Consider the following 72,089-nt stretch of genomic DNA (forward strand, 5'->3'; position numbering starts at 1 on the left):
TATTACAGGGTCATGATCTGGACATGGTGAGTCGCTAGGCTGCAATCGAGTGAGGGAGAAAGGGTATATGGTACACCAGCTCACTGGATGGGTTCACCTTCAGGAACTCTGATGGGTGGCCTATCGGAGGATGCTGATGAGGATGCATGCTGAGATGCTCGGTGCATCGATAGTGTGCTCCCACTGCCAAGGTGCATGGGCGGCACAGTGGCACAGTGGTTAGCACTGCTGCCTCACAGTGCCAGGGACCCGGGTTTGATTCCCAGCTTGGGTCACTGTGGAGTCTGCATGTTCTCCCCGCATCTGCGTGGGTTTCCTCCAGGTGCTCCGGTTTCCTCCCACAGGCTGAAAGATGTGCTGGTTAGGTGCATTGACCTTACTAAATTCTCCCTCAGTGTACCCGAACAGGCACCGGAGTGTGGCGACTAGGGGATTTTCACAGTAACTTCATTGCAGTGCAAATGTAAGCTTACTTGTGACACTAATAAATAAACTTTAAGAGGACTGATTGTAATGTGGCACAGGACTGTAGACAAGATCTCGCAGCCCACCATTGTCACCATGGGAGCAGTGACCAACTCCATGGCTGCACTAACAGTCCCAGGCGCGATGGACTGTCTGCTGGTCAATGCTGTGGTCAGTTTTCACTGCAGAACAGCTGGAATCCAATCAATGTTTCAGTGCTACAGTGGAACATCAGATGGAGATCATGAGGTCCATGCTTGATGCCACGCAGACCCAGACTGCTGCCATCATAGAAGTGGATACCCATGCCTAAAGCCTCTCATGGCACTTTATCTTCCAGCGGGATTGCAGAGGCGCTGGCCCTTGGTACCATGGAGCATAAACTTGTTATCTTCTCTCAGAATGACAACATTTGTGTTCCAACTATTGCCATTCTGCCAGCACCCTCGCTGCCACCTCTCAGCTAGTCCAGACTGCTGCTGTCCATACCAAGGTTGTTGTAATCCCCATAGAGACCAATAACTTTTAAAAAGGAATTTGAATTTCCAGTGACCAACTTAAAGGATTTCATGACAAAATTTGAAGTTTTGCAACCTTTACTGCAACAAACAAACTAAAAGCAACACGAATTAAACAATGCTTAGTTGGCTTTACTTTATACTTTAAACCTCAGAACAAAACACTCCCTGTTCCATTGGCCAGCAAGATTAAGGAAAATCCCAAGGCTTTTCATACAAAAAGAACAAGAGGGTATCCAGGGAGAGGGTTGGCCCACTCAAGGACAGGGGAGGGAATCTATGCGTGGAGCCAGAGGAAATAGGCAAGGTATTAAATGAGTACTTTGCATCAGTATTCACCAAAGAGAAGGACTTGGTGGATGATGAGTCTGGGAAAGGGTGTGTAGATAGTTTGAGTCATGTTGAGATCAAAAAGGAGGAGATATTGGGGTTCTTGAGAAATATTAAGGTAGACAAGTCCCCAGGGCCTGATGGGATATACCCCAGAATACAGAGAGGCAACGGAGGGAATTGTTGGGGCCTTGAGAGAAATCTTTATATCCTCACTGGCTACAGGGGAGATCCCAGAGGATTGGAGAATAGCCAATGCTGTTCCTTTGTTTAAGAAGGGTAGCAAGAATAATCTAGGTAATTACAGACTGGTGAGCCTTACGTCAGTGGTGGGGAAATTATTGGAGAGGATTCTTCGAGACAGGATTTATTCCCACTTGGAAATAAGTGGACGTATTAGTGAGAGGCAACATGGTTTTGTGAAGGGGAGGTCATGTCTCACGAACTTGATTGAATTTTTTAAGGAAATGACGAAGATGATTGATGAGGGTAGGGCAGTGGATGTTGTCTACATGGACTTCAGTAAGGCCTTTACAAGGTCCTTTCATGACAGACTGGTACAGAAGGTGAAGTCACACAGGATCAGTGGTGAGCTGGCAAGATGGACACAGAACTGGATCGGTCATAGGAGACAGAGGGTAGTAGTGGAAGGGTGCGTTTCTGAATGGAGGGCTGTGACAAGTGGCGTTCCTCAGGGATCAGTGCTGGCACCTTTGCTGTTTGTAATATATATAAATGATTTGGAGGAAAATGTAACTGGTTTGATTAGTAAGTTTGCGGACGACACAAAGGTTGGTGGATTTGCAGATAGTGATGAGGACTGTCAGAGGATATAGCAAGATATAGATCGGTTGGAGACTTGGGCAGAGAGATGGCAGGTGGAGTTTAATCTGGAGAAATGTGAGGTAATGCATTTTGGAAGGTCTAATAAAGATAGGAAATATACAGTTAATGGCAGAAATCTTAAGAGTATTTATAGGCAGAGGGATCTGGGTGTACAGGTACACAGGTCACTGAAAGTGGCAACGCAGGTGGAGAAGGTAGTCAAGAAGACATACAGCATGCTTGCCTTCATTGAGTTTAAAAATTGGCAAGTCATGTTGCAGCTTTATAGAACCTTAGTTAGGCTGTACTTGGAATATAGTGTTCAATTCTGGTCGCCACACTACCAGAAGGATGTGGAGGCTTTGGAGAGGGTACAGAAAAGATCTACCAGGATGTTGCCTGGTATGGAGGGCATTAGCTATGAGGAGAGATTGGAGAAACTTGGCTTGTTCTCACTGGAACGACGGAGGTTGACTTGATAGAAGTCTACAAGATTATGAGGGGCATGGACAGGGTGAATAGTCAGAAGCTTTTTCCCAGGGTGAAAGAGTCAATTACTAGGGGGCAAAGGTTTAAGGTGCGAGGGGCAAGGTTTAAAGGAAATGTACGAGACAAGTTTTTTACACAGAGGGTGGTGGATGCCGGGGGAAGTAGTGGAAGCAAATACGATTGTGACTTTTAAGGAGCATCTGGACAAATACATGAATAGCATGGGAATAGAGGGATACGGTCCCCGGAAGGGTAATAGGTTTTAGTTCAGTCGGGCACCATGGTCGGTGCAGGCTTGAGAGCCAAAGGCCTGTTCCTGTGCTGTAATTTTCTTTGTTCTTTGTTCTTTGTGAAGGAAATTGGACAATAGTCCTGTCAGCGCTTGGAATAATGGAATAAAAATCCAGTGAATGAGCAAGTGTTGGATCAAAATGGCAGCAGATATTAAGGGAACAGTGTGTGTGTATATGTGCATGCACATATGCATGTGTGTATATATGTGTGTATATGGTTGTATTCAGGTTGCATCACAGCTTGGTTTGGCTCCGGCTCTGCCCAAGACCACAAGAAACTACAAAAGGTCATGAGCGAAGCCCAATCCATCACGCAAACCAGCCTCCAATCCACTAACATTGTCTATACTTCCCGCTGCCTCGGAAAAGCAGCCAGCATAATCAAGGAACCCACGCACCCCAGACATTCTCTCTTCCACCTTCTTCCATCGGAAAAAAGATACAAAAGTCTGAGGTCACGTACCAACCGACTCAAGAACAGTTTCTTCCCTGCTGCCGTCAGACTTTTGAATGGACCTACCTCGCATTAAGTTGATCTTTCTCTACGCCCTAGCTATGACTGTAACACTACATTCTGCACCCTCTCCTTTCCTTCTCTATGAACGGTATGCTTTGTCTGTATAGCGCGCAAGAAACAATACTTTTCACCGTATACTAATACATGTAACAATAATAAATCAAATCAAATATATGAATGCGTATATATATATGTGTATGTGTATAAATGTGTGTGTATATATGTGTGTATATGCATGCGTGTATATATATGTGTGTGTGCGTATATATGCATGAGTATATATATGTGTGTATATATGCATGTGTATGTGTATATATGCGTGAATGTGTGTATGTGTATATATGTGTGTATGTGTGTGTATATGTGCGTATATATGTGTATATACATATATGTGTGTGTGCATATACATATGTATTTACATGCACATTGTCCATATACAATATATATAATGTACTAGTAAGACGTTGGGAGATTTGATCATGTCTTTGTCTGACTTTGTTTGGTTTGCAGGTTAATGTATATGAAAGGAATGTTATTAATCCCTCTGAACTGACATTGCAGTAAGATGCTCGAGTTGTATTTTAAGAACTTCATCCCTAATTCTGGGATGTGGTTGTACACGAGCTTTGAAGCTGTATGTGTCCCCCTGCGCCACCACCCCCTCCCCCCCCCCCCCCCGCCCTTCCGCATCCACGTCCCGGACAGATGCTTATGCTGTGTACGTGCCGACCGCGTTAGTTATTCATAAACTGTCCGTGAGTTCGCATGTGCCTCATGAGAAATTGGTAAATCCACCCACCACACCAAAGCCAAGACAGTAAGACTGTCGGGTGCGGGAGTCCCAAAACATAACACTCGCCTCCAGGGTGAGGTACAGCCAGCCCAGGAACTCGCAAGTGCCATTGGTGCTGAGAGTGCAAACGCACTGTGAAATTCGGAAGTGCAATTCTGAAAGTTGGAGCGGGGCTGATGTGAGCAGATTCAATTGCTGGTGATTGAGATAAAAACAGAAGATGCCGTAAAAACTCGGCAGGTCTGGCAGCATCTGAGGAGAGAGAGATACAGAGAAACAGACTCTCCAGCATTTTCTGTTTTGATTTCAGATTTTCAGCATCCGCTCTGTTCTGCTTTTACTTTCAGCGACTAAGTGTGCTTAGTATCTGACTGCAAGTAGGCTAACATTAACACTGCAATGAAGTTACTGTGAAAATCTCCTAGTTGCCACACTCCGGCGCCTGTTCGGGTACACCGAGGGAGAATTTAACACGGCCAATGCACCCTAACCAGCATGTCTTTCAGACTGTGGGAAGGAACCGGAGCACCCGGAGGAAACCCATGCAGACATGGGGAGAATGTGCAAGCTCCACACAGACAATGACCCAAGCCGGGAATCGAACGCGGGTCCCTGGCACTGTGAGGCAGCAGCGCTAACCACTGTGCCATCATGGTACAGATGCTATTCTGTGTTATGTGCAACTTTTTATACATGCCCAGGCGAAACGATGAAGTTGAGACATCTCTATGGATGTTGTTCAGATGGAAGTACCAATGCGTGGGGGAAATCTAACCTCTACCTTTAATCAAACGGGAGCTCAATATTTGTTGAGAATTGTGACTATTATGTGTTTGGGGGGGGGGAGAAAAACGAAACAAGGATTTTTTTTATAACTGGAATATTATAGCGAGCAGGAGTTATAACTAAATTTTACTGGGATACAGCAAATTGTTTCCCAGCCTCTGTGATGGATATTAGTATAAACCACCAGTGTCACAATTCTGTGAAGTCTGCTATCTAATGGCACTTAAACTAGTAATCATTGGTTTGTGAGCTGGCATGTCCAAACAGAATCATTCGGTAGCACAGGCTGATCCCAAAATGAATGAAAAGGTGTTTGTTTTACTGTGTACTGCACCTGTTACTTCTCTTCCTTACTCTAACTGGGAAACTGAGCGGGTGAGAGGTTCAACTTACATAGAAACATAGAAAAACTACAGCACAAACAGGCCCTTCGGCCCACAAGTTGTGCCGAACACATCCCTACCTTCTAGACCTACCTATAACCCTCCATCCTATTAAGCTCCATGTACTCATCCAGGAGTCTCTTAAAAGACCCTATTGAGTTTGCCTCCACCACCACTGACGGCAGCCGATTCCACTCGCCCACCACCCTCTGTGTGAAAAACTTACCCCTAACATCTCCCCTGTACCTACCCCCCAGCACCTTAAACCTGTGTCCTCTCGTAGCAGACATTTCCACCCTGGGAAAAAGCCTTTGAGAGTCCACCTGATCTATGCCTCTCAACATCTTATACACCTCTATTAGGTCTCCTCTCATCCTTCGTCTCTCCAAGGAGAAAAGACCGAGCTCCCTCAGCCTATCCTCATAAGGCATGCCACTCAATCCAGGCAACATCCTTGTAAACCTTCTCTGCACCCTTTCAATCTTTTCCACATCCTTCCTATAGTGAGGCGACCAGAACTGAGCACAGTATTCCAAGTGGGGTCTGACGAGGGTCTTATATAGCTGCATCATTATCCCCGGACTCCTAAACTCAATCCCTCGATTGATAAAGGCCAGCACACCATACGCCTTCTCAACCACCTCCTCCACCTCCGGGGCCGATTTTAGAGTCCTATGGATCCGGACCCCAAGGTCCTTCTGATCCTCTACAGTACTAAGAGTCTTTCCCTTTATATTGTACTCCTTCATTCCATTTGACCTACCAAAATGGACCATAAGAACATAAGAACATAAGAAATAGGAGCAGGAGTAGGCCATCTAGCCCCTCAAGCCTGCCCCGCCATTCAATAAGATCATGGCTGATCTGAAGTGGATCAGTTCCACTTACCCGCCTGATCCCTATAACCCCTAATTCCCTTACCGATCAGGAATCCATCTATCCGTGATTTATCCACGACGCATTTATCTGGGTTGAAGTCCATCTGCCACTTGTCCGGCCAGTCTTGCATCCTATCTATGTCCCTCTGTAACTTCTGACATCCCTCCAGACTATCCACAACCCCACCAACCTTCGTGTCGTCGGCAAACTTACCAACCCATCCCTCCGCTTCCTCATCCAGGTCATTTATGAAAATGACAAACAGCAAGGGTTCCAGAACAGATCCCTGGGGCACACCACTGGTGACCGACCTCCATTTAGAAAAAGACCCATCTATACCCACTCTCTGCCTCCTTTGGGCAAGCCAGTTCTGGATCCACCGGACAGCAGCCCCTTGGATTCCATGCCCTCTCACTTTTTCTAGAAGCCTAGCATGGGGGACCTTATCGAACGCCTTGCTAAAATCCATATAAACCACATCTACCGTCTTCCCTTCGTTAATGTGTTTAGTCACATTTTCGAAGAACTCCACCAGGCTCTTAAGGCACGATCTGCCCTTGACAAAGCCATGCTGAGTATTCTTGAGCATACTAAACCTGTATGCTGTCAAAGTGGTTAATTCAAGTGATTTGACTTTGTAGAATCAGCTAAGTCTTAACAGCAGTGTTATTGTTGGGCCTTTTCCACTTGCAGAAGTAGGTACAAACTGTGGGGTTATATGGGGACAGTAAGAAGTCTCACAACACCGGATTAAAGTCCAACAGGTTTATTTGGAATCACGAGCTTTCGGAACGCTGCCCCTTCATCAGGTGAGTGGACAGGTGGGTTCACAAACACGGCATATATAGACAGAGACACAACTGTAAGATAATGGTTGGAATGCGAGTCTTTACAGGTAATCAAGTCTTTACAGGTCCAAACAATGTGAGTGGAGAGAGATTTATTCACAGGTTAAAGAGGTGTGAATTGTCTCAAGCCAGGACAGCTAGTAAGATTTTGCAAGCCCAGGCCAAATGGTGGGGGTTACAGATAGTGTGACATGAACCCAAGATCCTGGTTGAGCCGTCCTCATGTGTGCGAAACTTGGCTATCAGTTTCTGCTCGATGATTCTGCGTTGTCGTGCGTCTTGAAGGCCGCCTTGGAGAACACTTACCTGAAGGGCTGAATGCCCTTGACTGCTGAAGTGGAAGGGAACACTCCTGCCTGGTGATTGTCGAGCAGTATCCGTTCATCCATTGTCGTAGCATCTGCATGGTCTCCCCAATGTACCATGCCTTGGGACATCCTTTCCTGCAGCGTATCAGGTAGACAATGTTGGCCGAGTCGCATGAGTATGTGCTGTGTACCGTGACAACAGTAAGAAGTTTAACAACACCAGGTTAAAGTCCAACAGGTTTATTTGGTAGCAAAAGCCACAAGCTTTCGGAGCCTTAAGCTCCTTCTTCAGGTGAGTGGGAATTCTGTTCACAAACAGGGCATAGAAAGACACAAACTCAATTTACAGAATAATGTATCATTATGAATAATGTTGGACTTTAACCTGGTGTTGTTAAACTTCTTACTGTGTTTACCCCAGTCCAATGCCGACATCTCCACATCAGAGCTACATAGAGTGAGAGACTCCGTCTCCGGCTTCTGCCAATCTTTTTGGCAAATCGAATAAACTCAATCAAATAAACTGAGGGACAAATTAAAAGGGGCAGCCCCCATAAAGAAGGGAACCTCCCGAAACAAAAGACAAAGCAGAATGGAAATTTAAAACATTAAATTAAAATGCGGTTAAAGGGGTCAGTTACACACCCCCAGTCCCCGCGGTGCCCGATGAGCACGGAAGGCCTCGTCAGTGCCCTCGGACACCACATTCTCCCTCTCTCCAGAGAGGCTCCAGGATGGAGGAAATTGATTGGAAATGAGGATCCGGAACATTCCGAGCTCGCTCTGCATTGCACAAGGCTAGGCAACTGATCATTTCTGGGACATCAGCTGTTTGAGTTTGTTCCTGTTTTTTCTTTTAAAAAAGTAGATCACAGAATCATACTAACAGTGCAGAAGGAGGCTGTTCGGCCCGCCCTGACCCTACTGGCTCAGTTAGCCATTCCCCCCTCCCTCACCCCAAGAGAACAAGTTATTAGAGAATTGCCCCTGTGTACTGAGTGAATTCATGAGATTCGATTCTGAATCTTGTTGCTAAACTTGCCAAACTTTGTAACAATCATACAGTAAATTTGGACAGACAGACGGCAAGGATGACTCTTTTTCTAACCATTCGGTTTTTATGGAGCTATTTCATTTTGTCTGTGCTTAGAGACAAGGTGTGCCGTTGCTGTTAACAAGAGTTGAGCAACGTGTGTTTAGTTGTGCAGACATCCTCTGATTTAATTAACCACCTCGTTCGGTTAGAATTTAATACATTTTCTCTCGATGGGGGTGACTGCATTATCTTGTGTTTTAATTGTTAATTACCTATAAGCCTTGGCTGAGACAGGTTGGAGAGACGGTAACTGTGCTATCCCCACCCACCCACCCCCCCATTATTCTCCCTGTCTGCATCATCATGTGTTCCTGACAGTTTGCCCTGTTATACTCTTAATTAATGCTCACACATTCTGCGCAAGCTGAAATGTCCAATTGTGATCCACGCAAGGCTGGAGGGCTGCAAACACTTGGTGCCATCTGTAAGTACCAGGGCCTGAGGAGGAGTCCAGGCTCCTGGGGAAGGGAGGGGGGCGTTACCTGTCACTGACAGGGGAATTGTGAGTGAGTGGATTGAATCGACCAATTCACTGTCCTGATCTGAACCCAGAAACCAAAGACACAAGTCAAGGCAATGAGTCCTTCTTTGAGATGAGCTGAGGAACTGGGCATTGCAACAACCAGCTATTCAACCCAGGGATCCATCATTCTGTTCAAAGTGTGCATCTCCCCTGAGGTAGCAGGCAATGGAGGAAGGTCTTTTCGACTTTGAACAGGATGCAGGGGGAGAGTTGGCTTTCTGGGGTCAGTTTGATTCGCCCCATCAGCTGCAGGGCCAATTGGAGGGTGTGAATTTTGACTGTCCACCTGTCAGTGCTCAGCTCTCCCCCTGGGCTTCATACCCCTGCCAGCCTGCCTTCCCCGAGGCGCAGTTCTCCCTGCTGGACCTGGACCTTCAGTCCTTGCAGGGTGCTGGAGAGGTCAGCTCCTGCCCGGAGGAGCCCCTGGCGGGGAAAGGACACCAGCGGCGGCTGCTCCCCTCGCACCCCTACAGGGCGCAGAGATACGCGGCCAACATCCGCGAGAGGAAACGGATGCTGAGCATTAACTCTGCCTTCGATCAGCTCAGGTGTCACGTCCCCACCTTCCCATACGAGAAACGCCTGTCCAAGATCGACACCCTCCGGCTGGCCATCGCCTACATCGCCCTGCTCCGGGAGATCCTGCTGTCCGGCTCCGAGCCCAAGGCTTACCTGGAGCAGTGCATGAAAAGCGGCTATCAGAACAAGAGCGATGCGATCTGGAACACCAGCGGTGAGTTGGAATAGAAATTAGATCATAGAATCCCTACAGTGCAGAAGGAGGACATTTGGCCCATCGAGCCTGTACCGACCACAATCCCACCCAGGCCCTATCCCCGTAACCCCAGGCATTTACCCGAGCTAGTCCTCCTGACACTAAGGGGCAATTTACCATGGCTAATCCACCTAACCAGCATGTCTTTGGACACTAAGGGACAATTTAGCATAGCCAATCCACCCAACCTACACATCTTTTGGACACTAAGGGGCAATTTACCATGGCCAATCCACCCAACCTACACATCTTTGGACACTAAGGGGCAATTTACCATGGCCAATCCACCGAACCTGCACATCTTTGGATATAAAGGGGCAATTTACCATGGCCAATCCACCGAACCTGCACATCTTTGGACACTAGGGGCAATTTAGCATGACCAATCCACCTAACCTGTGCATCTTTGCACACTAAGGGGCAACTTAGTATGGCCAATCCACCTAACCTACACATCTTTGATTTTGATTTGATTTGATTTATTATTGTCACATGTACTAGCATACAGTGAAAAGTATTGTTTCTTGCGCACTATACAGACAAAACATACCGTTCATCGAGAAGAAAAGGAGAGAGTGCAGAATGTAGTGTTACACTCATAGCTAGGGTGTAGAGAAAGATCAACTTAATGCAAGGTAGGTCCATTCAAAAGTCTGATGGCAGCAGGGAAGAAGCTGTTCTTGAGTCGGTTGGTATGTGACCTCAGACTTTTGAATCTTTTTCCCGAAGGAAGAAGGTGGAAGAGAGACTCTCTGGGGTGCGTGGGGTCCTTAATTATGCTGGCTGTTTTGCCGAGGCAGTGGGAAGTGTAGACAGAGTGAATGGATGGGAGGCTGGTTTGAGTGATGGATTGGGCTACATTCATGATCTTTTGTAGTTCCTTGCGGTCTTGGGCAGAGCAGGAGCCATACCAAGCTGTGATACAACCAGAAAGAATGCTTTCTATGGTGCATCTGTAAAAGTTGGTGTGAGTTATGTCCAATCCACCTAACCTGCACATCTTTGGACACTAAGGGGCAATTTAGCTTGGCCAATTCACCCAACCTACACATCTTTCAGACTGTGGGAGGAAACTGGAGCACCCGGAGGAAACCCGTGCAGAGGGAGGGAATGTGCAGACTCCGCACAGACAGTGACCCAAGCCGGGAATCGAACCCAGGTCCCTGGTGCTCTGAGGCAGCGGTGCTAACCACTGTGCCACCGTGCTGTCCACTAACAGATGCTGGAAATAGTCAGCAGGCCAAGCAGCAGCTGTGGAGGTAGACAGCTCAGGTCACTGGCCAGGTTCCCAGGAAAGGTCACACTGCTGAAATATTCATACTTACAACACCAGCACCCATTAATTAATATTGACAGAGACAAAAGGGGCCAGAGGGGCAATTTCTTCACACAGAGGGTGGTGAGTGTCTGGAATGAGTTGCCAGAGGTAGTAGTAGAGGCGGGCACAATTTTGTCTTTTAAAGAGCATTTAGACAGTTACATGGGTAAGATAGAGGGATATGGGCAAAATGTGAGTAATTGGGACTAGCTTAGTTGTTAAAATAAAGGGCAGCATGGATAAGTTGGGCCGAAGGGTCTGTTTCCACACTGTAAACCTCTATGACTCTATGACCCATATCCGATTCATGAAACCTAGAGAGGGGTGAATGTATGGAATTCACTACCACAGAAAGTAATTGAGGCCAAAAAGTTGTGTGATTTCAAGAAGAAATTAGATATAGCTCTTGGGGCTAACAGGATCAAAGGATATGGGGAATCAGGATATTGAATTTGATGATCAGCGATGATCATGATGAATGGCGGAGCAGGCTCGAAGGGCCGAATGGCCTCCTCCTACTTCTAGTTTCTATGTTTCTATTTCTAAGGAGGGTTATAATCCTGGTTAATGTAGAGTGTCAAATCTCAGTGTCCTTAAACTTGGTGCAAAGAATGATGGTTCTTTGAAACGTGGTCACTGTTGTAATGTAGGAAGCGCACACAGGATCCCACCAACAACAATATCAATTTTTAATGATTTTAAAGTTTAAAGTTTATTTATTAGTCACAAGTAAGCTTACATTAATACTACAATGAAGTTACAGTGAAAATCCCCTAGTCGCCACACTCCAGCGCCTGTTCGGGTACACAGAGCGAATCTAGCATGGCCAATGCACCTAACCAGCACGTCTTTCAGACTGTGGGAGGAAACCGGAGCACCCGGAGGAAACCCACGCAGACACAGGGAGAATGTGCAAACTCCACACAGACAGTGACCCTAGCCGCAAATCGAACCCGGGTCCCTGGCACTGTGAGGCAGCAGTGCTAACCATTGTGCCACTGTGCCACCCAATCACGTTAGGGTTGCTTGTTTTAGTGCTGTTGACTAAGGGGTAGATAAATGTTGGTTGCAAGCTCCTCTCAGAGTAGATGGTGCCCTGGGATCCCTTTACATCCACCCGAGAGAGGAGATGGGACATCAGTTAAATGCCTCATCTGAAAGCCAGCACCTCTGACAGGGTGGCACCCCCTCCCTACTGCACTGGGACATAAGCCAAGTTCATTGCACTGATATTTCCAGAGTGAAACTTGAATCTACAGGTTTCCAATCCCGAGGTCAGAGAGCTACCAACTGATGGACACCAGTGAACCAAAAAGTGAGATTTATACAGCACCTTACAGAGACACCTTCCTGTATTAGCTCACAGGAGAGCATAGCAAGGTGAACAGCCATTCAAAGGAAGGGGTTTGAAGAGCAGTGTGGAAGAAGATCTTAAGGATCTTAAGAACGATCTTAAAAGAAGGAGGAAGATATGGCAAGTCAGAGGTTTAGCCTCTGAAGGCACAGCCAGCAGTGAGAGGACGTGTGAGTATGTAAATGGCCAGGGATTGGAGATGACAGAGTTCTTGGATTATTGTAGATCTGGAGATGGTTACAGACATGGGAAAGGTTGAGACTATGAAGGGATTGGAATTGAATGAGGAAAGGCTTTTCTAATTTGAATCTAAGGTGGGCAAGTGAACACAGGGCTGATGAGTGAGTGAAACTCAATGTTGATTGGACACATGCAGTAAAGGTTTGGATTTCATGATGCTTCTAGAAGGTGGAGAATGGGAAGTTAGCCAGGAGAGAATTGGATTGGGCCAATCTGGACGAGATTGAGAGCTTGAAGAGCTGGAAGAGATTGAGAGCTTAAAGAGCTGGATTCAAATTGGTGGCACAGTGGTTAGCACTGCTGCCTCACAGTGCCAGGGACCCGGGTTTGATTCCAGTCTTGGGTGACTGTCTGTGTGGAGTTTGCACATTCTCCTCGTGTCTGCGTGGGTTTCCTCCGGGTGCTCCGGTTTCCCCGCATGCTCCAAAAGATGTGCAGGTTAGGTTGATTGGCCGTACTAAATTGACCCTAGTGTCGGGGGATTAGCAGAGTAAATATGTGGGGTTACGGGGATAGGGCCTGGGTGGGATTGTTGTCGATGTAGTCTCGATGGGCCGAATGGTTTCCTTCCGCACTGTACGGATTCTATGATTCTATGATTTATCCAATTTCCTGATGGAGGTTATTATTCAATCAGTTTCCCCTTTCAGGCTGAACATTCTCCCCATAACACAATACAAAAAATTTAAAAATCTTCATTTTTCACAGATTGGTTGGATTGCTTAATGTTTTCAAATTCATGAGGGCTCTCGGCAGGGTAGATATGGAGAAACTATTCCCATTGGTGGAAGGATTAAAATGTGAGGACATAGATTTAAGGTAATTGGCAAAAGAAACAACGAAGACACATGGAAAATCTTTTACACGCATTGAGTGGTTAGGATCTGGAATGCACTGTCTGAGAGTGTGGTGGAGACAGATTCACACAGCAAGTGGTTAGGATCTGGAATGTACTGTCTGAGAGTGTGGTAGAGACAGATTCACATAGCGGGTGGTTAGGATCTGGAATGTACTGTCTGAGAGTGTGGTGGAGACAGATTGACATAGCGAGTGGTTAGGATCTGGAATGCACTGTCTGAGAGTGTGGTGGAGGCAGGTTCAACTGATGCTTTCAAGAGGGAATTGGATTCTTACCTGAAAAGGAAGAATGTGCAGGGTTACTGGGAGAAGGTAGGAGAATAGCAGGAGATGAATTGCTCATTTGGGGAGCTGGTGCAGACACAATGGGCCGAATGATCTTCTTCTATGCCATGCCCATTCTGGGATCCTATAATCCTCCCATCTGGTTTTCTTATAAATTCATTAAGAACTGTAACCCTCCTACCAATGGAAGCAGTTTCTTCCCTGTCTCCATCATTATCTTTATTATTTCATTATAGCCAAAAATAAAGGTATCAGAAACTGGAATTAAAATCGTCTTCGTTTCATTTGAAAGAAGAAATGGTACGGGCTTCGGAACAGGGAAGACTATTTAAGCTAACAAGCTTGTTATTTTTTGGTTTTTTTCCTTGTGCCATCTTCTCCCGATATCTGGTGATGTTCCCAGGATAGGCCCCCTCTCAACAAGAAGTCGGACTGAGGCTAGTTTTAGAATAGTTGATCTTTCCAAGTGTTGACTTTCATGGATGTGGATCTGCTTTTCCACAAGTCCAACATTCTCCCAGTTCCCCAGGATCATGAGTCCAGTTCCATTCCCTGCTTCAATCCCGAGTCACATGCCTGCGCTCTCTAATAATTTTGCCTCAGTTCCAAATTCTTCAGTAATGCCCCTTAATTCCTGTGAACAAACTGGGAATGTCCACGGCACCAGTTTACTGTAAGAAGCCTGACTCTCAGCAGCTGGGGTTAGTCCCTGTCTGTGCATATCCACCGTATCAGCATTCCTCATAGAGTCCAATCCAACTATTAACGAGAATTATGTTTAACAGCAGTGGCACTATTATAAATCATAGAATCATAGAGTCATAGAATCCCTCAGTACAGAAGGAGACCTTTCAGCCCACTGAGTCTGCACCGACCACAATCCCACCCAGGCCCTATCCCCATAACCCCATGGATTTACTCTAGCTAGTCCCCCTGACACTAAGGGGCAATTTAGCATAGCCAATCCACCTAACCCGCACAAATTTGGATTGTGGGAGGAAACCAGAACATCCGGAGGAAACCCACGCAGACACGGGCAGAATGTGCAAACTCCACACAGACAGTGACCCAAGCCGGGAATCGAACCCAGGTCCCTGAAGCTGTGAGGCAGCAGTGCTAACCACTGTGCTACCGTGCCACTCCATAGAATCATAGAATCACAGAATCATAGAATCCCTACAATGCAGAAGTAGACCTTACGGCCCATTGAGTCTGCCCTGACTCTCTGACAGATTGTCTTACCCAGGCCTTCTCCCTGTAACCCTGCATATTTACCACGGCTAATCCATCTAAGCTACACATCTTGGGACACTAAGGCGCAACTTAGCATGGCCAAACCACCTAACCTGCACATCTTTGGAGGAAACTGGAGGAAACCCACGCAGACATGGGTAGAACGTGCAAACTCCACACAGACAGTCACCCAAGGCTGGAATCGAACCCAGGCCTCTGGCTCTGTGAAATATGAAATATGGTTTGATGTCAATATCCGCTTAGAACAAAGATAGCTAACACAGGTGAGTTATCTAACTGGACATTTCCAAATGTGCAATTCTGGTGTGAATGTTCAACCAGAGGCAACAACTCTCAAGAAATTGCAGACACTCCATCCCTGAACATTCAGTTTTTAAGATTAGTGAGGCGAAAAATTATGGAGAGTATATACCTCCAGTATAAAATAAACCTCACTATGACAACTCTATATTACCTTCCCAGTAGACAAGGCTGAGTTTTGCACATGCAACCACACTCATGGACATTTGAAGACTTGTCCTGTGAATTCACTGGTCAATATATTCCAAGAACACAATGGGTGGAACATGATGTGGATAAGTGTGAGGTTATCTACTTTGATAGGCAGAATGGAGTTGCAGAGTATTTCTTAAATGGGGAGAGGTTGGCAAGTTTAGATGTCCAAAGGAATGTGTTCTAAGTGGATTTTGACCTCAAACCATATTTCATATTTCACAGAGCCAGGGACCCGGGTTCGATTCCAGCCTTGGATGACTGTCTGTGTGGAGTTTGCTCGTGACTGCATGGGTTTCCTCCAGTTTCCTCCAAAGATGTGCAGGTTAGGTGGTTTGGCCATGCTAAGTTGCTCCTTAGTGCCCAAGATGTGTAGCTTAGATGGATTAGCTGTGGTTCCTTGTTCATAAGTCACTAAAGCTAATGTGCAGATATAGCAATCAATTCGGAAGCCAAATGGCTTGTTGGCCTTTGTCACAAGAGTACAGGAATAAAGATGTCCTGCTTCAATTTTATAGAACATTGGTTAGGTTGCACCTGGGTAATTGTGTACAGACATGGCCCCTTACCTAGGAAAGGATATGCTTGCCATAGAGGGAGTGCAGCGGAGGTTTTCCGGACTGATACCTGGGACAGTGGGATTGTACTTTCAGGAGATTGGGCCAATATTACTTTGAGTTTGGAAGAATGAGAGGTGATGTCATTGAAATTGACAAAATTCTTAAGGGCCCTGGCAGGATTAGAAGTAAGCCATTTTGGACTGAGATGAGGAGGAATTTCTTCACTCGGAGGGTGGTGAATCTTCAGAATTCTCTAGCCCAGAAGGCTGTGGAAGCTCAGTCACTGAGTATGACCAAGGCAGAGAGTGATGATTGCTGGAGACCAATGATATCAAGGAATATGTGGACAGTGCAGGGTGGTGGTGTTGAAATGGAAGATTAGCCACGACCTGGTTGAATGGCGGAGCACGTTGGAAGGGCTGAATGGCCTACTCCTGCTCCTATATTCCTATACCCATTACTAAAGTCTATAAAAGAAGTTCAAAAAGTTGACTGGATGAGCAGAGAAGTATTCTGTTTTCAGAATGAGCTACGGCCAGTCAGTTAGAAGATCAATATTGGGAGATCACCTCCTCTACTTGTCACACAATTCTGCCAAAATTTTCCTTTCCCCAACTTCATAGAATCCCCTCAGTGCAGAAAGAGGCCATTCAGCCCATCAAGTCTGCACCGACTCTCCAAAAGGGCATCACACCCAGGCCCTATCCCCATAACCCTGCACATTTACCATAGCTAATCCACCTAACCTACACATCTTTGGACACTAAGGGACAATTCACCATGGCTAATCCACCTAACCTGCAGATCTTTGGACACTGAGGGACAATTTAGCATGGCCAATCCCCCTAACCTGCACATCTTTGGACACTAAGGGACAATTCACCATGGCTAATCCACCTAACCTGCAGATCTTTGGACACTGAGGGACAATTTAGCATGGCCAATCCCCCTAACCTGCACATCTTTGGACACTAAGGAACAATTTAACATGGCCAATCCACCTAACCGACACATCTTTGGACACTAAGGGACAATTTAGCCTGGCCAATCCACCTAACCTGCACATCTTTGGACACTAGGAGACAATCCACCTAACCAGCTCATCTTTCGACACTAGGAGTCAATTTAGCATGGCCAATCCACCTAACCTACACACCTTTGGACACTAAGGAATAATTTAGCATGGCCAATCCACCTAACCTGCACATCTTTGGATACTAAGGAGCAATTTAGCATGGCCAATCCACCTAACCTACACATCTTTGGAGTGTGGGGGGAAACCAGAGCACCCGGAGGAAACCCATGCAGACACGGGGAGAACGTGCAGACACCACACAGACAGTGACCCCAGCTGGGAATTGAATCCGGGTTGCTGGCGCTGTGAGGCAACAGCGCTAACCACTGTGCCACCGTCCTGCGCTGTAATGTTCTATGTTCTATGCCCTTCCACTACACTGGGTGTGTTTGGGGTCAAAAGAGAACCCTTTGCATCGATTCAAACCGCATCATACGATGGCGTGGCAGTGGATGATAAAGATGACTGACTGGCCTTATCCAGGATACTTGTTTTCCTATGGAAGGAGACTAGCTTCCTGGCACAGTAAATGAGATTATTTTGTTTAGCCTCATACTTGTTAACAAATCAACACAGATCGATGCCAATGCATTGGAAGCGAGGCAAATCAGTGAGGATGTCTTTGTTGCACTTTCTTGGACACCTTTTTATTAATATCCCAGCTGCCTGAACATTTGCCCTTGCGATCCAGAAACAGGAGGGTTCACCTCCATCCAGCAATTAGGTGCGGCTGCAGTTAACCAAGTTGATTCTGTTGCTCTGGGTGAATTCAATGAATTAAATTGTTCCTTTCAAATGAGGGATTAATTACTTGGCTGGCAAAATAAATGCTCATTGAAATGTATTTAAAGCCACCTATTTTGTCCCCCCTGCTTGTTTTTGTGTTCCCTTGCAGATCTGACAGCCCGCCTTTCCTGGATAAAGTGGGATTAGAGCTCTCGGCATCTTCCCCGGCACCCTGCCCTGAAGTCACGCCCGGGGACCAGCTGCTGCCTCCCAGGCGCGTCCCCATTCAAGACAACTCCAGCCTCCCAACAATGGTCCTCGGTAAAGCTGCCCCAGCCTCCCTGCCCCTGCAGTCGGTTCGAATGGCAATACGGCAGCTTAGAGCAAATTGCAATGTTCATTTTGCAACTCTGACACAACACTTTAATCGGAGGCTGTCAATTTACAATTAATACTTAATTCAAGATCCAATCTTGGGTGATCTGTACACTTGTAAGATTCCCCCAAACCCCCACCAGACAGGTATGTTTGGCTGTACGGAATCACCCATAGGATCATTTGCAAATAGGTGAGGAAAAATGCTCACCTGATTGAAAGACAAATCCATTATTTAAAGATGTCTCAACTGTTTTTTTAATACTCCAGAAATCCCGGCCTGTACATTAAAACAAACGTACTTTACTAATGCTCCCAGCTCATTTTCTCCTGTTTAGTAACTGGCTGGATATTTTGTCTATTAGTTTATCCTTTGACTGTTCCAGCCTCTGTCGAGTGTTTCTCTCCCCTCTGTGATGTGAGTGCATGTTATTATCTCATGTAACCTGCATATTAATTTTATCCTTAATTTTCGTTGGGCAAAGCACGCTCTGCATATCGTTCCCTGTCAGATTATAAATAAATTCGTGTTTGCACCAAGAGTGCAGGGTAGTTGTTAAGATAGTGTGTTCATAGAATCCAGGAGCTGCCCTCTCTCTCTCCCTCTCTCTCTCCCTGATCATATCTTGTTAATGCATCATTGATGCTACAACAGCAATCACCCCGGTTCCTATTCCACCTTTCCCCAAGTGAATGTATCGAACACTGTCCGTGTAAAAGCCACTTATTCCCGTTGTATTTTTAATTTAAAAAACTGGATGAAAAGCGGCCCGAAATGATCCAAAACCGTTCGAGGTTTACGCCAAAGAAAATAAAAGTGAATTCCATGTTGACTGAAGTGTGGGGAGGCTCAGTTGTGAGCTGCTGCAGAGGTTGTGTTGTGATGTATTCGGTGAAATGATTGTGTAATAAATTGTTTTAAGTCATTGGTGTTGGAATTTTTTGAACAGTTTGGGGGCATATTCACGGAGTTTTTGATTCACTAAAGGGATCAATCCCAATCCTGACCAGAATCCACTGGTGGGTGACTGGGAGTTCACAGTAACTTCGTTGCAGTGTTAATGTAAGCCTTATTTGTGACTAATAAATAAACTTTTACCTTTAAGGGAGTTGAAATCATTGTCTGTGTTACGGTTACAGTTTGGCACAGCAGCTTAGCGCCATGTAGAGCTGTGAATAGTGATGGTACAACGCCAATATCTTTCCATCGCTTGTCTGAGCAGGAATCTCTTCCATCCATTGTGTTATTGCAAGAAGAAATTAGATATAGCTCTAGGGGCTAAAGGGATATGGACGGCACGGTGGCATAGTGGTTAGCACTGCTGCCTCACAGCTCCAGGGATCCGAGTTCGATCCCTGCCTTGGGTGACTGTCTGTATAGAATACAGTGCAGGAGGAGGCCATTCAGCCCATCGAGTCTGCACAGACCACAATTTCACTCAGGCAATAAGACCATGCATTTACCCTAGCTAATCCCCTTGACACTAAGGGGCAATTTAGCATGACCAATCAACCTAACCTGCACGTCTTTGGACTGTGGGAGGAAACCGGAGTACCCGGAGGAAACCCATTCAGACATGGGGAGAACGTGCAAACTCCACACAGACAGTGGCCCAAATTGGGAATCAAATCTGGGTCTCTGGCGCTGAGTCAGCAGTGCTAACCACTGTGCCGCCCTGTTTGCACGTTCCCCCAGTGTCTGCATGGGTTTCCTCCGGGTGCTCTGGTTTCCTCCCACAGTCCAAAAGATGTGCAGGTTAGGGGGATTGGCTATGCTCAATTGCCCCTTAGTGTCAAAAGATGTATAGGTTAGGTGGATTGGCCATGCTAAATTGCCCCTTGGTGTCAGGGGGATTAGTGGGATAAATACGTGCGGGTTGGGGGATAGGGCCTGGGTGGGATTGTTGTCCATGCAGGCTCGAAGGGCCGAATGGCCGCTCTCTGCTCTGTGGGGATTCTATGATTCGATGATATGGGGATCAGGATACTGAATTTGATGATCATAATGATTGGTAGAGGAGGCTCGAAGGGCCGAAAGGCCTCCTCCTGTTTCTGTTTCTATGTTATCACATTTCTATGTACTGGGAGGATTTACTAGCAGGTTTGCAACCTGTTTGGCAGAGTTGTAAACGCACCTTCCCTGGCCCTCCTGTGGTGGGTCTCGAACCCGGAGCATGTGGCAGGGACGCTGCCCTAGCCGCCAGAACCTTCCTCCACCCAGGAACCCTTCCAATCGGGACACCTTTACAGCGGGTGTTTTAGCTAAAGAAACAAAATTTGGTATGTTGCCGTGTACAGGCGGAGTTTCCCAGTGGATCACACAGAACATAAAACCCAACCAGGTGCAGAAAGAGAGAATAAGGATCCAATTCAAAGGGTGTCTTTGGGTCGGCATGGTCAAGAGGGGCCGAATGGCCCCCTTTCTGTGCTGTACCATTTATATGGTTCGATTTCTTCCACCTTTTCACACCCTCTCTTCATTCCCGGAAAGAACAAGCGTGTCAGTTTCCGTGTACAAACTCGGTGTACATGCCGTGTCCTCTTGTCGGGAGGATTGGGTTTCCTGTCCGGTTTGAAAGGTCTGGCAGCCTGGTTGGGGGGGGGGGGGGAGAGGGTTACAGAAGCTGCTCACTGTGTTTCTGCACCCGCCCGCTTTAAATTGTAACGAAAACGGAATCATTTCGTTCAGAAATTTATTAGCCCCAATCTCAATCATTTGGGAAAAAAGGATGCATCCCTGATGACGAGGCATCTTTTTACAATCGAACGAAAAGCAAAGATTATTGACAAAAAGATAACTAGCGAACGTGGTAAAATGCTGCGGAATCCAGGGTAAGGTTTAATCTGCACCAGAGTCTGCAACTCACTGAATTCAAACTGGAAACCACTTCATCACCATTCCGAATCATGAACGTCGAACATTGCAATCTATCACCAACCTTCACTCAGTTCCTCCTGTGCCACTGTGCGTGTATAAATATATATGTGTGTGTGTGTATGTATGTATATCTGTGCATCTGTGTATGTGTGTGTTTGTGTGCGTGTATGTGTGTGTTTTTGTATGTGCGTGTATATGTGTATGGCTGCCGTTGTGTGTGTATATGCGTATGTATGTATGTATATGTGTGTATATCTGTGTGTGCGTGTGGCTGCCGGTGTATGTGTGTATATCTGTGTGTATATCTATGTGTGCGTGTGTGTGTATGTGTATATCTGTGTGTATATCTATGTGTGCGTGTATATCTGTGTGTATATCTGTGTGTGCGTGTTTGTGTATATGTGTATGTATGTGTGTACATCTGTCTGTATATCTGTATGTGTGTGCGTGTGGCTGCCAGTGTATGTGTGTATATCTGTCTGTGTGTATATCTGTGTGTATGTGTATGTGTGTGCTGCCAGTGTATGTGTGGATGTGTCCCACTTCCTATCTGCGTGTGCATGTGTTGTACTCGGTGTACCCGGTGAATAGATACGGAGTCTTTGAGTCTGGCTTTATATGCCTCAATTATAAGTTGGGGTCTGTGTACAATTGTGTCTCTGTGCATCAGTGTATCTCATTGTGCAAGTTTTGCGAGTGTATTTGTGTCAACCTTTATACTGTTTATGTATCTGCGTCCGAGTTTATCTATATACCTGACTGCATCTGTACATGTGCATGCATCTTGTGTATATTTCTGATTACAAAACGCCCGAGTATATTTGTGCATTTCGCACCTATTTCTGGATATCTGTGAGACTGGATAAATGTGGCTGGGCGGGACTCACCGCGCTAAAAGTGGTCGCTGATTGTAAAGACATTGACTGGATAATTCACTGCGCATCCCGTATCGATATTACCTGAGAGCTCGGAGAGAGCAGCCTGTCGCGGTAAATACATTTGAATTGTATTAACGGCAAATACTCTGATAGGGTGTGCTGCTCCCTCTAAACAGTGTTGTGCTTTGGATCGGAGGAAACTGATTGGAATGGGAAATACTTAATCGGAGGTTTAAACAGGTGTTGAATGTAATCCATTCTGTAGTCAACTAATAAATAAAACGTGTCTTTTAAATAACTTTCAAAAATCCTCAGTCCCTGTTTAGCCAGCACTGGCTTTAATTATCCTGTTGGAAGGTTCCAGAAGGCGCATATTTTTGCATCCATCTCTGAAGCCACTGTTTATTTGCCTGCCACTTGAAGATATGTATTGGTACATCATCGAGTCGTAGAGGTTTACAGCATGGAAACAGGCCCTTCGGCCCAACTTGTCCATGCCGCCCTTTTTTTTAAACTCCTAAGCTAGTCCCAATTGCCCGCATTTGGCCCATATCCCTCTATACCCATCGTACCCATGTAACTATCTAAATGCTTTTTAAAAGACAAAATTGTACCCGCCTCCACTACTACCTCTGGCAGCTTGTTCCAGACACTCACCACCCTCTGTGAAAAAATTACCCCTCTGGACCCTTTTGTATCTCTTCCCTCTCACCTTAAATCTATGCACTATACATCACATTATGTAATGGACATTACAGGAGAAATAAGGGACGCTGCTGCCTGAGATGTAATTGATTTGGGAGTGAGGGCGGAGTGAATCCTTTCTTATCTGTTCAAGAGTGAATCATTGGCCATTCTCCTGTCTCTCAGAGGTCGCCTTGGTGTTTGGTAAGGGCGGGGCAGCCGAGGTGCAGCAGTCAGTTTGAGCCTATTGACCGCACTGCACTCTTATCTCAACCACTGGGTCTCAGCATAACGCGGGGTGCTGTCGATTCCAGGTCCTCCCTGTCCCCCAAACCCACCCCTGCACATGCTGGAAGTTACCTCCACCCTTGGAATCCAGAGCGAATGCTGGAGGAGGAAAGAATCGGTGAATGTGGTCTCCAGTTAACAGAGAAGGGGTGGTGAGCGGTGGAACCAAAGTGAGTATCAACAAATTGCATCACTTTGAGAAACCGAACAGAACCAGCCATAAGCACTGTCACTACTGCGGGGCAGGTACTGGGTATTCTGCAGGGAGTGCCTCCCCTTATTTATTTACTCGTGTCACAAGTATGCTTACATTAACACTGCAATGAAGTTACTGTGAAAATCCCCTCGTCGTCACACTCCGACGCCTGTTCGGGTACACTGAGGGAGAGTTTAGCACGGCCATTGCACCCTAACCAGCACGTCTTTCAGACTGTGGGAGGAAACCGGATCACCCGGAGGAAACCCATGCAGACACGGGGAGAACATGCAAACTCCACACAGACAGTGACCCAAGCTGGGAATCGAACCCAGGAACCTTGACTCACCAAAGCCTCTACACCACACTACACAGACACAGGCCAGGAACCAGGTGGGACAATGTCTGGATTAGCGCAGCTCCAGTAACATGCATGAAGCTCGCCTCTTGATGGGCATCCCACCTACCATCTTCAGCACTCACTGCCGCCGCCACCAGCGCACAGTAACAGTGGTTGTGTGTCATCTGGAAATTGCGCTGTAGCCAATAGCCAAGCCGCTCCTACAGCACCTTAAAAATTTGCCACCTTCTGTCTCTAGAAGGGTAACAGCAGCAGCCGCGTGGGGACACCCCCACCTTGAAAACCCTCTCCAAGTCAAACACCATCTCGACCTGACAACCTTCACCACACGGACTGAGCTGTTTCTGAAGGTTCAGCTTCATAACAGGGGTCAGACCATTGATATTGTTCCCAGCACCCTGACAGTGTATTCCAAAAGGCTCAGTTCACCAATGTGGCCCCTCTGTATGAACAACACTCCCAGATACTCACCATCCCGATTTGGAAATCTATCACCGCTCTTTCACTGTCGCTGGGTCAAAATCCTGGAGCTCCCTCCCTAACAGCAGTGTGGGTGTACCTACACCACATGGACTGCAGCAGTTCAAGAAGGCAGCTCACCAGCACCTTCTCAAGGGTAGTTAGGAATGGGCAATAAATGCTGGCCTAGCCAGTGACACCTACATCCCATGAATACATTTTTAAAAACGTTTTAAAATGTATGCGTGTGTGTGAGAGAGCGAATGTGTTTGTTGGTGTGTGTGAGAGAGTGTTTGTATGTGTGAGAGAGTGTTTGTGTGTGTGAGAGAGATTGTGTGTGTGAGCGAGAATGTTTGTGTGTGTGAGAGAGATTGTGTGTGTGTGTGAGAATGTTTGTGTGAGAGAAAGTGAGAGAAATTGTGTGAGAGAGAGTGTTTGTGTGTGTGAGAGAATGTTTGTACGTGTGAGAGAGATTGTTTGTGTGTGTGAGTGAGAGAGCTGTGTGTGTGAGAGAGTTGTGTGTGTGTGTTTGTGTGAGAAAGAGTGTGTGTGTGAGAGAGATTGTTTGTGTGTGTGAGAGCTGTGTGTGTGAGTTGTGTGTGTGAGAGAGTGTTTGTGTGAGAGAGTTTGTTTGTGTGTGAGACTGCTTCGTGATGTGTGTGTGTTTGCTGATGTGTGTGTCAGAGAGAATGTTTGTGTGAGAGAGAGTTTGTGTGAGTGTGTGTGAGAGAGAGATTGTGTGTGAGTGAGAGCTGTGTGTGTGAGTTGTGTGTGTGAGTGTGTATCTGAGAATGTTTGTGTGAGAGAGAGTTTGTGTGTGTGTGAGAATGTGCTTCTTAGTGTGTGTGTGCGTGTTTGTGAGTTTGCTGATGTTTGTGTGAGAGCGAATGTTTGTGTGAGAGTGTTTGTGTGTTTGTGTGAGAGAGGGAGAGTGTGAGAGTGTGTCTGTTGGTGTGTGTGTGTGAGAGAATGTTTGTTAGTATTTTCCAGAGTTAAACGTTTGCCGGTTTATAAAATGCCAGACAGAAAATATGGAAATGATGAAAAGCAGAATAATCTAGATTAATGCTCCATAAAGGTATAAATTGCCATCTGTAGTTGCAAATCAAATTGATCAGGAGAATGTGATTAAGATTCAGTGAGAGCGGATGGCTTGAACTACCCTTTACTAGTTTAAAACTGGTGAATGTAACATTGCTTAATAAATCTGTAACCTTAATCCCGCAACATTCTAGAAAGGGATCTCTGAATATTTTAAACGGTCAACCCTTATGTTTTTGCAACAGTGCAACATTGTGGAGAGACGGAGATATTGCTATCGGCGACAGGTCTTGTAAAGAGATATTGAAATAAATAAAATACACTATGAAATATCTGGGTTCTTCTCCCGCCCTCTCCTCGGGTTGGATGTAAATTTACTGCGTCTGATTCCAGCAGGTGTGAGAGTCTAGGTTAGTGTTACTGATAGAAAACAGCAGGCATCTCCACCCCAGTGTCACTGATGACACATCCATGCCTGGCTGGTGCGGACAATTCGCTTCTTAATTATTATTAAGAATTGTTATTTGTGGAGAAATCACCAAAATAATTCCAAAATTTAGCAGAGGAATTGACCATTTGATGAATGCTTTATACAAATCCACCACATTGTGCCGTAATTATTAACAGTTTGACCCGAACAATCTGTCACTTCACCGAATAATTAACCATTAATTAGTAAATGTTAAGGCTTTGGAGATTAGTAATCAGTGGGGGTGCATTTAATTCCGAGGTATTCTTGTTATATTTAATTTGTAATATCGAAAGACTAACCAGTGTGGATTACAGTTTAAATGTGGAGAGACCTCAGTGGAGACCAGGTGCTGCCAACAGATCTCAAAACAGGGATACCTATCGACAGGTAACGGTGGAGGAAAGACCCTCGCTGGCCCTGTCTACCCCTGGTGCAGCTAAGTTCCAACACTCATCTCCCCAGACTAATGGCACCGAGTGAGAAAAGGTCTAGAAACAACGACCTTTTGTTCATTTTTGTAACATCTGACATTTAACCACCTCTCTGGTGGTTCAGATTTGGGTCATTGGCATCCCCTCGTTCAGAAATGTGGAAAGTTTGTGAGATCAGGGGGTGTCAGAATGAGGAGATTAGAACAATCATAGGAATTATGTTTCATCTATTTCCAACATTTCCACCCAGGGTATAATCTATCTCCAACATTTCCACCCAGGGTATAATCTATCTCCAACATTTGCAGCAGGTTAGAACACAAAATAATATTCCTTTTTTTGACTATTTCATACCCAATAAAGTCCATCGCGTAGGTTCCCATCCCGGATAATATTTTCACACAAATGTCTCACATTCTCCAATTGTTGAATCTCTTGTCTGTAAACCCAGTTCTTTCACAATCAGTTACAGTGTTTGGTTCTCCAGTACTTTTGTGCCACTGATGGATACAGAATCACAGAGCATGTAACTGAGCCCTTTCAGGAGGAGACGGTTTTCTCATTTTATCCCTTTTCTTTTTATTTTTTTTGACACAATGTAAAGATACAAGCGGGAGCTGTGAAGTCTGATTCTGTGTAAAACTCTCTCTGACGTTATCCTGACCTTCTGAGCGGCGGCGGGAAACCCGCGCCCTCCAGCGGTCATGTGGGGGAAATGAGGCCAGCAAGCCACAAAGGAGGACTTGTATTTATACAGCGCCTCTCGGGATGTTCCTTTGCGGTACCTTTGAAGTGTAATTGCTGTTGGAACGTAGGAAATCAGCAATGTGAGCTAAGCTGGCATGTCAGCTACGACTCTCACCAACTTTTACAGATGCACCATAGAAAGCATTCTTCCTGGTTGTATCACAGCTTGGTATGGCTCCTGCTCTGCTCAAGACCGCAAGGAACTACAAAAGGTCATGAATGTAGCCCAATCCATCACGCAAACCAGCCTCCCATCCATTGACTCTGTCTACACTTCCCGCTGCCTCGGAAAAGCAGCCAGCATAATTAAGGACCCCACGCACCCTGGACATTCTCTCTTCCACCTTCTTCCATCGGGATACAGATACAAAAGTCTGAGGTCACGTACCAACCGACTCAAGAACAGCTTCTTCCCTGCTGCTGTCAGACTTTTGAATGGGCCTACCTCGCATTAAGTTGATCTTTCTCTACACCCTAGCTATGACTGTAACACTACATTCTGCACTCTCTCCTTTCCTTCTCTATGAATGGTATGCTTTGACTGTATAGTGCGCAAGAAGCAATACTTTTCACTGTATACTAATACATGTGACAATAATAAATCAAATCAAATCAAAAGAATGACCCCAATCCCTGTTCTTTTTTTGGGAGGGAAGGATAATTGAGGAATAAACATTGGCCAGGACAGGGGGGAGACTATGGGGCGAGTTACATCCACCTGAGAGCCCAGTCAGGGCCTTGATTTATACCAAAAGATGGCACATCCACCCGTGCGGCCCTCCCTCAGCTCTGCATGGAGTGTCAGGGCTAGATTGCTGGATTTAGCAAATCCCCGGACTGGGATTGGAGCTCACACATGGTCTTCTGATGTACAGATGAGGGCGTGAGCCACTAAACCCTGGTTGATACCGAGCGAACCACTCATCAACAAAATGAGACAAGGCTGGAAGGTCTCAGCAGATGGTAGCGTCTGTGGAGAGGGAGAGAGGGGGACAGAGTTAGAGTTTCCCTGGATGACCCTTCATCAATTGAGTTGCATTGCCCACTGCTCTCCAGCCCAGGTAGCTCACAGGTAACTTCATCAGCCCACTGGGAACCCAAACAGACCACATTCTAAAGGGAGCCAGCCCTCAGAATGAATAAAACATGATTAAGAAAGCTGTCTATCATAGAATCCCTACAGTGGAGAAGGAGGCCATTCAGCCCATCGAGTCTGCACCGACAGCAACCCCACCCCGGCCCTATCCCCATAACCCCAGGCATTTACCCTAGCTAATCCCCCTGACACTAAGGGTCAATTTTTAGCATGGCCAATCCACATAACCTGCACATCTTTGGACTGTGGGAGGAAACCGGAGCACCCGGAGGAAACTCACGCAGACATGGGGAGAATGTGTAAACTCCACACAGACAGTGACCCAAGCAGGTAATTGAACCCAGGTCCCTGGTGCTGTGAGGCAGCAGTGCTAACCACTGTGTCACAGTGCCACCTGCTAGTCAAACAAATGTGATATAAATCAACATTTATACAAAATCAAAAAAGCAGCAAAATTCACTGTTAACTGATCAGAGTTTTATTTACAAATGTTAGCTCTGATTTCCTCCAGTTTGATTTTCCCTACTCACTATCAGTTATAAAGAGCACATTTTTAATTCATTCTTGGGACATGGGTATCTCTGGCTGGCCAGCATTTAGTACCCACCCCTATTTGATTTGATTTATTATTAACATGTATTTGTTTACAGTGAAAAATATAATTTCTTGTGCGCTATACAGACAAAGCATACCGTTCATAGAGAACAGTAAGAAGTCTCACTGAAGTCAATTGGACTTCTACCTGGTGTTGTGAGACTTCTTACTGTGCCCATGCCAGCATCTCCACATCGGACATAGGGAAGGAAAGGAGAGGGTGCAGAATGTAGTGTTACAGTCATAATTAGTTGCCCTTGGAAAGGAGTTAAGAGTTAGCCACATTGCTGTGGGTCTGGAGTCACATGTAGGCTCAGACCGGATAAGGATGTCAGATTTCCTTCCCTAAAGGACATTAGTGAACCAGATGGGTTTTTCCAACAATGGTTTCATGTTCATCAGTAGATGGTTAATTTCAGATATTTTTTATTGAATTCAAATTCCACCATCTGCCGTGATGGGATTCGAACACGGGTCCCCAGAACATTAGCTGAGTTTCTGAATTAATAGTTTGAATTGATAGTTTCGTGATAATACCACGGGCCCATCGCCTCCCTTTGGGCTCGCTGAGTCCAAGTAAATACAGGTTTGCATTCCTGCCGCAAGTCAGGCGGGGAGTGTTAGGGCGGCACGGTAGCACAGTGGTTAGCACTGCTGCTTCACAGCTCCAGGGACCTGGGTTCGATTCCCGGCTTGGGTCACTGTCTGTGTGAAGTTTGCACATTATCCTCGTGTCTGCGTGGGTTTCCTCCGCGTGCTCCGGTTTCCTCCCACAGTCCAAAGATGTGCGGGTTAGGTTGATTGGCTATGCTAAAAATTGCCCCTTAGAGTCCTGAGATGCGTAGGTTAGAGAGATTAGCGGGTAAATATGTTGGGCCTGGGTGGGATTGTGGTCGGTGCAGACTCGATGGGCCTCTTACTGCACTGTAGGATTTCCTGAATCGCTGTACAGCCACCAGCTCAAAAACAAAATCACAAATGCGATTAATTTAGAGGGGACAGTTGAAGAACAGGAGGAGTTTGAACGGACTCTAAGAATATGATTGAAGAGGGGTTTTGTTTAAAACGGATTCATGTACCGATCCTTCTGCATGGAATGTGAAACATGTCCCAGTGAGAATGCACCGTCTCCTTTATAAGCTTATTGTTAGCTCGGGGGCCCAGAGGCAGTGGCCGCTGCCCTCGGTAGGGAAACAATTTGCTTTGGAGTCACCCATCGGGTTAACTGCTGGAGATCCGTCCCCGCTGCCCTGTCCTATCTACTCAATCAGTAATTTTATCAAACTCCAATCTCCAGACCGTACAATGCAATTCCAGTACAAAGCTGACTTGCGGAAGGAGTTTTAGAATCAGGGAGCCTGTGGCCCAGTTCAGAACTGGTGCCTAACCTGGTGCCCCAGCCGGTGGCAGGCTAGCTTCTAAATCACTGAAGCTCTACACTGATCTCCCATCCCAGGATCTGAGCTGAAATATCTCGGCTAACAGTTGATCTGTGTAGAAAATACCTTCAATGTATTTGCACCGTTTGTAGTGAAGATTGTGAAATGTCTGGGAGGTTTATTTGACTGTATTGTACAGCAAGTAGTCTCACAACACCAGGTTAAAGAACAACGAGGAACACTACAGACAGTTATCCGCAGGTCCCACCAAAGAACACACCTGTCAACTCAACAGACTGATCAAGACTTTCATCCGGACCTTCAGAGCACCCTCTGTGCTCTCAAAAAACTAAACCTGTTGGACTTTAACCTGGTGTTGTGAGATTATTTATTGTGCTCACCCTAGTCCAACGCAGGCATTTCCACATCATGACTGTATTGTAGCATCTCTCAGAGTAACATGATCTATACAGACAACCTGAGCACTATTGCATTTTGTGTGCTGCCCACTTCGATTTTAATTTAATTTAATTTGATTTATTATTACATGTAATTAGTATACAGTGAAAAGTATTGTTTCTTGCACGCTATACAGATAAAGCATACCGTTCATAGAGAAGGAAACGAGAGAGTGCGGATTGTAGTGTTACAGTCATAGCTAGGGTGTAGAGAACTTCATGCGAGGTAAGTCCATTCAAAAGTCTGATGGCAGCAGGGAAGAAGCTGTTCTTGAGTCGGTTGGTACGTGACCTCAGACTTTCGTATCTTTTTTCCGATTGAAGGTGGAAGAGAGAATGTCCGGGGTGCCTGGGGTCCTTGATTATGCTGGCTGCTTTTCCAAGGCAGCTACGTTAAACTGACTGTAATGTTCTTTCTGATATTTGACAAATAAAGTACATTTTTGCAACAAAGAAAGCTTGATTTCCCATACATACAGGTGCTATGGAGCGGCAGTGGTGTAGTGGTATTGTCACTGGGCTAGTAATTCAGAGTCCAGGGTAATGCACTGTGGGCTCCAGTCTCACCAAGGCAGATCTGAATTCAATAAAAAATAATCTGGAATTAAAATGAGTGTCATTTTTAAAAAATGCATCACTAATGTCCTTGAGGGAAGGAAATCTGCCGTCCTTACCCAGCCTGGCCTACGATGTGACTCCAGAGCCACAGCAATGCTCTCAAATGCCCTCCAACGAATAAAAATAAACTCTGGGGAAAAAAATCTGGGCTGATACCGCAGTGTAACACTGAGGGAGTGCTACACTGTCAGAGGCGCTTGCCTCCCAGGTGGATGTGAAAGATGTCATTGTAAGAGCAAGGCCCATAGTATGTGGAAAACCCCGGTCTGCATGTCCGACATCGAATGTACTTTGTGAATATCAATTGTACTGCGGCGTGATGTGAAGGAATGTTCCTGAAATTTTTCGATTTGAAAGATTTATAAATATCAGGAGAATTATAATTGTTCAAAGGCACTTAATAATAGAACGCACTGCTTGGAGGCAAGTCGACCCTTCCTGCAATGTTCCAGCTCAAATGTTTTGTAATTAAATTTGACAAATTTAATCAATAAATTATAGTTAGTGGGTGAAAAAAAACTACCGAAGAGTTCTCTCTGGCCAACATTTATCCCAGGTTATCCGGGACTGTCATATTGCTGCTCCTGGGATCTTGCTGTGTACAGATTGGCCGCCTGTGATTCCAGAATTGCAAGAAGTCTAACAACACCAGGTTAAAGTCCAACAGGTTCAAACCTGTTGGACTTTAACCTGGTGTTGTTAGACTTCTTACTGTGTTTACCCCAGTCCAACGCCGGCATCTCCACATCATTCCAGCATTGCAACAGGGGCCACACTTGCCAAGTACCTCAGTAGCTGCAGAGAACTCTGAGGACGTCTGATGAGGGGGGGGGGGGGGGGGAAGGGGGGAGGAAGGTGTTACATAAATGCAAGTCTTTCTTTATCAATATTAATTATTTTAACTGGCCATGCGCTTTGTATGACTGGTGACCGTTTCTAATACAGCTGTATTTATCTGTCTGCTGTCAAACCGCTGTTAGAATTGTGCTTGTGGGTGAGATTTAGTAAGCGGGGGTGTCAGCAGAGCGATGTTAAAGTTGAGGAGTGTGTGACGGGCTGTAAATACATTTTATTTAAGGAGAGATTCTATGATTTTGAAGGCAGAATTTAAACTTTTTTTAAAAACCTTCCCTTGCTTCGATCATTAATTTGGACACACTTCCTCGCATATTTTACAGAATCCATCAGGCGCTCGGAATAAAATTGTACTGTACTTTAATTGACAAAAATATATGAGCAAAACTTGGGGCAAAGCCTGTTTTATATCGAATATTTCTCCAGGGTACAAAGTAGAAATCGGCGGACTGTCCTAGGATTCCGAATCAGGTTGAGTAAGATAAATTTGCTCTAAGTTTGGTCCGAATTGTAATGTGGAAGGAAACGGCATTCTAATACATTTTCTTATTTGTTATCTTTCATTTCTGACCACTCACCTCTCCATCCTGGTCCCCCGTTATGTTGCGGGACAACCCGAATTAAACTGCTTCATTCATTCTCGCGACTCTTTCGTTCAAAAACGAGAGGAAAATAACGGTGTAAAATCATCCCGAATTTTCAGGGCGTGTTGGAGAGAATGGTTTCCCAGTGAGTGGGAGCGGAAATCCCTACTCTGGGAATGTCCAAACCTGCGGAACTTGGACAACGCCTGCGACCTGGGTTTGGAAAAGCGGTAGGGGGACACCGGGAATACTTGTCCCCTCCACCATCAAAGGTTCCATCCTCCTCAGGACCCAGCCGGTGTTTATAGATTTACCAGGATTACAACTCCGGCGGCTGCGGAGAGCAAGTGTAAATGTGTAACGAGTTTAAACAAATATCCCCTTTGCCTTCGGGGAGCCGCGGCTGCACCGAGTGTTAACTCCATCAACCCAGGACCCTCACACCAAATGCAGCAAAGTGCACCGACAAATACCCGCAGGTTATTGTGCTGCCTGCAAACATTAATGATTCCAGTCATTTTAAGATTGCAGGTTACTGTGAGAACAACAGTGCAGGGTTGGAAACATTTGCGGGGACCATTGGGGCCCCAACGTCCAGACAGAAAATCACCTGGGGAAAGGGCGAGATTCCCAGAATGAATGGCCGCGAGGAAAAGTGGGAGCAAAGCTTGTCCAGAAACACAGACGCACACACACACACAGACACACAAAACACAATCATACATACATACAAACAAACACAGACACGCACATACACACCCAGACATACAAAACACAATCATGCATACATACAAACACACACAGACACACAAAACACAATCATACATACATACAAACACACAGAGACGCACACACTCACACACACACAGACACACACAAAACACAATCATACATACATACAGACACACAGAGACACACACACTCACTCACACACTCACAAACACACACTCACTCACACACACAGACATACACAGACACACACAAAACACAATCATACATACATACAAACACACAGAGACACACACTCACTCACACACTCACAAACACACACACACACACACACACAGACATACACAGACGCACACAAAACACAATCGTACATACATACAAACATACACACACAGACATACAAACACACAGACACACACATAAACACACATACAGACAGACACACACAAATACAGACAAACACAGACACACAAACATACTGACAGAGACACACACACAAACACAGTCAGAAACACACACAAACACAAATACACGCGTAAACACACACTCAGGCACATACACATATACTCAGAAGCACACACACAAACATACATACAGACACACATTCACACTTGCAACACACTCACTATCACACACATATTAATAAACACTCTCTCTCTCAACACTCTCTCACACCCAATCTCAAATATCCATAAGCAAACTCACTCTCCCTCTCACACATTCACACACACTTTCTTTCACTCACACGCACTCGCACTCACACTCATACATTTTCTGTCTTATACACATTCGCCAGTGAAAGAGGCAGCAGCCACTGACAAGATTTCACAAGCATTCGGTATTTTTACAGTTTACCGTCTTTGCTACTGGATTTAAATAGCCCCACTCACCAGCAAGCTGGAAGAATCAGAAACGCAAACAGTAATGTTTAACAAGATAAAGATCACCTTTGTTGTAATGTTGACCCAAATGATTGTCCCGCAGACTCCCAGGAAGCAGCCAGGGGACTCGAATCTAACAGCTCGGCTGAAAAGAGTCAGGGGTTTTATGTTTTATATTTAATATACATTTTATATTTCAAGTTCGCACCGTGTTTTGCACAGTAGTTGTTATCATTGTAACGAGAATTGAGATTAAGCAGGGAATTACTAAGAGGGAATCAGAATGCTGATGTCAACGCATAGCTTTTGAATAAAGTAATTGTCAATTCTGAAACATGTTTTATTGTTTGTTCATTGTCGTTTCAGCTTGTTTTGCCTTTAAGTAGAAAGGTTCACAAAACGGGGAGACATGTTCTGGGAGGATATACAGAGGATCTCTCAGCGTGCTGAGGCAGTCTTTGACAATATTCTGATTTTCGATCAACTATCTTTACACTTACACACACACTCACTCTCTCTCTCCCTCACACACACACACACTCACTCTCACTCTCCCTCACACACACACACACACACTCACTCTCACTCTCCCTCACACACACACACACACTCTCTCTCCCTCACACACACACACACACAGACACGAAAGCTGATCATCTTAAAGAAATGGGAAGCGAATGAAAATGGTTGGGGTATCTCGCTGTAGTGATGGGAACAGCCGGAGCCAGTGGAACGCGGCCTTCTCAGATTTTCATTCGGGAATCGATTCTTTAATCACCATTATTATTAGAGCAGGGTTTGTTTTTTTCGTTGTGGCGGATTGCACTCTCTGTGATCTTGTTTGGAGGGTCTGTTCAGATCAGGGGGTCCGGTTACAAACAATTAGTTTAACAAAATACACAAGCTTTTGCTGTTTCTATGTTGTTGGAGTTAAGTGCTGGGTGATAAATGCGGGATTTCCAATCCAGCTCTGATTCCCCGGAGTCAAATAGCTAACGAGGGGGCACTTCACCGCGGGCGCGGGTTCTGTGTTCAAGGGTACCTACAGATCTGACCATGAATGTTTCTGATGTCGCTGGGCGCTGTTGGAATTGGTTCATCGTCAGGCGAAGGGTTGAAAGAGTCAATGCTGGTAAAAACCCGGAGCTGTCAGAGGGATTCATTCCTGGGGTGTGGGTGTCGCTGGCTGTCATGATGTGGAGATGCCGGTGTTGGACTGGGGTAAACACAGTAAGAAGTCTCACAACACCAGGTTAAAGTCCAACAGGTTTATTTGGTAGCAAAAGCCACTAGCTTTCGGAGCGCTCGCTGCTCCTTCGTCAGGTGAGTGAGCTGTAAAGACTCGCATTCCAACCATTATTTTGTAAATTGAGTTTGTGTCTTTATATGCCCTGTTTGTGAACAGAACTCCCACTCACCTGATGAAGGAGCAGCGCTCCGAAAGCTAGTGGCTTTTGCTACCAAATAAACCTGTTGGACTTTAACCTGGTGTTGTGAGACTTCTTACTCTGTCGCTGGCTAGGCCAGCATTTATTACCCATCCCTAATTGCCCTCGAGAAAGTGGTGTTGAGTTACCTTCTTGAACCAGTCCCTATGCTGTAGGAACCTATATACCCCATAAACCTATATAACCTAATTATACCCAAATATACTTTTATACACTTATGTAACCCCATATAACAAATATATACCTATATCCACCTATATATATCCAAATACACCTATATACACTTATGTAACCCCATATAACCTAAATATGCCTATATAGCCGATATATATATCCAAAATACGGCGGCACGGTGGCACAGTGGTTAGCACTACTTCCTCACAGTGCCAGGGACCTGGGTTCAATTCCTGGGTTGGGTCACTGTCTGTGTGGAGTTTGCACATTCTCCCCGTGTCTGCGTGGGTTTCCTCCGGGTGCTCCAGTTTCCTCCCACAGTCCAAAGATGGATTGGCCGTGCTAAATTGACCCTTAGTGTCCAAAGATGTGTAGGTTCGAGGGATTAGCGGGGTAAATGTGTGGGTTTATGGGGATAGGGCCTGGGGTGGGATTGTTGTCGGTACAGACTCGATGGGTCGAATGATTCTATATGCCTATATACCCTATAAAGAACTATATATACCTACATAACTTCTATATCACCCCCCAGGCAGTTCGGAAAGGGTGACCCCCACCCCTACAGCTTCCACATTGGCCCAGGAATTTCTGTCCAGTTTTTCATATTCTGGAAACGTTTTCTTTTCAAACTGTCCCTGGGCCGGTGAGGGCGGGAAACAAATCACCCCCTGCTCCTGGGAACCGGGGCTCTGGGTGGAGAGGGCATTTCAAGTATACACAGGCCTGAGAGAGAGAGCGGCGGAGGTGGGGGGGGGGGGGGGGGAGTGGTGTGGGGGTGTTCATACCAACTGGCAAATGTTGTACAAAGTGCACAGCTGAAGTTTATCAGTTTTGCCGAGAGTGTGTCTTCACTCAAGGGATTGGGAAGAGAGACCAGCAGAAAGAGGCACAGAGACAGAGAGAGAGTGACAGAGAGAGAGACAGAGAGAGACAGAGAGAGAGAGAGAGACAGAGAGAGAGAGAGACAGAGAGAGAGGGAGAGAGAGACAGAGAGAGAGAGACAGAGAGAGAGACAGACAGAGAGAGAGACAGAGAGAGAGGGAGACAGAGAGAGAGAGAGAGACAGAGAGAGAGAGAGAGACAGAGAGAGAGACAGACAGAGAGAGAGAGACAGAGAGAGAGGGAGACAGAGAGAGACAGACAGAGACAGAGAGTGAGAGACAGAGAGAGAGAGTGACAGAGAGAGAGAGAGACAGAGGGAGAGAGAGAGTGACAGAGAGACACACACACACTCACAGAGTGACAGAGAGAAAGCGAGAGAGACAGAGAGAGAGAGACAGACAGAGACAGATCGAGAGAGACAGAGAGAGTGAGAGAGAGAGAGAGAGAGAGTGACAGAGAGGGAGAGTGACAGGGTGAGAGACAGACAGACAGAGACAGAGAGAGTGACAGAGAGACAGAGACTGAGACAGAGAGAGAGAGACAGAGGGAGACACACAGAGAGAGAGACGAAAGAGACAGAGAGAGAGAGACAGAGAGAGAGACAGAGAGAGTCAGAGAGAGAGAGAGAGACATACAGAGTGAGGGAAGCAGAAGAGAGAGACAGAGACAGAGAGACAGAGTGAGACAGGGTGAGACAGAGAGAGACACAAAGAGAGACAGAGAGAAAGAGACAGAGAGAGAGTGACAGAGAGACGGAGACACAGAGAGAGAGAGAGTGACAGAGAGAGAGACAGAGAGAGGCAGAGACAGAGAGAGAGAGAGAGGCAGAGAAGCAGAGACAGCGAGAGAGAGACAGAGAAAGACAGAGGGACAGAGAGACAGAGACAGAGAAAGACAGGCAGAGAGAAGGACAGAGAGGGACGGAGAGAGAGACAGACACAGAGACAGGCAGACAGAGACAGACAGAGGGATTGACAGACAGAGACAGACAGAGAGAGACAGAGAGACAGAGATAGAGAGAGAGAGAGAGCGTGAGAGAGACAGAGACAGACAGAGAGAGGGACAGAGAGAATAGACAGCGAGAGAGAGGGAGGGGCAGAGAGGGAAAGATAGAGAGAAGCATAGAGAAAGAGAGGGAGAGACAGAGAGAGAGACACAGGGAGAGACAGAGAGAGAGACACAGGGAGAGACAGAGAGAGAAACACAGGGAGAGACAAAGAGAGAGACAGAGAGAGAGAGACAGACAGACAGAGAGACAGAGAGAGAGAGAGAGAGACTCAGAGACAGAGATAGAGAGGAAGCACTGTCCAGCTCCAGCCGGGAATGTCAGAGACATGCAGGAAAATTGCAGCCAAGTTTACAGATAATCTCCCAGTTTGTTTGGTGTGAATTGATGTGAGGATGACCCAATTTACGGCGGAGCTTTTTCAGAAAAGGAAAGTGGGCATTGTGCCTTTTACCTTTGCTAAAGAGTTTGTTAATGCATAATTTTCACATTATCCCCGCATCCTCCACCCTCCAGAACAGACTGGGTGAACTGGCCCGCCCGTCCCCACCTGGTAAAATATATTTAATATCCTGTGAAAAGCGCCTTTGGCACCAGAGAGAGAGGGAGAGGGAGAGGAAAGGGCTGGGAGTTAATGACTGGAAGGTAACGGGCTCCTCCTCTCTTTAAGTAAGGAGGAAATTCTATTCGAGGCTAAAATATTATTTTAAACTGTCAGCCTCTTGGGGGCCGCCTATTCCTGCTTCAGCCAATCAGAAAGTTGCTGCCACCTCCGCATTCGTATCTCCCCCGTCCCCAACCAAAAAAAAAGCAGCCAAAAAAAGTTGGGAAATTTGGGTAAAAGTTTCTAACTGGGGCCGAATTCTGGACAAGAGAGAGAGAGAGAGAAGCTTCATCCCGAAACTGGGTCCAGTTTATTTATTTTTCAACGGGGTAAAGTCTTTTTTCCCCCTCCTTATTCATTTTATTTTCTTACCCCCCACCCACCCCACCCTCCCACCCCTTTCCTCACCCACCCCACGCCCCCCCCCCTCACCCCCACCTCCCCCCCCACACCCACCCCCTCTGCCCGGGCCAGAGTGGCATGCCGTTAGACATCATGCAAGCCAGTCCGCGCAGCCTGCCTGTTTCCCCCGCAGACAGCCTGGCCAGCAGCGAGGAGGAGGCGGACAGGCAGCAGAAGCGCTACGACAGCAAGAGGAGATACAGCAAGAGGGGCAGCGAGGACGGCAGCCCGGCCCCGGGCAAGAGGAACAAGAAGTCCAGCCCCAGCTCGCAGTCCTTCGAGGATCTGCAGAGTCAGCGGATCCTGGCCAACGTGCGGGAACGCCAGAGGACTCAGTCCCTGAACGAGGCGTTCTCCTCCCTCAGGAAGATCATCCCCACCCTCCCCTCCGACAAACTCAGCAAAATCCAGACCCTCAAACTGGCCGCCAGGTACATCGATTTCCTCTACCAGGTCCTGCAGAGTGACGAGATGGACCAGAAGATGAGTAGTTGCAGTTATGTGGCTCACGAGAGACTGAGTTACGCTTTCTCTGTGTGGCGAATGGAGGGAGCCTGGTCCATGTCCGCCACTCACTAAGCCCCCACCCAACACGGTATGTTCTTCTGAACCTCATCCACTGACTCCCAGCCAGACTGTCAAAGCAGCAGTCTGTGTGTGTGTGGTGTGTGTGTGAGGGTGACTGTATCTGTGTGTCTGTGTCTTGTGTGAATGTGATTGTATCTGTGTCTCTGTCTGTTTGAGTGTGATTGTATCTGTGTCTGTGTGAGTGTGATTGTACCTGCGTGTCTGTGTGTGTATGTGTGTGTGATTGTATCTGTGCGCCTGTGTGACTGTGTGAGTGTGATTGTATCTGTGTTTCTATGTGTCTGTGTGAGTGTAATTGTATCTGTGTCTGTGTGTCTGTGTGAGTGTAATTGTATCTGTGTGTGCATGTATGTGTATGTGTGTGTGAAAGTGTGAGTGTGATTGTATCTGTGTGAGTGCAAGTGTATATGAGTGTCTGAATGCATGTGTGCCTGTGTGAGTGTATGTATGTGGCTGTGTATGTGTGTCTGTGTAAGTGTATGTGTGTGTGAGGGAGAGTATGAGTGTGATTCTATGTGTATCTGCGTGTATGAGTGTGTGTGCCGGTGCATGTGAGTGTATGTGCATGTGTGTGTGGGTGTATGTGACTCTGTGTATGTGGGGGTGTATGTGAGTGAGTATTTGTGTCTTTTTTAAAGTTTTTTTAGTCATAGAGGTTTACAGCATGGAAACAGGCCTTCGGCCCAACTTGTCCACGCCGACTAGTTTTTACCCCTAAGCTAGTCCTAGTTGCCCATTTTGGCCCATGTCCCTCTATACCCATCTTACCCATGTAACTGTTTAAACGCTTTTTAAAAGAAAAAATTGTACCCGCCTCTACTACTGCCTCTGGCAGCTTGTTCCAGACACTCACTACCCTCTGTGTGAAAAAATTGCCCCTCTGGACCCTTTTGTATCTCTCCCCTCTCACCTTAAACCTATGCCCTCTAGTTTTAGACTCCTCTACCTTTGGGAAAAGATATTGACTATCTAGCTGATCTGTGCCCCTCATTATTTTATAGACCCCAATAAGATCACCCCTCAGCCTCCTACGCTCCAGGGGAAAAAGTCCCAGTCTATCCAATCTCTCTTTATAACTCAAACCATCATGTCCCGGTAGCATCTTAGTAAATCACTGTGTGTGTGTGTGTGTGTGTGTGTGTATGTATGTGTCTGTATGTATGGATGTATGCATGTGTGGGGGAAGGGGTTAATGTGCTCAGGCGTCTGTGACTTTCTGTATGTATGTGACTGTATGATCATGTGCGTGTGTGTGTGCCCGGGTCTATGTGTGACTGTGATTTATATGTATATATATGGGTGGTGGGTGGGTGCCTGGGTGATGTCTGTGTGTGTGTGAGTGTGTTTCTGTGTGTATGTATGGGTGGCGGGTGTCTGTGTGTCTGTATGTGTGTGTGAGGGTGTGTGTCACAGAGAGGGGTGATAGCTGGGAGTGGGCTGGACCCCTGTTCACTGTATCTGAAACAGTTGTGAGAATAGATAAGGTGTCCCTTCACCGAGAGAATTCAGTCCTTCCAGTGGGGGGACCCCAACCAACCCACTCCCCCCCCCACCCCTCCCCCCACTCCCCCTTCCAACCCCCCCCCCTCCCCACCCCTCCCCCCACCACCAACAGTCCCACAACATTTCCCATCTTACTGAAATCCAGGGCAGCAAACAAATAGTCTGCTTGTCAAGTCCCCTCGCAAGTTCCACATCCAGATACTATTTCCGCCCGCACTGTGTCTAAGACAGGAAAACTATTTCTCGGTTAGAGAGGCGATCGGTAATGTTTGCAGGGTGTAGTGAGTGGCTGAAGCTCAGACACACAGACCATTAAATAGGAGGGTGAATATTCCTTAATCCGGGCGGTGTCCGAGAAGGAGTCATTATTTCATTCGGGTTTGCATCAACAATCGCATTTTTCAGTGATTGTGCGAATCCTTCAGGATTTTTGTAAAGATGGGATTGGGGAGAGGTCTCCCCCAGATTAGAAAATGGGGCAATAAACAGGGACATTAGTGAATAAATTGCTTTCGTCAGCAATATTCAAGCGAGGGTGACCAACGACCAATTTTTAAATACTTTTTTAAAATACGTATCGTGTTATCATCCTGTGTGCATATATCCCAGTTCCCCCCCGCAAATATACTTTATTTATACAATTTTTAAAAGTACACCAGAAAACAGTTTGATGTGAATATTACAGAAAGTGCAATAGAATGTAACTTCTCTCAACCCGCATGTTCTACTTGGAGATGCCTCCATACCGTTGGGACACTCTCGATATTTAATAAAGTTTATTTATTAGTCACAAGTAAGGCTTGCATTAACACTGCAGTGAAGTTACTGTGAAATTCCCCAAGTCGCCACATTCCGGCGCCTGTTCGGGTCAATGCACCTATTCCTATGGAATTGGGTGACATTTTTATTATCCTGACACTCGCCGCTAATGTGTGGCCCTTTCCCTGCTACAGGGCCTGTGTTGTTTTCCAGGGGTTGTAAACCTAGTTGGATGCGATTAATTTTACTTCGACCAACCCACTTAGGTGTAACAAATTAGGCAACTCCCATTGTAGAGTTTGAAGTGTACACAATATGTATTTTGTTCTCTTGTACTTTACTTATTCGGCGTCTGTGGTTAAAGTCAGCTTTCCTGTTTTGTATTTTATAATCTTGACAGGCAGTTGAAGGGTGGTCGAAACCCTGGCTCGGGTTGAGGGGGGCTTGGATTGGGGTGAAAGTCCCCCCCCCCCCCTTACACAGAGGGAGAATGAAAGACATTTCGACCACGTCTGAACTGACACTCGCTCTGAATTCTGAAAATGGAAGAGTCCCTCCAGACTGAATAGTAAATCGAAAGGTTTCAGCAGCAAGATATGTTCCCCCACCACCCCCCTTAAGATGTCAAACATCGTTCCGCCGCAAGAGGAGAAATGTGCGGGCAATCTGGATGTCTGCATTCGGGACCTCGCTGGGACTGGAAGCGTTAGGATCTTTCCATAACTTTATGCTTTAGAAAAAAAAAGTAATCGATTGCTGAGGTTAATCGTGGAGACAGATTGGACCAAGACAGACCAAGGCCAAAACCAAAAAGCGATAGATAGGTCACTGCATGTTCGCCCTCGGTAAACCTGGAATAAGCAAAAGCTTCACATTGTTACCCTTTCTCTATCGCGTGTAAATCTGGCCAGTTTATTTATTAAAGTGTTAGGGTGTGAGGAGGCTGTACGGTGCTTCATTCAGGGGATCCACAATCGCTCCTCTTTTTCCGCCTGTGTGTGTGAGTTAATGGGGAGGGGGAGGGAGGGGTTGGGGGGAGTGCATGATTTTTAAAAAACAGATTTTAAAACGTTGCCTGGTTACACAGAAACAATGTCAGCAATTTTACACAGTAAAAAAAAGTATCATTTCATTTTCCTAATCGAACCAAGCAAGAAAGTGCAAACAAAGCTTAAAACTGACAGTAAGAAATTGATTCTAATTGACTGGGAGAAAATCTTATTTTATACCATCCATGGACAGCGAGGATACATCTCCACCTTTCACCTGTACAGGCCAGGGATCGTCAGATATTTATACCATGGTCAACCGATATATATATGTGTCTATGTATGTGTTCATATATATGTTCATGTATGCGTTTTATGGGTGTGTACATGTATGTGTGTTTAAGTATGTGTTTTATGTATGTGTCTATTATTTATGTCTATATATGTGCGTCTATGTATGTGCATTTATGTATATGTGCATATATATGTTCACATGTGTATTTATGTATGTATTCATGCATGTGTTCATGTATATATGTTTATGTGTGTCTGTCTACATATGTGTCCATGTGTGTGTGCCTATGCATCTGTGTCTATGTATGTGTGTCTATGTACCTGTGTCTATGTATGTGTGCCTATTTATGTGTGTCTATGCATCTGTGTCTATGTACATGTGTCTATGCATGTGCATCTATGTATGTGTCTATTTACGTGTGTCTACGTATGTGTGTATGTATGTGTGTCTATTTATGTGTGTCTATGTGTGTGTGTCTATGTGTATGTGTCCATGTGTGTGTCTTTGTGTGTGTCTACGTGTGTGTGTCTATGTGTGTGTCTGTGTGTGTTTGTTCAGTATGTTAACAGGGGTGATGGATAATTATCAAACAGACCAAATCCGGGGGAATTCAGTATCAGCTCAGCGGCAAGTCAGAGAGCAGGGACAGACTAACCATATGGAGTCACTCCATCTAAAGTGCCAGACTTCAGCGTTGGATGAGTCTAGCGAGTTGTCTGTATCTGGGAGATGGATGGACAAAATAGATAACCGTTTATAAAGCAGCAGTTTACTGGGGGAGCACTGATGGTTCAGTTTGATGTGTTGTTGATTTAACTAGAGGATGGTTATGTAAGCCGAAGTGAATGTATCCAAATGTCAGCTTCACGAGGAGCAGATTTGTCCACATTGCGGAGTGTGAGGACCGGAATTGCGGCCAGTCAGATTCACACGGTTAATGGGACCGGCTTCTACTTTTAAAGGCCACGTTTTTGAAAATATTTAACCTCTGGATGCCTTTGGAGGAATTGTAGAGTTCCCTGGGCCAGGTTTGAGAGAGAAACTGTAAACCTCTACATGTCAAACTCGGGGCGGAGAGTTTTAAATTGAACAATTGAAAAGCGCCATGTATTCAAAGTGAAACAAGTGGTGTTATGGAGACCGCGCTGGTTAGCGTGCATTGGCCATGCTAAGTTCTCCCTCAGTGTTACCCGTACAGGAGTGTGGCGACAAGGGGATTTTCACAGTAATTTCATTGCAGTGTTAATGTAAGCTTACTTGTGACACTAATAAATAAACTTTCAGCTTTAAACTTAAACAAAAGGCCTTTTAAAATCACAACTGGCCCTGCTGTCGAGGGCCAGGGCTGTACCACACTGACAGTAAAGTTGATGCAGATTGTCCATGCTGGAACTGGTTAAGAGGAGAGCTTTCCCCACCAGTTAGGGGGTGGCTAATTAGTGTCCCGGGGACTATCGGAAATTCGGGCCAGGTAAGGCACGGGTTTAATGATGTGGCGATGCCGGCGTTGGACTGGGCACAGTAAGAAGTCTCACAACACCAGGTTAAAGTCCAACAGGTTTATTTGGCAGCACACGCGCTGCTCTGAACGCTTGTCCTACCAAATAAACCTGTTGGACTTTAACCTGGTGTTGTGAGACTTCTTACTGTAACCATTTAATGGCAACCCCTGTGACAGTCCGGACAGTGCAGAAGGAATCCCAAAGACCGGCCATCCAGGCTGTACCTGGAGTCTCTCCATCTAAAATGTCAGCGTTGGATGAGTCCAGCGAGTTGTCTGTATCTGGGAGATGGATGTACAAAATAGATAACCGTTTATAAAGTAGCTGGTTTATTGTGGGGAGCATTGATCGTTCAGTACCGGGACGGCACGGTGACACAGTGGTTAGCATTGCTGCCTCACAGCTCTAGGGACCCGGGGTCGATTCCTGACTTGGGTCACGTTCTCCCCGTGTCTGCGTGGGTTTCCTCCGGGTGCTCCCGTTTCCTCCTCTGAAAGACGTGCTGGTTAGGTGGACTGACCTGAACAAGCGCCGTTGTGTGGCGACTAGAGGAATTTCACAGTAACTTCATTGCAGTGTTAATGTAAGCCTTAGCTGTGACTAATAAATAAACTTTTACCCTCGGGTTCACTCTCCAGATCGTACCCCCTCCCCCACCAACTTCGACATGAGAAAAGTTTAACTCCTCTGGTGGGATCTGAGCCTTCATTATTTCAATGAAGCTCAAAATTTTTTTCCCCTTTTTTAAAAATCCGATTCATTCACCCCCAACCCATAACCGTCCATCCCTGTCCCGGGGTATGGTGGAGGTGGGGGAGGGGGAACATCATGAGGAAAGGAATTAGGGAGAATATGTACAATGACTGTAAGAATAGAAGCAAAACTTGATAACAATCCCTCCACTCTCTCCCCCATCCTCTTGTATCCTGCCCCGACTGAGTGTGGGTGAGAATGTCAGAGAGACAGAGAGGAAAGGGACGGCGGGGGGGGGGGGGGGGGGGTCACAGAATTGGGGTCTGTGTCTTTGCAAAGACCGTTTATTAATTTACTCCCAGGACAAGCGGCCGGAGGAGCCAATAATCTTTCAGAGCCTCTCTAAAAATAAGGATGCTTTTTCCTCGCTGCAATAGGTTTTGTTTAAACTGACTTTCTGGGCAGTTTGGTCTCCGGGCTGTTGAACAATTGGCCTGTCCCCCACCACCTCCCCCCCTCCCCCCCCGCCTCACCCCCCACTCCCCCCCCCCCCCCAACCCTGCCGCCCCCAATCTCATCACAAAAATCCTGGGATATTTGGAAATTGCCCCGTGTTATTCTGCCCCTGGGCTGAAGGAAGTGAACACAGTAAGAAGTTTAACAACACCAGGTTAAAGTCTAACAGGTTTATTTGGTAGCAAATACCATAAGCTTTCGGAGCACTGCTCCTTCGTCAGATGGAGTGGAAATCTGCTCTCAAACAGTGCAAACAGACACAAAATCAAGTTGCAGAATACTGATTAAAATGCGAATCCTACAGCCAGCCAGGTCTTAAAGGTACAGACAACTTTCCTCATGATGTTCCCCCTCCCCCACCTCCATACCCCGGGACAGGGATGGACGGTTATGGGATGGGGGTGAATGAATCGGATTTTTTAAAAAGGGGAAAATCTTTTGGAGCTTCATTGAAATAATGAAGGCTCAGATCCCACCGGAGGAGTTAAACTTCTCTCATGTCGAAGTTGGCGGGGGGGGGGGGGGGGGGGGGATCTGGAGTGTGAACCCGAGGGTAAAAGTTTATTTATTAGTCACAAGGAAGTGCACAGGGGATAGGTTTAAATCAGTGGTTATAAGTTTAGCCTTACTTCAAGCGGATTTATTTTTTTAACAGTTCAGGCTCTCCACACCCCCCCCCCCCCCCCCCGCTTCCCCTCACCCCCCACCCTCCCGGTCTGGTGTGAGACTGAGTCACGGCTGTTTGATATCCCAGCCTTGGCTGAGATTGCTGTAGCAGGGTGGGGGCTATCGTAGTTTCAGTTCTCCTGAGCTCGGGGATACCCCAGACTCACCACTCCCGGGTGCCTTCTGTTGGGGGAGGGTGACATCCAGCTCAGCACGGGCCGAAGGGCCTCTTTTTTGTGCTGCAAAGCTCTATGACTCTGATTCCTTTGCCACTAGCCCTGTGGATCTCTGCTCCCACAGAAGCAACGCACCCGACTACTACTCACTGTGTGGCTGGACTCCGCCTAGCGCCCGCACCCCTCCAACCAATAAGGTGGGATCATTCGGGCGTTTGGTGAGGGTGGGAGTGGGGAGGAGGGGGGGGGGGGGCACTATAGCGAGCAGAGCGCTCCAGACACATTCTAACAATGTGGAGGCTGGTCCATCCCGCCGCAACTCCCTCACAATGGGATCATTTATTTACAATGATTTGGTTCCTTTGTTAATTTCGGGTCAATTACCTGGTCCAGAATGGGGGGAGGGGGGAGAGGGAGGAGAGCAGAATCAGTATCAATCCGAACGGCATGAATAAAATGAAAACAGAAAGTGTTGTCAATACTTTCAAATTCCGAGCAATTTAATTAAACAATTTACTTTCAATTCGAGATGGTTTTACTCACAGACCCAATAGAATGTCAACTTTAGTGCAGCCTCCGTTCCCCGCGTGATGTACCATTACCCCAACAGGTTGCCCTGAGGTTTCTATTCTATAGCTGCAATGCCTAAACCCAGTCTGTGTGAGTTACAATGCCTAAACCCAATCTGTGTGAGTTACAATGCCTGTACCCAGTCTGTGTGAGTTACAATGCCTGTACCCAGTCTGTGAGTTACAATGCCCGTACCCAGTCTGTGTGAGCTGCAATGCCTGAACAAAGAACAAAGAACAATACAGCACAGGAACAGGCCCTTCGGCCCTCCAAGCCTGTGCCGCTCATGTGCCCACTAGACCATTCTTTTGTATCCCTCTATTCCCAGTCTGTTCATGTGGTTATCTAGATAAGTCTTAAACGATCCCAGTGTGTCTGCCTCAATCACCTTGCTTGCAGTGCATTCCAGGCCCCCACCACCCTCTGTGTAAAATATGTCCCCCTGACATCTGTGTTGAACCTTGGCCCCCTCACTTTGAACCCATGACCCCTTGTGTTCATCACCTCCAACCTGGGAAAAAGCTTCCCACTGTTCACTCTATCTATGCCCTTCATAATTTTATACACCTCTAATATGTCACCCCTCATCCTCCGTCTTTCCAGGGAGAACAACCCCAGTTTACCCAATCTCTCCTCATAGCTAAGACCCTCCATATCAGGCAACATCCTGGTAAACCTTCTCTGTACTCTCTCCAAAGCCTCCACGTCCTTCTGGTAGTGTGGCAACCAGAACTGGACGCAGTATTCCAAATGTGGCCTAACCATCATTCTATACAGCTGCAACATCATATGCCAACTTTTATATTCTATGCCCCGTCCAATAAAGGCAAGCATGCCATATGCCTTCTTCACCACCCTCTCCACCTGTGCTGCCACCTTTAAGGATCTGTGGACTTGTACACCCAGGCCCCTCTGTCTGTCTATACTCCTGATGGTTCTGCCATTTATTGTATAGCTCCCCCTTATATTAGATCTACCGAAATGCATCACTTCGCAGTTATCTGGATTAAATTCCATCTGCCATTTCTCTGCCCAATGTTCCAGCCTATCTATATCCTACTGTATTCTCTGACAATGTTCATCACTATCCGCAACTCCAGCAATCTTCGTGTCGTCGGCAAACTTACTGATCACACCAGTTACATCTTCCTCCAAGTCATTTATATACATCACAAACAGCAGAGATCCCAGTACAGAGCCCTGCGGAAGACCATTAGTCACAGACCTCCAACTGGAAAAAGACCCCTCCTCTGCTACCCTCTGTCTTCTATGGCTAAGCCAGTTCTCCACACATCTAGCTAGCTCACCTTTTATCCTGTGAGATTTAACCTTTTTGCACCAGCCTGCCATGAGGCTACAATGCCTGTACCCAGTCTGTGTGAGCTACAATGCCTGTACCCAGTCTGTGTGAGTTACAATGCCTGTACCCAGTCTGTGTGTTACAATGCCTGTACCCAGTCTGTGTGAGTTACAATGCCTGTACCTAGTCTGTGTGAGTTACAATGCCTGTACCCCGTCTGTGTGAGTTACAATGCCTATACCCAGTCTGTGTGAGTTACAATGCCTGTACCCCATCTGTGTGAGTTACAATGCCTGTACCCAATCTGTGTGAGTTACAATACCTGTACCCCATCTGTGTGAGTTACAATGCCTGTACCCAGTGTGTGTGAGTTACAATGCCTGTACCCAGTGTGTGTGAGCTACAATGCCTGTACCCAGTCTGTATGAACGATAATGCCTGTACCCAGTCTGTGTGAGCTACAATGCCTGTACGCAGTCTGTGTGAGCTACAATGCCTGTATCCAGTCTGTGTGAGCTACAATGCCTGTACCCAGTCTGTACGAACGATAATGCCTGTATGCAGTCTGTGTGAGTTACAATGCCTGTACCCAGTCTGTGTGAGCTACAATGCCTGTACCCAGTCTGTGTGAGCTACAATGCCTGTACCCAGTCTGTGTGAGCTACAATGCCTGTATCCAGTCTGTGTGAGCTACAATGCCTGTACCCAGTCTGTATGAACGATAATGCCTGTACCCAGTCTGTGTGAGCTACAATGCCTGTACCCAGTCTGTGTGAGCTACAATGCCTGTACCCAGTCTGTGTGAGCTACAATGCCTGTACCCAGTCTGTGTGAGTTACAATGCCTGTATCCAGTCTGTGTGAGCTACAATGCCTGTATCCAGTCTGTATGAACGATAATGCCTGTACCCAGTCTGTGTGAGCTACAATGCCTGTACCCAGTCTGTGTGAGCTACAATGCCTGTACGCAGTCTGTGTGAGTTACAATGCCTGTACCCAGTCTATGTGAGTTACAATGCCTGTACCCAGTCTGTGTGAGCTACAATGCCTGTACCCAGTCTGTGTGAGCTACAATGCCTGCACCCAGTCTGTGTGAGCTACAATGCCTGTACCCAGTCTGTATGAACGATAATGCCTGTACCCAGTCTGTGTGCGTTACAATGCCTGTACCCAGTCTGTATGAGTTACAATGCCTGTACCCAGTCTGTGTGAGCTACAATGCCTGTACCCAGTCTGTGTGAGCTACAATGCCTGTATCCAGTCTGTGTGAGCTACAATGCCTGTATCCAGTCTGTATGAACGATAATGCCTGTACCCAGTCTGTGTGAGCTACAATGCCTGTACCCTGTCTGTGTGAGCTACAATGCCTGTACGCAGTCTGTGTGAGCTACAATGCCTGTACCCAGTCTGTGTGAGCTACAATGCCTGTACCCAGTCTGTGTGAGCTACAATGCCTGTACGCAGTCTGTGTGAGCTATAATGCCTGTACCCAGTCTGTGTGAGCTACAATGCCTGTACCCAGTCTGTGTGAGCTACAATGCCTGTACCCAGTCTGTGTGAGCTACAATGCCTGTACGCAGTCTGTGTGAGCTACAATGCCTGTACCCAGTCTGTGTGAGCTACAATGCCTGCACCCAGTCTGTGTGAGCTACAATACCTGTACCCAGTCTGTATGAACGATAATGCCTGTACCCAGTCTGTGTGCGTTACAATGCCTGTACCCAGTCTGTATGAGTTACAATGCCTGTACCCAGTCTGTGTGAGCTACAATGCCTGTACCCAGTCTGTGTGAGCTACAATGCCTGTATCCAGTCTGTGTGAGCTACAATGCCTGTATCCAGTCTGTATGAACGATAATGCCTGTACCCAGTCTGTGTGAGCTACAATGCCTGTACCCAGTCTGTGTGAGCTACAATGCCTGTACGCAGTCTGTGTGAGCTACAATGCCTGTACCCAGTCTGTGTGAGCTACAATGCCTGTACCCAGTCTGTGTGAGCTACAATGCCTGTACGCAGTCTGTGTGAGCTACAATGCCTGTACCCAGTCTGTGTGAGCTACAATGCCTGTACCCAGTCTGTGTGAGCTACAATGCCTGTACCCAGTCTGTGTGAGCTACAATGCCTGTACGCAGTCTGTGTGAGCTACAATGCCTGTACCCAGTCTGTGTGAGCTACAATGCCTGTACCCAGTCTGTATGAACGATAATGCTTGTACCCAGTCTGTGTGAGTTACAATGCCTGTACCCAGTCTGTATGAGTTACAATGCCTGTACCCAGTCTGTGTGAGCTACAATGCCTGTACCCAGTCTGTGTGAGCTACAATGCATGTATCCAGTCTGTGTGAGCTACAATGCCTGTATCCAGTCTGTATGAACGATAATGCCTGTACCCAGTCTGTGTGAGCTACAATGCCTGTACCCAGTCTGTGTGAGCTACAATGCCTGTACGCAGTCTGTGTGAGTTACAATGCCTGTACCCAGTCTATGTGAGCTACAATGCCTGTACCCAGTCTGTGTGAGCTACAATGCCTGTACCCAGTCTGTGTGAGCTACAATGCCTGTACGCAGTCTGTGTGAGTTACAATGCCTGTACCCAGTCTGTGTGAGCTACAATGCCTGTACCCAGTCTGTATGAACGATAATGCCTGTACCCAGTCTGTGTGAGCTACAATGCCTGTACCCAGTCTGTGTGAGCTACAATGCTTGTACCCAGTCTGTATGAACGATAATGCCTGTACCCAGTCTGTGTGAGTTACAGTGCCTGTACCCAGTCTGTGTGAGCTACAATGCCTGAATCCAGCAGTCCTCAGCAGACCCATGTAGCCGCTATTAGTGTATTACGACTCGCCCCGTGTAGATAGCGGAGCGAACATTAGCCACCGAGACCAGCGTGGTTTTACATCTCAAACGTGCGTCGTAAACTCGGAGTAAAGTATTCCTGTAAAAAATATGCAGCCGAACAGAAAGACAGCGGCATGTTTCAGGCAGATCTAAACAAATCTCTGATCTAAACTCGTTTTAACCGCATCGAAAGTCCCAGTCTGTGTCCGCAAGGTGAGAAATATCCTCCAAAAGTCTTGCAGTTCCCAGTGAGATGAATGTGTGTGTGTGTGTGGGACTGCCGCTAACGGGTTTACTAAGCCCTTTCCCCAGGTTACTGATCCAATCTCAGCAGCAAACTTTCAGAATGTGCTCCAATAATCAGAGATCTTTCTGATACTGAATAACCCCTCAGAGCTAACTGTAACTCTCTGTCACATCTCAACGTCCACACAGATCCTGGGAAATCGGTTCACTCACAGCTCGCCGCTAGAATCCTGGAAAATAAATCCTAATGTTCACCCGCCAACAAAATCTGTTACAGCTGAGTTTTCTCCGTTTCCAGAAACTAGCCTAACTTATTAAATCCTTTTATAAATGTGCCGCACAAATCCACTAACACTGCAAACTAGGTGGATATTAGTTTGCCGTTTTGTAAGCTAACCTGGCCCTTTTTTTGCATAGGTTTAAATCCGCCATTGTTAATTAAATTGAGAACCAGACCGAGATAGTGGGTCTCCATGGGGTGGGGGAGGAATTGAGAAAGAGGGAGAATGTATCTGTTCCTGGCGATGGTAGGGATTAAGTTTAAGGGTTGGTGAAATGACAAGCGTTTCGCCTTCAAAGGGTTCTCAGTTCAAGCCTCAGGATAGACACATTATCCACCCGTTGTTAGTTTAGCTGGAAAACACTTAACCTCCCAGCCTTCAATTAATCCAACCCTAATCTCCTACCCACCCACCCCCCCTAATCCATGTCCCTTTCCCTATCCTAACCTATGCTCCCTCCAAACCTGCAAGCAGGGAGATGAAAGGGACTGATGCATGAGGTGAGATTGAGTCGGTTAGGATTATATTGTGGAGATGCCGGCGTTGGGCTGAGGTGGACACAGTAAATAGTCTCACAACACCAGGTTAAAGTCCAGCAGGTTTATTTGGTACCGCGAGTTTTTAGGAGCACTGCTCCTTCATCAGGTGAGTGCATCACCTGGTGAAGGAGCAGTGCTCCGAAAGCTCGTGTTCATCACCTGATGAAGGAGCAGTGCTCCAAAAGCTCGTGTTACCAAATAAACCTGTTGGACTTTAACCTGGTGTTGTGAGACTACTTACCAGGATTATATTTGCCGGGGTTTAGAAGAATGAAAGGGAGGATCTCATAGGAACCTATAAACTTCTAACAGGACTAGACAGGGTAGATGCAGGAAGGATGTTTCCTGGAAGGGGCAACGCAGTGGCACAATGGTTAGCACTGCTGCCTCACAGCGCCAGGGACCGGGGTTGATTCCAGCCTTGGGTCACTGTCTGTGTGGAGTTCGCACATTCTCCCCATGTCTGCATGGGTTTCTTCCGGGTGCTCTGGTTTCCTCCCACAGTCCGAAAGATGTGTGGGTTAGGTTGATTGGTCATGCTAAATTGACCCTAGTTTCAGGGGGATTAGCAGGGTAAATATGTGGGGTTACAGGGATAGGGTGAGATTGTTGTCAGTGCAGACTAGTTGGGCTGAATGGCCTCCTTCTGTACTGTACTATCATATGAGTCTATGTACCTGATGTGCCCAGAACCAGGGGTCACAGTCTGAGGACTCGGGGTAGACCATTTAGGACGGAGGTGAGGAGACATTTCTTCACCCAGAGAGCGGTGAGCCTGTGGAATTCATTACCACAGGAAGAGGCCAAAACATTGTATGTTTTCAAGAAGCATTTAGATATGGCACTTGGGGCGAAAGGGATCAAAGGAAATGGGGGAAAGGCGGATCAGGGGTTGGATGATCAGCCAGGATCATAATGAGTGATGGAGTAGGCTCGAAGGGCCGAATGGCCTCCTCCTGCTTCTATTTTCTATGATTGCATACAAGGCCACACTCTGTGATCAGGGATCCTGTGCGAAAGGGGTTTGTTTTGCCTGACTGATGTTAGCTTGGTTGATATTAAAGTGCCCGCGCTTACTTCATTCAACCTGATCCCGATTTCTTACTCTGTAACTAGCTTCCAATTAACTAATAACGATCTCAGCTTGGAAGAAACGAATTGCAATCCCTCTCCAAGACCATACAGGTACCGAGGCCGGAGCTGCTTTTGTGAACATTGGCATTTATTTTCTGGGATTCTAGCGCCGAACTGTTAGTAAACCGATTCCCCAGGAGATGTGTGGAGGGTGAGATGTGACAGAGAGGTGCAGTTATCTCTGACAGGAGTCTGAGGGGTTATTCAGTATCACAGAGATCTCTGATTATTGGAGCACAGTCTGGTAGTTTGCTGCTGAGATTGGAACAGTAACCCGGGGAAAGGTTTAGTAAACAGCAGTCACACACATCTCACTCTCTGAGAATGAAGGATGTGTTGCCTGCTGTTTTAGCAAGCGGGCACATAATTTTTTAAGATTCATTGTGTCTGCACTGCAGCCCTCGAATCGATAGTTACTGACATTTCATTAACAGGGACAAGAAAGCTTTAATTACCAGCTTCGATAGTTGGAGGTCGGGTGAATTACAGTCTAAGGAGGGAATAATTGGACTCCCACATTCCATATATAACAGGGGCAATTATTTCAATTTTGATTATTTGTTTTGTCCCCCCTCCCCTTAAATACTTACAAAAGAAAGTGGCAATTGTCACATTAACACACACGGCGCTTGATCCAAGCTAAGTGTTTAGCTCAGTAATCGGTTAACATATACAGGCCACTACAGGAGCATGGCGACTGGGGGAGTTTCAGAGTCATCTGTTAACCGTGTTCAAACCTCTCTCCGTGAGCCCACATCCCAGACAGTTACACGGGAAAGGTGCCGGAGGGAGTGAGAGTGGCGATTAACTCATATCCGGGCGGTTTTATTTGAATATTCCGTGGTTCAGGCCGTGTGAGCTAAGATCTGTGAAGATAAATTGGACGTAATTAGAAGTCAGTGTTTAGCTGAATATAAAAGAATTATTAGGGCACATTACTGTAACTGCAGATCTGTGCAGACAATATAGGATTAGATAGAGGTAATATTAGAAATATGTGTTATATATAAATAATATCATATTTGATTGTATACACAGGTAATATAAGAAATATATAAAGGTAATATTAGGATTATTTATGGGTAATATTAGGATTATATTTGATTTTATACACAGTTAATATTAAGAATATATGTGATTATATATAGGTAATATTAGGATTGTATGTATGAATAGATAGTGTTAAGATTATATCTGATTTTATATTTGATTTTATACACGGCTAATATTAGGGTTATATGTGATTATATATAGGTGATACAGGATTGTATATAGGTATTAAGATTATAAAGGATTATATAGTGTAAATATTAGGATTACCACCTCAGGTCAGTCGTGATTTTATTGAATGGAGGAGCAGAGTCGATGGGCCGAATGGCCTGCTCCTACCTCTTATGGTCTTCGAGAGCTTCGTCCTGAAGTGGCAAATACATTGTGAGTGCCACACAACCCATTGGCTGGTAGCGCTGAAGGATTTGCCCGTGGAAAGGCTGAAATCATTATGTCCTGTTGCTGACCGGAGAGAACGGAATCAGGACCCTGCCCCTTGCCCCTTGCCCAGTGCCCCGTGTAACCGAGAAAGTGGCTCGGTGCCAGTCACATTCCTATCCAGCCCACACCAGCCGAGCCGAGAGTCCCTGCAACTGGGAGTTAGTCTGAATGTAAAACGTGCACCGCAGCAGCTGCACAGAGAGCCAGGCTCCGCTCCGCTCCCAGCCGGCATCTCCCTCTCTACACGCACTTCCCTGCTTCACATCCAGCTGTGCTCCCATGTGACCCAATCCTGTGCCAGATTTATGACTCTGCGATGTTCCCCACTCCCCCGCACACCATTGAAACTAGCTCCAAAGTTAACGCTCACTCCTCCGTCTGGGGCAAAACAAGCTGGCGAAAAAAACTATAATCGGGCCCGGTAGAGTGAAGAGAACTGTATATCAGCCCCCTTCTGATATAAACTTCCACATTCCACTGTCAGCAGTACAACAGAGAGGTGACATTGTTCAAGCACATCGGCTCCCTTCCACTCTGACTATATACACTGGGATATAACATACACTGGGATATAATATACACTAGGATATACTATATACTGGGATATAACATACACTGGGATATATTATACACTGGGATATATGTTCCTCAGGGATCAGTGCTGGGACCTTTACTGTTTGTAATATATATAAATGATTTGGAGGAAAATGTAACTGGTTTGATTAGTAAGTTTGCGGATGACACAACGGTTGGTGGATTTGTGGATAGTGATGAGGACCATCAGAGGATACAGCAGGATATAGATCGGTTGGAGACTTAGGCGGAGAGATGGCAGATGGAGTTTAATCCGGACAAATGTGAGATAGTGCATTTTGGAAGGTCTAATACAGAGAGGAAATATACAGCAAATGGCAGAACCCTTAAGAGCATTGATAGGCAAAGAGATCTGGGTGTACAGGTACACAGGTGGAGAAGGTAGTCAAGAAGGCATACAGCATGCTTGCCTTCACTGACTGGAGTATTGAGTTTAAAAATTTGCAAGTCATGTTGCAGCTTTACAGAACCTTAGTTAGGCCGCATTTGGAATATAGTGTTCAATTCTGGTCGCTGCACTACCAGAAGGATGTGGAGGCTTTGGCGAGGGTACAGAAAAGATTTACCAGGATGTTGCCTGGTATGGAGGGCATTAGCTATGAGGAGAGGTTGGAGAAACTTGGTTTGTTCTCACTGGAGCGACGGAGGTTATGGGGAGACCTGATAGAAGTCTACAAGATTATGGGAGGCATGGACGGAGTGGATAGTCAGAAGCTTTTTCCCAGGGTGGAAGAGTCAATTACTAGGGGACATAGGTTTAAGGTGCGAGGGGCAAGGTTTAAAGGAGACGTACGAGGCAGATGTTTTACACAGAGAGTAGTGGGTGCCTGGAACTCGTTGCCGGAGAGGTAGTGGAAGCGGATACATAGAACATAGAACATAGAACATTACAGCGCAGTACAGGCCCTTCGGCCCTCGATGTTGCGCCGACCTGTGAAACCAATCTAAAGCCCATCTAACCTACACTATTCCAATATCATCCATATGTTTATCCAATGACACTTTAAATGCCCTTAATGTTGACGAGTCCACTACTGTTGCAGGCAGGGCATTCCACGCCCTTACTACTCTCTGAGTAAAGAACCTAGCTCTGACATCTGTCCTATATCTATCACCCCTCAATTTAAAGCTATGTCCCCTCGTGCTAGCCATCACCATCCAAGGAAAAAGGCTCTTGCTGTCCACCCTATCTAATCCTCTGATCATCTTGTATGCCTCTATTAAGTCACCTCTTAATCTTCTTCTCTCTAATGAAAACAGCCTCAAGTCACTCAGCCTTTCCTCATAAGACCTTCCCACCATACCAGGCAACATCCTGGTAAATCTCCCCTGCACCCTTTCCAATGCTTCCACATCCTTCCTATAATGCGGCGACCAGAACTGTACGCAATACTCCAAGTGTGGCCACACCAGAGTTTTGTACGGCTGCAACATGACATCATGGCTCTGAAACTCAATCCCTCTACCAATAAAAGCTAACACACTTCTTAACAACCCTATCAACCTGGGTGCCAACTTTCAGGGATCTATGCACATGGACACCGAGATCTCTCTGCTCATCCACACTACCAAGTATCTTACCATTAGCCCAGTACTCTGTATTCTTGTTACTCCTTCCAAAGTGAATCACCTCACATTTTTCCGCATTAAACTCCATTTGCCACCTCTCAGCCCAGCTCTGCAGCTTATCTATGTCCCTCTGTAACCTGCAACATCCTTCCGCACTGTCCACAACTCCACCGACTTTAGTGTCATCCGCAAATTTACTAACCCAGCCTTCTACGCCCTCATCCAGGTCATTTATAAAAATGACAAACAGCAGTGGCCCCAAAACAGATCCTTGTGGTACACCACTAGTAACTGAACTCCAGGATGAACATTTCCCATCAACCACCACCCTCTGTCTTCTTACAGCTAGCCAATTCCTGATCCAAACCGCAAAATCACCCTCAATCCCATGCCTCTGTATTTTCTGCAATAGCCTACCATGGGGAACCTTATCAAATGCTTTACTGAAATCCATATACACCACATCAACTGCTTTACCCTCATCCACCTCTTTGGTCACCTTCTCAAAGAACTCAATAAGGTTTGTGAGGCACGACCTACCTTTCACAAAACCGTATTGACTATCCCTAATCAAATTGTTCCTATCTAGATGATTATAAATCCTATCTCTTATAATCCTTTCCAAAACTTTGCCCATAACAGAAGTAAGGCTCACCGGTCTATAATTACCAGGGTTGTCTTTACTCCCCTTCTTGAACAAGGGGACAACATTTGCTACCCTCCAGTCTTCTGGCACTGTTCCTGTAGACAATGATGACATAAAGATCAAAGCCAAAGGCTCTGCAATCTCCTCCCTAGCTTCCCAAAGAATCCTAGGATAGATCCCATCCGGCCCAGGGGACTTATCTATTTTCACACTTCCCAGAATTGCTAACACCTCCTCCTTATTAACCTCAATCCCTTCCAGTCTAATAGCCTGTATCTCAGTATTCTCTTCGACAACATTTTTCCTGTGTGAATACTGACGAAAAATTTTCATTTAGCGCCTCTCCTATGTCTTCGGACTCCACGCACAACTTCCCACTACTGTCCTTGACTGGCCCTAATCTCACCCTAGTCATTCTTTTATTCCTGACATACCTATAGAAAGCTTTAAGATTTTCCTTGATCCTACCTGCCAAAGACTTCTCGTGTCCCCTCCTGGCTCTTCTTAGCTCTCTCTTCAGGTCCTTCCTGGCTAACTTGTAACTCTCAAGCGCCCTAACTGAGCCTTCATGTCTCATCTTTACATAAGTCTCCTTTTTCCTCTTCACAAGAGATTCAACTTCTTTAGTAAACCACGGTTCCCTCACTCGACCACTTCCTCCCTGCCTGACAGGTACATACTAATCAAGGACATGCAGTAGCTGTCCCTTGAACAAGCTCCACATTTCAATTGTGCCCATCCCCTGCAGATTTCTTCCCCATCCTATGCATCCTAAATCTCGCCTAATTGCATCATAATTTCCTTTCCCCCAGCTATAACACTTGCCCTGCAAGATACGGTAGTGACTTTTAAGTGGCGTCTTGACAAGTACATGAATAGGATGGGAATAGATGGATATGGTCTCCGGAAGGGTAGAGGGTTTTAGTTAAATCGGGCAGTATGGTCGATGCAGGCTTGGAGGGCCGAAGGGCCTGTTCCTGTGTTGTAATTTTCTTTGTTCTTTGTTCCTTGTTCTTTGTATAACATAGACTGGGATATAACATACACTGGGATATAATATACACTTGGATATAATATACACAGGGATATAACATACACTTGGATATAATATACACTGAGATATAACATACACTGGGAAGTAATATACATTGGGATATAATACACACTTGGATATAATATGCACTGGGATATGATATGCACTTGGACATAATATACAATGGGATATAATATACACTTGGATATAATATACACAGGGATATAATTTACACTGGGATATAACATACACTTGGATACAATATACACTGGGAAACATACACTGGGATATAATATACACTGGGATATAATATATACTTGGATATAATATACATTGGGATATAATATACACTTGAATATAACATACACTAGGATATAACATATACTGGGATATAATGTACACTGAGCTATAAACACCCACATTGTTTTCATCAATGCCCATCAGAGTATAAACTTGGGATGTCTTGTTGAAGTTGTAGAAGATATTGGTAAGGTCACACATGGAATACTGTGCACAGTTCTGGTCATCCTATTACCTATTATAGAAAGGATATTATTAAATTAGAAAGAGTGCAGAAAAGGTTTACTAGAATGCTATCAGGACTTGATGGTTTGAGTTATAAGAAGAGTCTGGATAGACTGGGACTTTTTTCTCTGGAGTGCAGGAGGCTGAGGGGTGGTCTTATAGAGGTCTATAAAATAATGAGGGGCACAGATCAGCTAGATAGTCAATATCTTTTCCCAAAGGTAGAGGAGTTTAAAACCAGAGGGCATAGGTTTAAGGTGAGAGGTGAGAGATACAAAAGAGTCCAGAGGGGCAATTTTTTCCCACTGAGGGTAGTGAGTGTCTGGAACGAGCTGCCAGAGGTAGTAGTAGAGGCGGGTACAATTTTGTCTTTTAAAAAGCATTTAGACAATTGCATGGTTAAGATAGAGGGATATGGGCCAAATTTGGGCAATTAAGACTAGCTTAGTGGTTAAAAAAAAGGGCGGCATGGACAAGTTGGGCTGAAGGGCCTGTTTCCATACTGTAAACCTCTATGACTCTACAAGCAAATTACTGTGGACGCTGGAATCTGAAACCAAAAGAGAAAATGCTGGAAAATCTCAGCAGGTCTGGCAGCATCTGTAAGGAGAGAAGATGCGTATGAAGCATATGTAAATAGAATTCAAATATAAGATATGTAAATAGGGTAAATATAGAGGATATGTAGTATGCTGCATATAAAGAGGATATGCAAACAAAGTATGTACAGTGATAGGTATACTGTGTACATATAGAATACATGCAAATAAAGTATATATAGAAACACAGAAACTAGAAGCAGGAGGAGGCCATTCGGCCCTTCGAACCTGCTCCACCATTCTTTTTGATCATGGCTGATCATCAAATTCAATATCCTGATCCCCTTCCTCTCCATATCCCTTGATCCCTTTAGCCCCAAGAGCTATATCTAATTTCTTCTTGAAATCAGACAACATTTTGGCCTCAACTACTTTCTGTGGGAGTGAATTCCACACATTCACCACCCTCTGGGTGAAGGAATTTCTCCTCACCTCAGTCGTAAAAAATTTACCCCTTATCCTCAAACTATAGAAGCTATGTATATCAAGTGTACATACAGGATATGTGCGTCGAGTATACAGGATATCTTTATACAGTACATGAAGATGATTGGGCGGATTTTACGGCCTTGCTTTCAAAATGTGTATCTGCTTTAAATACAGAAAAATGCTGTAACCAGGCAGCACTCAGGCAGCTGCAGCTGAGATAGAAACAACTTGAACCTTTCAGCTGAGTGAATGGTTTCTCTCTCCGCAAGTGCTGCTTGACTTGTCGAGAGTTTCCAGCGCTTTCTGTTTTCATCTCAGAGTCCCAGTGTTTTGTTTTTTTCTGCATATTTTCTCATCTGTCCTGGGTGTGTGCCGGGGAGGCTGGTAGACATCCAGTGGATAAAGTTTTAAAATGCTACTGGCCAACTTTGCGGTATTTGGCTGAATGCTGGAATTTAAGAAAAGTGGCTATCTGGCACTGACTTTAACCACTGGCATTTCATTCTGTGAATCTGTCGATGGCACAGTGGTTAGCACTGGCCTCACAGCGCCAGGGACCCGGGTTCGATTCCCGGCTTGGGTCAACGCCTGTGCGGAGTCTGCACATTCTCCCTGTATCTGCGTGGGTTTCCTCCAAGTGCTCCAGTTTCCTCCCACAACCCAAAGACGTGCTGGTTAGGTGTATTGGCCATGCTAAATTGCCCCACACTGCTAGTCTGGGGACTAGCTAGGTTAAAATAAGTGGGGTAAAGGGGATGGCGCCTGGGTGGGATTGTGGTTGGTGCAGACCCAATGGGCCAAATAGCACTGCAGAGATTCTATGAATATTCTATGAACACTGCATGTTTAATTTTGCGATCTGTACTTGGCTGGAATGAAAGTTCAGTCTTAAATAGCTAGTAGGAATGTGCAAGGACTGAATTAGTGACAGAGGGGACCATCCTTATGTTCTTGAAGAGAGAGGACAGCAAAAGGCCTAAGAAGTCACCAAGGGATGCGGTTTGTGCCCAGAGACACCAAAAATCCATTCACTTTCTCAGTTGGAATGCAGCTCAGCATTGCTAATCCGAGCGCCTGTATCCCCTGAGGATAGAGAGTGCTGAGAGTGTTTCTCAAGACTGCCACACATAAGCTCATGGCAAGAGTATTTATTAGTGTCACAAGTAGGTGTACATTATCACTGCAATGAAGCTACTGTGAAAATCCCCTAGTTGCCACACTCCAGCGCCTGTTCGGGTACACTTCCGGACTGTGGGAGGAAACCAGAACACATGGAGGAAACCCACGCAGACATGGGGAGAACGTGCAGACTCCACACAGACAGTGACCCAAGGCCGGAATTGAACCTGGGTCCCTGGAGCTGTGAGGCAGCAGTGCTAACCACTGTGCCACTGTGCTGCCCACGGTGTGTTGTACCTATAACCCTAATGGTAAACTTTCTAATTGGATGTGAGTATGGACACTTTAGTTTGTTGTTTTGGGAAGTGCTTCCTGCGAGTTACCTGTCACTGATTAATCTTCTTGGTGAATAGGTCCACTTTGTAACTGTACAAATGATTGTGGAAAAATGGGACGTTTCCCAGTGAAGCAGATGAGTCTGGAACTTCCAAACCTTCACAGTTCACTCTCCCTCCACTTTCAAACCACTGCTAAACCCCATGGTTGCTTCCACGATTTCTTCATCCGTGGGGTGGCAGGGTTAGCACTGCTTGCCTCAAAGCACCAGGGTCCCGGGTTCAATTCCGGCCTCCGGTGACTGTGCGGAGTCTGCACGTTCTCCCCGTGTCTGTGTGGGTTTCCTCCGGGTGCTCCGGTTTCCTCCCACAGTCCGAAGATGTGCCGGTTCGGCGCATTGGCCAATTGGCCATGCTAAATTGACCCTTAGTGTCAGGGGGATTAGGAGGGTAAATGTGTGGGGTTATGGGGATAGGACCTGGGTGGGATTGTGGTCGGTGCAGGCACAATGGGCCAAATGGCCTCCTTCTGCACTGTTGATTCTATGGGTGGAATTTTACCGGCATGTCTGCCCGAGGTTTGTACAATCTCACCCGAAGCCAACAGACAATGCCGTTCTCTGAGCCTGCCCCTCCGCCCCGACCCCCACCCCTCCCCCCCCGGAAACAGGGCAGGCGTGCTGGTAACATTCCGGCCTATGACTCTGTCAGGGTCATTTAATTTTTTTTAAGAACATCTCACTCCTCTGTCTGGGACTAATTGTTCCCGGGATCTTTCCCTGCTCTGCCAATCAAACACTATTGTAACATAACGTCCGCAGAGTGGCAATCTATGTCAGATAGCCACTCTGACACAGTCTTCTACGTCGGATAGCCACCCTCAACAGATTTACTGTTGCTTTAGCAGCACAGCTCCTGTTTGTTTTATAGAAATTTGCACACTCCCCCCCTCCCCCTTCTCCCCCCCCCTCCCCCCCCCCCCCCCTCCCCCCACCCCGGGCACTGATGCCCGTACAGAGACATCAGGTGGTCAAAGTTCACAGCAAATTGTATACATTGTCCAATTTGTATTCTCTCTATAATATCCCCACTTTTGATTTGATTTATTATTGTCACATGTATTAACATACAGTGAAAAGTATTGTTGTTTCTTGCGTGCTATACAGACAAAGCATACCGTTCTTAGAGAAGGAAATGAGACAATGCAGAATGTAGTGTTACAGTCATAGCTAGGGTGTAGAGAAAGATCAACTTAATAGAAAGTAGGTCCATTCAAAAGTCTGATGGCAGCAGGGAAGAAGGTGTGTTGGTACGTGACCTCAGACTTTTGTATCTTTTTCCCGATGGAAGAAGGTGGAAGAGAGAATGTCCGGGGTGTGGGGGGGTCCTTAATTATGCTGGCTGCTTTGCTGAGGCAGCAGGAAGCGTAGACAGATTCAATGGATGGGAGGGTGGTTTGCGTGATGGATTGGGCTACATTCACGACATTTTGTAGTTCCTTGCGGTCTTGGGCAGAGCAGGAGCCATACCAAGCTGTGATACAACCAGAAAGAATGCTTTCTATGGTGCATCTGTAAAAGTTGGTGAGAGTCGTAGCTGACATGCCAAATTTTCTTAGTCTTCTGAGAAAGTAGAGGCGTTGGGAGACTTTCTTAACTATAGTGTCGGCATGGGGGGACCAGGACAGGTTGTTGGTGATCTGGACACCTAAAAACTTGAAGCTCTCGCCCCTTTCTACTTCGTCCCCGTTGATATAGACAGAGGCACGTTCTCCTTTATTACCTTATTAGTTTCATTACTACCTTAAACAATACATGCACAATAAATGACTTTATAGTACATGGTTAGAAGGATGTTTAGCTTCGGCTACCCAGAGACGTGGTTAGACCACAATGGAGTAACTGTGGCCAGTTTCAGACACACCACCTTAGAAATATTAAGATAAAAGCAAAATACTGCAGATGCAAGAATCTGAAACCAAAACAGAAAGTGTTGGAAAATCTCAGCAGGCCTGTGAAGAGAGAATAGAGCCAACGTTTCGAGTCTGGACAATCATTGCTGTTCCTGTGTTCCGGTTAATGTAAATTCCCTACGCTACAACAGGCACTGCATTTCAAAAGCACATCATTGCTGTAACATTCTTTGGGGCATCCCAGGATGGCAAGGGGCTTTTTAAAATAAATACTGTTTCTTTCCCCATAAGGGTTTATCTTTCACCTGCAAGGTTAAGCAGAGATTGAATCCACCTGTCTGGGTGTAACCCCCTCTGATTTTCTTTTCATTGACTTTAACCAACAGGAATCCGCTTCACCAGATTACCAACAAGACATCGGAAGTTAAAATTGTCCCTTCGTATTGTTTATTGGAAATAAAAACCTACATTTTAGACGTCAAAAACCATGTGTATCCAGACACTTACCAGTTACAACCATCCATTGCTATTGTTACAATTCTGTCACACTTCTTTTTATTTGATTTGATTTATTATTTTGATTTGATTTATTATTGTCTCGTGTATTAACATACAGTGAAAAGTATTGTTTCTTGCGCGCGATACAGACAAAGCATACCGTTCATAGAGAAGGAAAGGAGAGGGTGCAAAATGTAGTGTTACAGCCATAGCTAGGGTGTAGAGAAAGATCAACTTACTGCAAGGTAGGTCCATTCAAAAGTCTGATGGTAGCAGGGAAGAAGCTGTTCTTGAATCGGTTGGTACGTGACCTCAGACTTTTGTATCTTTTTCCCGACGTAAGAAGGTGGAAGAGAGAATGTCCAGAGTTTGTGGGGTCCTTGATTATGCTGGCTGCTTTTCCGAGACAGTGGGAAGTGTAGACAGAGTCAATGGATGGGAGGGCACAACCTCGGGCTAAAGGGATGATCAGAGATGAGGAGGAATTTCTTCAGCCAGAGAGTGGTGAATCTGTGGAACTCTTTGCCGCAGAAGGCTGTGGAGGCCGGGTCATTGAGTGTCTTTAAGACAGAGATAGGTAGGTTCTTGATTAATAAGGGGCTCAGGGGTTATGGGGAAAAGACAGGAGAATGGGGATGAGAAAAATATCAACCATGATTGAATGGCGGAGCAGACCCGATGGGCCGAGTGGCCTAATTCTGCTCCTATGTCTGATGGTCTTATGGTTTGAGTGATGGACTAGGCTTCGTTCACGACCCTTTGTAGTTTCTTGTGGTCTTGGTCAGAGCAGGAGCCATACCAAGCTGTCATACAACCAGAAAGGATGCTTGCATGTCAACATTTGACATTGAAATTACTTTATGAACATTTAAAAATGTTTTCTATTCAGAAGTTCTAGGGAAGGACTAATCAATTGAAAGGAAAGCATTGTCAAAACTTACGGCACAGAAAGAGGCCATTTGTCCATTTTGGCCGTGGGTCTTTGAATGAGCTATCCAGTTGGTCCCACTCCTAACTCCCACAAATCTTTATATTCAGTGAGATATCCAATCTTGCTTTGAGATTTTCTACTGAATCTACTTCCACCTTCTTTTCAGGGGCCGGTTCCATCTCATAACAGCTAACTGTTGCATTGTTACAGACTAATTTCACTCCTGGATGTTTTGTCAATTATTTAAAGTGTTCTTTGTTTACCATCCTGCTAATGGGAAAAGCTTTTCTCAACTACCCCATTAAAAGTGCCTATATCCTCACTATCAAATCTCCCTCAACATTCCCTCATCTAACAAGAACAATCCCAACTTTTCCAGTCTGTCCATGGAACTGAAGTCCCTCATCCCTTGAACTATTCTACAAGAAACTCCTCTCTACTCTCCCCGAGGTTTTTAAAGTTTAAAGTTCATTTATTAGTCACAAGTAGGCTTACATTAACACTGCAATGAAGTTACTGTGAAAATCCTGAGTCACCATACACCGACGCCCGTTCGGGTACACTGAGGGAGAATTTAGCACGGCCAATGCACCTAACCAGCACGTCTTTCGAACTGTGGGAGGAAACCAGAGCACTCGGAGGAAACCCACACAGACACGGGGAGAACGTGGAGACTCCACACAGACAGTGACACAAGCCGGGAATCGAACCTGAGTCCCTGACGCTTGAGGCAGCAGTGCTAACCACTGTGCCATCGTGCCGCCCTATTTGACATGTTTGGACATGGATGTTTTGACACTCTCTGTAAAGTGTGCTCCACAGAATCTGCAACAACGCTTCAGCTGAGGTCTAACTAGTGCTCCATAAATGTATAACAACCTTCTATTTGTACCCTCTGCATTCAGTCACGAAGCCAAAGATTGTGGATGTGACTTTGCAGGTCTCTCAATTCTTGCACTACTTTTAATATTTCAATGAATTGATGTGGCATCTCTTAATTCTTCCCTCCAAAATGAAAAATTTCACACATTTCTGCATTAAATTTTTGGGGCGGTTAGCGCTGCTGCCTCAGGGCGCCAGAGACCCGGGTTCGATTCCTGGCCTCGGGTCACTGTCTGTGTGGAGTCTGCACGTTCTCCCCGTGTCTGTGTGGGTTTCCTCCGGGTGCTCCGATTTCCTCCCACAGTCCAAAGATGTGCAGGTTAGGTGGATTGGCCATGCTAAATTACCCCTTAGTGTCCAAAGATGTGCAGGTTAGGTGGATTAGCCATGGTAAATGTGTGAGGCTATGGGGATAGGGTGGGGGAATAGGCCTGATTAAGATGCTCTTTTGGAGAGTCGGTGCAGACTCAATGGGCCAAATGGCCTCCTTCTGCACTGTAGAGATTCTATGATTCTAATTGCACTGGCTATGTGTCTCTGTCCATTTCACTAGCCTGTTCGTATCCTCCTCACTGTTTCCAAGCTTCATGTCATTTGCAATCTTTGGAATTATGCCCCATCAGCCCAAATTCAGGACAATATCTCAAAATGAGAAGTGGTTGCTATACTGACCCCTAGGGGACGCCACTGTATACCTCTCTTCAGTCTGAAAAATAACTGTTCATCACCACACTCTGCTCTTTGTCTCTTTGCCAACGGTGTATCCAGGGAGACACTCCTCCTTTAACCCCGTGCACTTTCATCTTCTTAACCACTCCTTCATGTGGCGCATTTTAAATACCACTTGAAAGTCCAAATACTCATCAACCACTCTATCCTCAGCAACCCGCTCTGTTATTTCAGAAAAGAAATCAACAAAATACCCTTTTTGAAAAAAACTTCCCCATGAGCCAAAATGCATAATGTTCAAAATACAAATTAAACCAAAATAAAATCTAAAAATGTCTTCACCTATTTTCCTTTCGTGGAATGTGGGCGTTACTGACAAGGACAGCATTGGTCGCCCATCCCTATTTGGTCTGGAACTGTGTGGTTCGCGTGGTTATTTCAGAGGGCAGTTAAGAGCATTGCTGTGGCTCTGGAGTCACATGTAGGGTGGACCAGGTAAGGAAGCAGATCTCCTTCCCTAAAGAACATTAGTGAACCAGGTGGGTTTTTCCGACAATCGACAATGGTTTCATGGTCATTGGACGATCATTTTCAAGGTCACAATTATTGAGATTAACTTTACATTCCAGATCTTATTAGTTTCATTTAAATTCCACCAGCTGTTGTGGTGGCATTTTGAACCCAGGACATTAGCCAAAGGATTTCTAGTCTAGTGACATTGCTACTACAATGCTGTCCCACCGTAACTTCACACATTCATTTGTCTTTTAGTATTTTCACCAAAGTGTATGAGGCACATGCTTCTCTCAAAAGCCTGTCAGTTTGCAGGATACTTCTCCTTAATAGCTGAGAACATTTTCAGTCAGATCTGTACATTTTGGACATCAGCAGGAAGCTTGTAGAACGTTCCAGAATACAATTTACAATGAGCAGGAGTTGACATGTAGAAAACTATACACCCATATGATTTAGTGTTAGCAGCGATAACACACCCATTCTCTGAATTAGAAGCTGTAAGGGGAAGAAGGTGCAAGGGGAGGCGATGGCCTAGTGGTATTATCGCTAGACTATTAATCCAGAAACTCAGCTAATGTTCTGGGGACCCGGGTTCGAATCCTGCCACGGCAGATGGTGGAATTTGAATTCAATTAAAAAAATCTGGAATTAAGAATCTACTGATGACCATGAAACCATTGTCGATTGTCGGAAAAACCCATCTGGTTCACTAATGTCCCTCAGGGAAAGAAATCTGCCGTACTTACACAGGGATATTTGCCTTGCTACATGAGGCTCCAGAGCCTCAGCAATGTGATGGGCAATAAATGCTGGCCCAGCCGTGTCCTACAAATGAATTTTTAGAAAATACTCCAAGACCTGAGCACAAAAAAATCTACACTGCCTTCCCCCCCAGATCCTGTTGTGGGGAGAATTTAAAATGTGGCCAATCGTGCCTTAAAGTTAGACAATTCAAAACTCACAAGGCAAATATCTCTGTGAAAAAAAGGCGTAACAAAATTTATTTAACATAAAATATAGAACAAACAAACAAATGTAAAGCTGACCAGAGACTCACAAATAGCTCTGGGAATAAAGCGACAGAACCTCTCCAAAAGATCGGAAATACAGAGTCAAAATCAGATCAATTATATTTTTTTCTAATCAATAATTCCACCTTTCATTAGATTAAGATCAATTTCATTAACAGTGATACATCAATACAAATCTCTGTCAAGTACCTCAGCCAATCATATGATACTTAATAGAACAGTAATAGAACTTAATAGAACAGTGATATTTTATTTGTCCTTCGAGTCTGGACGTGGCCACTCCTCTTGGCTCTAACTACATCTCTGTTGCCTGGTAACGGCAGATGCTGTCAAAGTGGGCGTTCCCACTGGCTCACTGCCAAGTTGAGGGCAGGTAGTTCTAGGGCAGGGATGGAGAAGGTGGTGGGGTCATCCTATCATTTCCCAAAGAGCCAAGTTGAATAGAATGTGTTCCTGCATCCAGGGGCATATCTATCCTTGTGTCTGGGCAGTGAATGCATCTATTTATTATTGTTGCAACATATTCTCCCGATAAGACTGACTAACAAGTTCTCAGACCTTTGGCTTTAAACTATTGACTTTTACCATCATGCCTTTTGGTAACTTAGCTTGACCAAAATGAAAAATGCATTTGAAATACGTTAAAATATCATAAAATATCAGTGTATACGTTTTAAAATCACAATTACTTGTTTTGATTGTCTTACTGCGTTCACATGTGTGTAAAACTGTTTGTGTTCGCTTGCCTTATGAATCATTTAACTCCTTACTGATCTCTTGTTCTCTGAAAGACTGCATTCTGCCAATAAATCTTACCAACTGGTTAGGAATTTTCTTCCATACCTCCTAAAGTGTGGTGCACGGAACTGCTCACAGTGCTTCAGTAGTGGTCTAAGCGGGGTTCAGAGAGCTGAAACATGACTTCTATCCGCTTATATTCCAGCCCTCGAGATATAAAGGCCGGCATCCCATTAGTTTCTTTGATTATTTTTTGGACTTGCTCAGAACCTTTTAATGATCTGCATAGCCGGATCCCAAATTTCTTTGTTCCTTCACTGTTTCTGCCTTTTCATAGAATCCCTACAGTGCAGAAGGAGGCCATTTGGCCCATCGAGTCTGCACCCATCACAATCCCATCCAGACCCTATCTCTATAACACCCTAGCTAGTTCCCCTGACACTAGGGAGCAATTTAGCATGGCCAATCCACCTTTTAGACCCTGCTCTATCCTGTAAATCTTCAAAGAAGAAGACTACACATTTCCCGACTTGGAAATCTATTTGTTGTAGTTTTCTCCATTCACTGAATCTCTGAAAATCTCTCTGCAATTTTATGCTTCCATCTACACTGCTTACAATCCCCACCCCACAGAACCTTTCACCCAGTCACTCCAGCTGCAAGGACGGTGGGGTTAAGTGGCATTCAACCAATCTGCTCACTGAAGGCTGGTTGGTCATTGAAATAGCATGTTGAGGTTGTGCACTCAATTTATGTTACTCTATTTGTATCTCATGTCTGTTGGGTTTTCCAAGCCCCAACAAACCCGACAACTGAAAGAAAATAAGAAGGATTGAATCCATGAGGCAAGTGCCTTTATAGCACTTCTTGTGAGCCAAGAGGAGCAGCAGTGCTCTCCCCTGGACAAACAAGCTATTCAATAAAGTTCCCCTTCCTCACCCACGATCTGCATGTTCCACCCCTACCACTGACAGCACCTCCTCGCTCTTTGGGAAATGATAGGATGACCCCACCACCTTCTCCATCCTTGCCCTAGAACTACCTGCCCTCAGTCCAGCACAGCGTGGCTCCAGACTTGTGCTGGGGGAGTTCCCACCTGACCGGCCAACATCACGCAAACCAGCCTCCCATCCATTGGCTCAGTCTACACTTCCTGCTGCCTCGGCAAAGCAGCCAGCATAATCAAGCACCCCACGCACCTCAGACATTCTCTCTTCCACCTTCTTCCTTCGGGAAAAAGATACAAAAGTCTGAGGTCACGTACCAACTGACTCAAGAACAGCTTCTTCCCAGCTGTCATCAGACTTTAGAATGGACCTACCTTGCATTAAGTTGATCTTTCTCTACACCCTAGCTATGACTGTAATACTACATTCTGCACTCTCTCCTTTCCTTCTCTATGAACGGTATGCTTTGTCTGTATAGCGCGCAAGAAACAATACTTTTCACTGTATACTAATACACGTGACAATAATAAATCAAATCAAATCAAATCAAATCCAATTGGGCTGACTGTGAGTGGACAACTGACAGTTAGAATAATTGGGCGGGATTTTCAAGCCGTATTTGACCTAAAACCAGAAAATCCTGCCCGAGGTCAGGGGACCTTTGCATGGTCTGCCCCCCCACCCCCACCCCGCCATGATTCCCATGGTGGACAGGATGGGAAAATTCCCCCATAGAATCATTACAGTCCAGAAGGAGGCCATTTGGCCCATCGAGCCTGCACTGACAACAATTCCACCCCAGGCCCTATCCCCTTAACCCCTGCTGGTCCATAAGGTAAGACCAAAGATATAGGAGCATAATTAGTCCATTCGGCCCATCAAGTCTGCTCCACCATTCAATCATGGCTGATATGATTCTCATCCCCATTCTCCTGCCTTCTCCCTGTAACCCTTGATCCCCTTATTGATCAAGAACCTATCTATCTCTGTCTTAAAGACACTCAATGACCTGGCCTCCACAGCCTTCTGCGGTAAAAAATTCCACAGATTCACCACTCTCTGGCTGAAGATATTCCTCCTCATCTCAGTTTTAAAGGAGCGTCCCTTCACTCTGAGGCTGTGCCCTCGAGTTCAAGTCTCTCCCACTAGTGGAAACATCTTCTCCACATCCACTCTATCTAGGCCTCTCATTAGTCTGTAAGTTTCAATAAGATCCCCCCTCATCTTTCTAAACTCCATCGAGTATAGACCCAGACTCCTCAACCGCTCTTTATATGACAAACCCTTCATTCCTGAGATCATTCTTGTGAACCTCCCTAGTTGAAAACATTCTTCTGGGTTTCTCAATCTCCAAACCCATTCCATCTCAACCCTGCATGGAATCTCTCCACAATACAGCTAGGCCATGATTACAAATGTGGCTCGCTCTGTTGCATCATTGGTCTGGTGATATTCTGCAATATCCATCTTGCTGACCCCAAAAATAAAGCAACGTCATCACCAACACAACGATGAATTCAACAATTTTGACAACAACTTTATTTGACTTTAATTTGCCGTCTCTGAAACTTCTCTAACTTCCTGTCTCATACAGCTTGCTTTAAAATAAAACAACAGAATCTACAGACGTGTGTGTGAGTCATACTTGGAGCTGACATTCAAACTCCCAGATGTAGGACTCATCACCCAATGATGCACTTGTGAGCACAAATGTCAGTGAAGTAGACACATTGTAGAGCGAGACAGAGAGAGATGGAGAGAGAATGAGAGATGGAAAGGCACAAAGAAAGAGATGAGTTGGCACAGGGGAGATATAATTATGACAATTTCCCTCTGCTCATCCTATAACCACATTCCGAAAGAGGAGCTTGAGGAATTTCATATCAAAGGACAACATGAGATGAATGAATTGCTCCTTTTAGCGTGTGGCAATGTTCCCCTGATTCCCCCTGTGCTTTCTCAACACACCGTTCCAGTTTCTAACAGATTGATTTGATTTGATTTATTATTGTCACATGTATTAACATACTGTGAAAAGTATTGTTTCTTGTGCGCTATACAGATAAAATATACCGTTCATTGAGAAGGAAAGGAGAGAGTGCAGAATGTAGTGTTACAGTCATAGCTAGGGTGTAGAGAAAGATCAACGTAATGTAAGGTAGGTCCATTTCTTAACTATAGTGTCAGCATGGGGGAACCAGGACAGGTTGTTGGTGATCTGGATACCTAAAAACTTGAAGCTCTCGACCCTTTCTACTTCGTCCCCATTGACGTAGACAGGAGCATGTTCTCCTTTATGCTTCCTGAAGTCCTTTATGCTTCCTGAAATAGATGTTCGGAGGGAGGATGTCCTGGCAGTTTTGAATAAACTGAAGGTCGATAAGTCCCCTGGGCCTGATGAAATGTATCCTAGGATTCTTTGGGAGGCAAGGGATGAGATTGCAGAGCCTTTGGCTTTGATCTTTGGGTCCTCGCTGTCCATGGGGATGGTGCCAGAGGACTGGAGAATGGTGAATGTTG

The 72,089-nt window shown here is 45.8% G+C and overlaps 1 protein-coding gene across 1 annotated transcript; it reads left to right on the forward strand.

Annotated features, from left to right (window-relative positions):
• Positions 1–38,370: 38,370 nt before the first annotated feature.
• Positions 38,371–43,932, forward strand: LOC144504096 (twist-related protein 2-like). Its single transcript, XM_078229271.1, has 2 exons — positions 38,371–39,105; positions 41,761–43,932. Exon 1 carries the CDS (start codon positions 38,589–38,591, stop codon positions 39,087–39,089), a length of 501 nt encoding a protein of 166 aa, XP_078085397.1. The 5' UTR covers positions 38,371–38,588; the 3' UTR covers positions 39,090–39,105; positions 41,761–43,932.
• Positions 43,933–72,089: the final 28,157 nt, after the last annotated feature.

This window comes from Mustelus asterias, chromosome 14 (assembly GCF_964213995.1).
Source record: "Mustelus asterias chromosome 14, sMusAst1.hap1.1, whole genome shotgun sequence".
Taxonomy (NCBI): Eukaryota; Metazoa; Chordata; class Chondrichthyes; order Carcharhiniformes; family Triakidae; genus Mustelus; species Mustelus asterias.

What these genes read in the sequence shown, in the direction of transcription:
- LOC144504096 (XM_078229271.1), top strand. Translation starts at nt 38,589, where the DNA reads ATGCCGTTAGACATCATGCAAGCCAGTCCGCGCAGCCTGCCTGTTTCC.